This window comes from Antedon mediterranea, chromosome 3, assembly GCF_964355755.1.
Source record: "Antedon mediterranea chromosome 3, ecAntMedi1.1, whole genome shotgun sequence".
Taxonomy (NCBI): Eukaryota; Metazoa; Echinodermata; class Crinoidea; order Comatulida; family Antedonidae; genus Antedon; species Antedon mediterranea.
Genome location: NC_092672.1, coordinates 22399661 through 22453304, shown reverse-complemented (window position 1 = coordinate 22453304; position 53644 = coordinate 22399661). Strand labels below are relative to the sequence as shown.

Genomic DNA, 53644 nt, shown 5'->3' with positions numbered 1-53644 from the left:
ATTAATAACTAAATTACAGTAATCCACCAAATGATTGCTAGATTAACTGCAGCTTTTTAATAGCCCCAAAAATAGCATTTTAAACTTGTTTATTTTTTTTTGTTAATGTTGACTTGTGTGCACTATCTTAATGGTATAAATTTGTTAAATTCAAGATTTTGAATAATTAGACAATTTAATAAAAATTTCAAATAAGAAAAAATATGAAGGTATTAACAAGCAGCATCTACCATATTAAAATAATTATATTCTTAGGTTGCATTTTGTGCTATTCTGTTTGAGGAACAAGCATTTTAAACAAAATTAAGAATACAATTTAGGATTCTGAACATGAATGGTTCTGAATACAAAATTAATTTATGACTTACATTATTTTGTTGGTCCACTGCTGCTGCCATGTCAACCAACATTTGGCAGACATCGACATGACCACTAAATGCACCCACATGCAATGCTGTATCGCCATCCTATTTAACATTTAAAAAATAAATATATGTTAGAGAAATGCACATTTTTGTTCATAATAAAACAAAAAACAAAATGACAACCGTTACATAAAATATCACAATTGAATAAAAACATATCTTATACTAGTAAGTACAGAATACCTGTTACAATTATAGTTTAAAACTTCACAGTACAATCAGTCAGTTTGATACCTCATTACCCCTAGGCGCCTCGCTCAAATTGCGGTCACTTTCTATTCCCCATATGTATGGATGCATGCAATAACAAAAACAGACAAAATAATAAAGATGTTATAGTTATATGGTTTTAAAGTATCTTTGAACATGATACATATTTGAGGAATGTGACTTTGTCACCTTCACTAAAATCAGGTCACATACTAAGCACTAAGCGAGTATGACCATACAGATGTAGCCATACCCCTGTACCAGACACCACGCAATATAGAATTTGGTATATTTGAATGATTGTTCAGATGTTTTGCCCTACTCTGACGTCATTTGTACTTCATACTAAGTACATTTGAGAATACTTGCGAAAAAAATTGCAAGTAGTTCTTGGGTGGGAGTCGAACCCATGACCTCCAAATCACTAGCCTGCCGTTTATACGTCTGACCACTTGCTCGGATGGCTAGTGGTTAGATTCGAGCCCAAGTACGCAGCGTAATTAAACTACTGTGGAGTAGTTTTGCGTCAGGGAGTTGAGTAATTGGTCAGATGTTTTTCCCTATTCCCTACTCCACAGTAGTTTAATACAATTACAACCCTATATTGAATGACTTCCAGCCCTATAGTGATTATGATCATACTGCTGTAGCATAGGACTACCCCTGTACCTACTACACCACATACAATATAAACAGTGATTATGATCATACTGCTGTAGCTATAGGCCTACCCCTGTACTCGTTTCACCACACAAAATATAAACAGTGCGTATGATCAACTGCTGTTACGCATACTCTAATAATCTTAAGATAATGAAGCCTAGTGTATAGCTACAAATGAATATCAATATATTGCCTACAATTGTAACTCAAAGTATTGATATGGATTGGCATGGTAAAGGTCCTGGTCAAATTCATTTACACAATTATTATTTAAAGAATATTTTAAGGCACTGTAATCAATAACTATTTAAAAGAGTACCCATGTGACTAGAGAGGTGATTACTGAGTAATAATTGCATGTAATAAGTTTGTTTGTCCCAACATTTAGTCTGTCCATTTGTCTGTAGTCTATCCAATTTTTTTGTAAATTAAATCAAGCAAATTGACCAAACACAATGTGATGGATTATCCAAACTGTTGCTTGTTATTGGTCAACTCACTTGTGTAGCGCCTACATTGTGTTGACAACCAAAGCTTTAGTAAACCAAGTTTTATTTCTAGTTGACTTACTACTGTATGTTTCATAGGCTTTATAACAGTTTTATGTATCATCATCTACATCATAGCAAAGAACTGATAACACAAGAATCTCCTGTTCTTCAATTTGCATTTAAAACACAGTATCGAAAGTACAGTGTTAAAAGGTCAAACTGGGTGACGCCATTTCACAGCATGGAGCAGCGCCCCCTCCAAACTAGGAAGTCAAAACTATTAATTCCTATAGAGGGCTCAGTCAATTACTCTATCCCCCACTATAGTATTAGCAGATCCCTTCTATGATTTTGACTTTCTATTTTGATGAGGGCGCGCTACTCTATGGCTCACAATGGCGCCACCCATTAGCTCAATTCTATCCCACAATGCCTTTCGAAATTGTTACGCGCTTCGGACGAACAGGAGATTCTTGTGTTATAAGGTACAATAGTATAGACAGGAAATATACCAATTTATTTGTATTTTAGTTATTCTGGTTTTTTTTAGGCTTCATCATTCAAATGTATTTATTCTGAATTAATTTGAATGTTATTGTTAATGTAAGAGGCTGAATGTAATGACAAAGAGAGTAGTATTGTTTTACAGTAGAATGAAACTATAAGTATAAAATTATCAGTCATAAATGAATATATATGATGGAAAGAAAGACATTTTAAAAATCCCAAATTTTTTGTAAAGAGTGAATGAGTAGAATGTATGCCGGACATGACTCAGAAGCCTGATTCTAAGAGGTATCTGTTGACTATACATTTACAATAGAAATGAAAATACTGACAATAATTAGTACTACTATATTTAGTATTAGCTGTTGCACGTAGTGTGCTGTTAATTTACAATAAAACCTACTAGCGACTTTATGACAGGACGGTAGACGAAGGGGGACGGTAAATGAAAGGATATTTTTTACTGTAATTTTTTAAATGTATTATTAATGAAATTATTTAAATTTTCTTTTTCATTTGTATATATTTATATTGGCTCATATTTTATAGTTTAGTTTTTATTTTCAACCTGTTATTGGTGTTTTACACTGTTGGTTTGATATAAAGAATAAATACGGTAATCTACACAACATATTAATCTGCGCATGCTTATGCACATTATACTGAGCATACTCTGTTCTGTTCATTATCGGGACTTATATTTGGTTGATTTAACATTCAATCCAATGGACGGAGTGAAGTTCATTGCATCATTTTGAAACCTTGCAACAATAAAAAAAATGGCTGATCAGTACGCAAAGGGAATACACATTTTAGTTTTTCATTTTCAGTTAAACTTAATTAAAACATCATGCTTTTTATATTATAGTATGTGTAGGCTGTGAATTCAATTCAATAACATTTATTCAATAATGGTAAGACAAGAAAAACAAGCATCCTCGTAGCCTCTTTTTTATTAGGTGTTTTAGTTCATCCATTGAAATTTGCTAACTAAACTTAAGTTAGTTATTTTAGTTAAAATAGTGTCAATGACCATGCAACTAAAGGCACGATCACTGTTTTAAAATTTTTTCTTATTTTTGAAATAAGTTTATTTTTAATCTTTGATATTTTGTGGATAAATAAAAGTTTGAATTTAAAAGAATGAACATAACTGAATTAACAAATATTAAGCTTTACAAAATCATTAAAGTTGATCTTTTTATATTGTGATTTTCAAATAGTATACTGTTGACATTATTGCTTATACTTGAATGAATGCTATAAAGTAAGAATTGATAATCTGTCTGTGCCGGCTTAGCTCACCTGCCGCTATACATTTGTCATATCATGCAAGGGATTGTATCGTGCGATGCTGGTGCATTTACAGTTGTTGTAAGTAGCTAAGTTTATAATAATGTATTACGATATACCGACTTAACTTAACCTAAAATTGATCTTGATAGATTACTACTGTACGTTGTTATCTTAGTACATATAGGCCTATTATTTATGATAGCTTTCTCGCCGGCATTGGCTGGTGTGATACTGTTTGTAGGTAACACTTCACATTGCGCATTGTGTGCCCGATGGGCTTGGCTCCCGTGCTCTATTATTTATTTGTTATTGTTATTGTTTCAGTTACCATATAACCGCTTTACATATTAAATTTTACGGATCCAAAGTGCTGTGTTTGTGTTGTATTGTAACCGGTGTGGTTATCTGTCTGGATAGCGGGCAGCCGGTATCCGTGAGGCCAGAACAGTAAAACAACTATTTGTACATCGCATGAGAACCTCAGTGGAGATGTCTTCGAAACAAAGCAGTAGAGCAAGTTCACGACGCTCATCCGTGTATTCGCAGCTCGCATTGACAGCCGCAGAGGCTCGGGCAGACGAAGGCACGCCTAAACTATACAAAACAAAAAAGCAAAGTCCAAGTAGAAGCAGCGAAGGCCAAGGCGGCATACCAATCGTTGCTGGATGAAAAGGCTGCTGCAGCTGCAGAGGCTAGGTCAAATGTGCTTGACCAAGAGCTTCTCGAACTCAATGTGGATGACTTCAGTGACGATTCCTTGGATGGTGTTCCTGCAGTTGAGCGTAACCGTCTCGTAGAACAATACTTAGAAAGCCTTCCTAGCCAGACCAAACCGACTCATTCGACACCTAAGATGGCAGAGCCAAAAGCAGTTATGGGAGAAACCAAACTTGACTTATCAAAGGGGGACGTTTCTGACTTTCTTCAAGGCATGATGCGTATATACGCTCGTCGGGATCTCGTCACGGCTTGTATACCAAACTTCGACGACCAACCTGAAAGTTTCTGGGCATGGAAGTTATCGTTCCAGAACGCAATCCAGGATATTCCTCCTGCGACGCCATCGGAACAGATTGACCTGATTCTAAAGTATACTGGACCTGAATCTACCGAGATCGTACGAAGTGCAAGGGCCGTCCACATTTCCAACCCAGCTAAGGGATTGTCTGTTGGTCTTCCCGGATTTGACTATTTAGATACATTTCTAGGCGTCAATCCTCTGGTGTCAAAGATGTCACGAGATCTTCAGGAGAAATGGCGTTCTCGAGCCTTCCGTTAAAAGCAAGACTCGGATGGTAAATTCCCACCATTTTCATTTTTCTCCAAGTTTGTTACAAAAGTGGCTAAAGAACAAAACAACAGGAGCCTGATGCTCTCCCACGCCGTGGAACAGGGGAAATAGAGTAACCCGAAAATATCGACTACGCCCAAAGCTACCTACCATGCTAATATCCTGGCTAAGTTGACAGGTCTTGACAAAACCAACGATACCGACGTCGATGTCGAGACGAAGTGTCCCATTCACAAGACTCCTCATCATCTGTTGCGTGATTGTAGAGCATTCCTCAAGATGTCTACCGATGCGAAACGAGCACTACTGAGGTATTGCTTCCGGTGCATCGCATCGACTTCACACGTAGCTAGGCAGTGTAAAGCCGACATCGAATGTTTATTGTGTGGTAGCAAACGGCACCTGGACGCCCTGCATGCAGATAAGCCGAATACAGAAACCAGCCAGCAAAGCGGGGAGCAAGTCAATGTTCCTACTGATGATAAAGGCGCCCAAGGCAACGTTTTCGCTAATAAGTGCACCGAGATATGCCACAACGTGCCGACAGCAAGGTCCTGTTCCAAGATATGTTTGGATCGTGTGTATTTGAAAGGCATGCCTGAGATGGCTATTACCACTTATATTGTCTTGGACGAGCAGAAACAGGCCACTCGCTAGGTATAAGCTGTTCGACTTGATGAAGATCGAAGGAGCGCCAGTTCCATACACACTTAAGACTTGTTCGGGCGTTACAAGCACATCTGGTCGTCGTCTCACTGGACTCGTCATCGAATCGAATAGTGGTGTATGTATACCTGCTCCGCCGTTAATCGAATGGAACGCCATTCCTGATTGTAAGACGGAGATACCTACTCCAGAGGTAGCTGAATGTCATCCGCATTTGAAGTCCATTGCTAAGGAAATCCCAAATCTCGACCCTGACGCAGACATATTAATCCTCCTGGGACGTGACATACCGCAAGTTCATAAAGTGCGTGAAGTGCGTAACGGCCGAAATGCTGCTCCGTGGGGCCAGCGATTGGACCTCGGATGGGTGGTAATGGGAGAAATCTGCGTAGGGAAATCACATCATAGCACCAACATTAACACGTTCCACACCCACACCATGCATACTGGACGACCTTCATGTTTCAACCCTTGTACCAACCTCTTCGGAATTTCTCATCATCCACCCGTATATTCAGACCATGTAGGGTGTGACGTCTTCAACTTGTCAAATCACGACAATAAGATTGGTAACTCTACGGAAGATAGGCAGTTCTTGAAGATAATGGAATCTGGGTTTGTAAAAGGCGTTACAGGCAACTGGGTAGCACCACTTCCATTCCGTTCAAATTCAAATATTCTTTATTCATCCTCTATCATGAAAATATACAACAACAATATATGAGAACATAAAAAAGATGAAAAGGAAACACATAAAAACTCAAAAGAGCTTGATTAGTTGTGTCCCCCTATGTCCCTAACTAGCCTAAAAAACTAAAACATAAATAATAATAAAAAAAAAAAAAAAAAAAAAAAAAAAAAAAAAAAAAAAAAGCTAAATCCTGCAACAAGTATAATTTTTAAAATTATTTGTAAAATGATAATAAATGTTCTTTAAACAATGATTTAAATATATATATTGATTTGGTACTTTGTAGTTCGTAATTCAAGTCATTCCACAATTTGGGTCCCACACATGACACAGTAAAACTAGTAGAAGTACGATTACGTTTTCTGAGTCTCATTTTGTCTTTAGATCTTGTATTATAATTATGGTAAGAACCATTTTTAATAAAGAGCGATGAAAAACGCACGTCCTGATTAGTAGTAACATTATACATGAAAAGCCCAATTTGGTACTTATTGATATCCGCAATTTTAAGAAGTTTAAATTTATAGAAACATTCAGTCATTGAATCATTAAACTTTGACCATGTTATAGCTCGTAATGCCCTTTTCTGGAGTTTAAATAACTCATCTAAATAACTTGGAAATGTGCTACACCATATTATGTTGCAATAATTTAATACTGGTTCAATGAGTGATTTGTATATTGTCCAGAGAGCATAGGTTGGTAAAAAATGTCTTACTTTATATAGTATGCCTACATATCGAGATATTTTCCTAGCTGTAACATTGATGTGGTTCTTATATGTGAGAAATTCATCAATATGTACTCCAAGGAATTTAGTCGATTTAACTCTATCTATTCTTTTATTGTTGACATAAATATTTACATTCTCTAAATTACTTGGATTTCGCTGATTGCGGAAAATTATGTAATTAGTTTTTTTAACGTTGATTGATAGTTTATTGCACATGAACCAATCCGAAACATTTTTTAGTTCACCATTAACTAGTTCTATGAGCGTATCCAAGTTTTCGTGAGATGCAGATATGTTTGTGTCGTCAGCAAATAAAACAAAAGATAACGAGTTTGAGCAATTAAATACATCGTTAATGTACAAAATAAAAAGTAGAGGCCCCAGAATTGAACCCTGTGGTACACCGCAATTTATATCCATCAAACACGAACTTGTGTTATCAATAGACGTAAATTGTTTCCTTCCACTAATATAGTTTCTAAACCATTTAAGGGCCGTGCCTCTTATGCCATAGTGTTCCAATTTTTTAAGAAGTATATCATGGTTGATGGTGTCAAACGCTTTTGACAAATCAATAAATATTCCGATGGTATTTTTTTTCTTATCAAGCGCATCGGTTATTCGTTCAACCAGATCTATAACGGCCATAAAAGTAGAACTGTTTTTTCTGAAACCATATTGTGCATTATTAAGGATGTTAAACTTTGTGATATAATTATTTACTCTAATTTGAACAATTTTTTCAAGAATTTTTGAAGCGGTAGGCAGAATAGAGATCGGCCTATAATTACTGACGTCACTTTTATTGCCAGATTTAAAAATTGGAACTACTCTAGCTACTTTCATACTATCAGGGACCATGCCTGTCTCAAGAGAGAGGTTAAAGATATGTACAAGAGGAGATGCCACAGCAGCAATAATATGTTTTAGAATGCGATTACTTAAGTTATCAACACCTTCTGAATTTGAATTTTTGATTTGACTAACTATTTCAATGACCTCTTCTTCATTCGTAGGATTGAAAAATATGGATTGGGATTGACTCTCTTTCATATATTGTTTAAAGTCAGAATTGTTTACATTTGGTATTTTGTTTGCTAATTCATTTCCAATGTTGGAGAAGAAGTCATTAAAAGCGTCAGACATACCTTTTGGATCACATACCAAAGTTTTATTACTATGGTTAATTACCTCATTTGGCTTAACACTCGATTTTTTTCTATTTAGAACTTCATTTAAAACTTTCCATGTTTGCTTTGAATCGTGTCGAGCTGCATCCAGTTTTTTGGAATAATATTGTTTTTTCCGAATTCTAATTAAATGAGTTAATTTATTTTTGTACTTTTTATATATATTTTTTAATAATTGTGTTGGGTTTTTAAGGTATTTTTTATAAAGTTTATTTTTCTTTTTTATTGAAATCAAAATTCCTGTTGTGATCCATGGTTTTTTCTTTGTATTACCATTTGGCTTATTACTTTTTGTAGGTATGTTATTATCTATGAGATTGGATAGTTTTTTAATAAATAGGTTATATGATGTATTGGTATCTGTGCATAAATATAGTTCACCCCAATCCTCATTAGAAATAGCAATAAGCAAGTTATTTAATGTTGTATCATTAATTATTTTTTGTTTTGTAATTGGAGCTTGTGTGTTAGTATTTAATGACAAGTGTGTTGTCATGAAAATGGGTAGATGATCGGTAATGTCAGTGACTATTACTCCACAATGCGAAATGTTATCATCATTTGTAATAATATTATCTAAAATTGTAGCAGAAGACGATGTTATTCTCGTGGGTAAGTTGATTAATGGATTAAAAGATGTTGAGTAAATAATGTTTGTGAATTCCTGTGTTGTTTTTTGAATGTCATATTTTAATAAGTCTTGATTAAAATCTCCTAAGATATAGCAGTTTTTGTTTTCGCGATTAAGTTTATGTAAGATTTCTTCCAGATCAGAGTTAAATGAGTTGACGTTTGAATTTGGTGGTCGATACAACATACCTACAATAGTATTTTTGCCGTTTGTGTTTATTATTTCTAGAAAAAGTGAATCAATGGAGTTATCATTAAATACAAAATCATCACGTGTTACGGTGTTGATTTGTTCTTTTAAATATAGACAAACTCCACCACCGACTCTACCTTCTCTATTACAAGTGTACATATTGTATCCATTGATATTTAATAAGTCAATTGGCGTGTTCTTATTTATCCAGGTTTCCGAGAAACCAAGTACATCAAACGCACGACCTATGGTATCTAACATAATGCTAATTTCGTCGAAGTGTTTTGGAAGACTACGTGCATTCATGTGTAACGTTGTAAAGATACCATTGTTATCAATTTGCGCCTGTAGCTCATTAAGTTGTGTTGGAGTGAAATATTTGCATAAACCAGCCTCGTCACTTTCAAAGCAATCTATGGAATGTGTAGGACTCGATTTATTTTCATATTGAGTCGTGCTCATAAAGTAGTATTGGAAAAAGAACAAAATATAATCAATTCACCAATTAAGCTGTTAAGCAAAATGGCGTTCAAATAAATGACTAAAACCCGGCAGGTTAGCAATACAATAATAAAAAAAACCACAATTTACAATAAAAAGAATCACAATAAAGCACACACACCAAACAGTTAATGCAGTCTATAATGTATACAATAGTTAAAATTCTGGTTTCAGGGCAAAAACAAGAAATCTCACAATTTCACATTTAATGTACTACCACACGGTAAATTAGGTGGAATGCAGTTTGTTGAGATCGGAAAATTTTGTTACGATAATCTTCTTATTATTCTTAGTTAGTACATGTATGCGTCCATCTTGGGTCCAGACTGCGGTCAAGGCGGAATTATGCTGGGTTTTGATGGTTCTTAACAATTTCATCCTTTTCATTGTTAGGTTCTCGTGTATAAAGGTATCGGTACCTTTCAGTTTTCTTTTTGCTTTATAAACTTCATTTCTTTTATTGTATTGAGCGAACTTCACAATAACTCCCCGGGGCTTGCCGTTACTTGGTTTCTTGGGGCCTAGTCTGTGACTCCTATCAATGTCATTATGATTCACCGTAAGGTTCATCTTAGAACTAAATAATTGTGTAACAATATTATCGGTATTCTCACCTACTTTCTCCTCCAGTCCGTGTATCACCAAACAGTTCCTCCTGGAGTATTGTTCACTTTCATCCAGTGATTCCCTAATGTCCTCGATTTCCTGTTCCATTTTCTTCATGCGATCATTCGACTCGTCAAGTTCAAATCTTAGAGCATCCATAGTGGCTTTACTAACAATTTGCATAATATGCTCAGCCAGTTGGTCCTTGATCATCGATGTTATTTGTTTCGCTAAGTTATCCAATATGTCCGATTTGCCATCAAATAAGAGTTTCAATTCAGATTGGATAATGCCAGCGATTTCCTTAGAGTCTATGTCGCAATTGGACTTATCTAATTTATCATTAAGGCAAGGGATGCCTTTTCCTTCAGCCTCTTTTTGGTTACGACGTGGCCTGGCTGCAGGCGAATCGTCCCTCTGTCCTCCTTTTGGCTTACCACCGCCCATGTTGCGGGCAAATAAAACACTGAAATCGAGTAAACAAAATTCCTTGAGGTAAATGAACAATAGTAAACGTAGGTTGCGACTATGTGTAACAATGCATTCAGCTGGTGTGACACGTGAAATGTTTGATTTCCAGGAGCGATTATTCGACACGTCTTACTCGCATCGCTTCTCGATTGGTTTTCGTTCGTCAAGGCCTACGTTACCCGACAACCGACACGAAGCGATGAAGTGGTTTCGTACCTTGCTGAAGTCCTTTTCACGAAAGCCTAAGATGAAACAGCAATATCTTCAGTTTATGACTATTATGTTGGTAAAGGGTCATGCGGAGCAAGTTACTACAGGTTGCTTACCCAAAGAACGATGGTACCTCCCACATTTCGGAGTGTACCACCCGAAAAAGCCGGACAAGATCCGCGTCGTGTTCGACTCAAGTACTGAATATCTGGGTGTTTCGCTAAACAGTGTGCTAATAACCGGACCCGACCTCGTCAACAGCCTAATCGGCGTTCTAATTAGGTTTCGAGAAGATACAGTTGCCTTTATGGCAGATATAGAGCAAATGTTTCATTCTTTCCATGTGAAGGAACAGCATCGTGATTACTTGAGATTCCTGTGGTTTAGGAATAACGACCCGGAAAGTGATATTGTGGATTACAGAATGAAGGTTCATATATTTGGAAACGCACCGTCGCCTGCTGTTGCCACATTCGGATTGCGCAAAACTGCTCAATTTGCGTCAAAAAGGTTTGGCGAAGATGCCAGAAAGTTTGTGGAACCTGAAGTCCCTCCCAACTCCAACTGATTCCATTGATGTGTTGAAACGTACACAGTCGATGTTGTTAACCGGTCAGTTGAGACTCCACAAAATTGCATGTAATAACCTCGAGGTGATGAATGCGTTTCCAGGCGAAGACCACGCTGGAGATCTACGGGATCTCGACTTTACATCACAGGAACCTCCCATTCAAAGGTCACTGGGAGTGTATTGGGACATTAAGCGTGATGACTTCACCTTCAAGATTAGTCCAGTCGAGCGACCCTTCACCAAACGAGGAGCATTAGCCGAAATCAACAGCATCTACGACCCTTTTGGCATTGCCGCACCAGTTTTAATTGAGGGTAATAATAATAATAATAATAAGATGTTTATAGCGCACATACCACTCCAGAGTGCTCAAGGGTAAGCGGCTGTTGCGTGAGATGACAAGAGATAGTTCACTTGATTGGGATGATCTCTTACCACAGCAAACACTATCTACATGGCGCAACTGGCGGCTTTTGTTACCTACCCTGTCGGAGGTGCGCATCCCTCGTGCATATACACCTGTTCCTACTACTGAAGCGACCAGGCGGGAACTACACACGTTCGTTGATGCTTCCACCCAAGCTATCGGTGCTGTCAGCTATCTCCGGGTTTCCGACAAAAGTGGAAACGTCTACGTAAGCTTTGTTCTCGGGAAGGCGAAGTTAGCACCCAAACAAGCAACAACGGTGCCGAGGCTCGAACTGTGTGCCGAGTGTTAGGCGCTGGCATAGCAGAGCTCATTGCAGACGAACTAGACCTGAAACTGGACAGCATGGTTTTTTACTCGGACAGCCGTGTGGTACTTGGATATATTTCAAATCAAACAAGACGATTTTATGTATATGTTAGCAACAGAGTACAACGTATTATCAGAATCACACAACCAGCCCAATGGCGATACATCGAATCCGGGAAAAATCCAGCCGATCTTGCTTCGAGAGGCATTTCTGCCTCAGATCCGACGTTGTCGGAATGGATGGTTGGTCCTGCGTTTCTCCGTAACCAGTATCTTCACTTGAATTCAGCCGACGAATATCCAGTCCAAGAAGAAGATCCCGAAGTTCGGCCAGTGGTTCACACGTACGCTACGGTGGCCAAACCTAAAGTCACCACGATTGGATCGGAGCGATTTCAAAGGTTCTCTGGTTGGTTCAGAATTTTACGAGCAGTTTCTAACTTGGTTCATATAACACGTTCATTTTCCCACAGACATACCAAACCAGATGGGTGCAAAGGTTGGGACATATGTGCATCATCTACGACACTGGATGACTCAAGCCGAATTGTTATAGGCGCCACCAAACGCGCTGTCTTTGCAGATGAGCTGGAGTTTCTGGAGAGTGGTAATCCGCTGCCTAAGTCAAGTGCACTCATCAAGTTGGACCCTTTCATAGACGGAAATGGACTTCTCCGAGTTGGCGGTCGTCTTAAGAACGCTGGGATGGGAGAGCTGGACACACACCCGATAATTGTACGAGGGTCACATCACGTCTCCGACTTAATCATTCAATATTACCATGCACAAGTCCAACATCAGGGAAAGCATTTCACGCGAGGAGATATTAGAAGTGCTGGATACTGGATTGTGGCGGAGAAACGAAGGGTCGACAGTATAATTAGCAAGTGTATCAAGTGCCGGAAGAGAAGAGGCAAGGAACTGGGTAAAAAGATGGCGGACTTGCCAGCTGAGCGCTTGTCCATGGCCCCCCCTTTTACGTACGTTGGCCTAGATGTATTTGGACCATGGATAGTGTCATCACGTAAAACGAGAGGAGGTATGGCGAGAGCAAAACGTTGGGCGGTACTGTTTACGTGTATGTCTTGCCGCGCCATTCATATTGAGATTACAGAGTCTATGGACACGTCAAGCTTCATCAACGCCTTGCGGAGATTCCTTGCCATTCGTGGACCAGTAGGTCAGATTCAATCAGACTGTGGCACAAACTTCATGGGAGCGTGTAACGAGATTGGTATACTTAGCACCGATGGTGGAGTCAAGAAATACCTTTTAGAGAATAACTGTGAGTGGTTGTTTAATCCTCCCCATTCCTCCCATATGGGCGGAACATTAGAAAGGATGATTGGCATATGCAGACGCATCCTAGATTATATGTTTGCCGACTTAGGACCTATCCAGCTGTTACATGAGGTTCTGACGACACTTATGGCAGAAGTTACGGCGATTGTGAACTCAAGACCGCTTACGCCGAGACCAAGTGATCCACAATCTCCTGATGTGCTAACACCAAATATGATTTTGACTCAAAAGTCTAATCACGTGAGGGCCCCTCTTGGTATCGGTTTTACCAAGAACGACTTAGTTGGAAGGCAATGGCGGAGGGTGCAATACCTGGCCGATACGTTTTGGTCCAGGTGGAAGAAAGAATATCTTCCCCTTCTACACGGTAGAAGGAAATGGCATCGTGTAAGACGATGTCTGAAGGAGGGCGACCTCGTCCTAATGAAGGAAAGGGCAATTCATCAAAATAATTGGCCAATGGCAAGAGTCACAAGCACTCTTGAAAGTAGTGACAAATTGGTGCGGAAGGTGGAATTAAAAGTGAGCCGAGATGGTTCAACCAAGCTGCTTTCTAGACCAAGCCATGAACTGGTGTTGCTGATTCCGGTAGAAGATATGGAGTGAAGGATTGTACGGTGTAAAATATCATGTTCATTCCTTTAAGAAGCAGAATTTTAGTTCAATAATTAATATATTTTCATGTAATTTTTTAAAGTAGTGGTATACTTTGTATACCAAACGGGGAGTGTGCCGGCTTAGCGCACCTGCCGCCGTATAGCGTGGCTCATTTGAATAGTATCTAGCACACGAATGACTCGTTAGGTATACGTATTTCTAGTGGACGAATTACTATACATTCGTCATATCATGCAAGGGATTGTATCGTGCGATGCTGGTGCATTTACAGTTGTTGTAAGTAGCTAAGTTTATAATAATGTATTACGATATACCGACTTAACTTAACCTAAAATTGATCTTGATAGATTACTACTGTACGTTGTTATCTTAGTACATATAGGCCTATTATTTATGATAGCTTTCTCGCCGGCATTGGCTGGTGTGGTACTGTTTGTAGGTAACACTTCACATAGCCGGGATTTGCGTATTGTGTGCCCGTGCTCTATTATTTATTTGTTATTGTTATTGTTTCAGTTACCATATAACCGCTTTACATATTAAATTGTACGGATCCAAAGTGCTGTGTTCGTGTTGTATTGTAACCGGTGTGGTTATCTGTCTGGATAGCGGGCAGCCGGTATTCGTGTTCTAAAATATGAAACACTGTACAGTGGGTAGATTTAAAACGTTGAATCATGGCTTGCCTCTTGTTATTTGGAGTCAGTTTTGTACTATGTTGTATTTATTATTATTTAAATAGATGATTAACAAGGCCATATACATGGCTGCAGTCACATGCACAAATTTGAGTTAGTGTTTACCGACCGACCTACCAGCCAACATAGTGCGCTATAGAGTCTCGTTTGCACGCGACTAAAAATGAATGAATATAAGCCAAATTAGACTAAGACAAAAAATATTACCGTATAGCTCAGTGATGTAAGTTCACTTAGGTTGACCATCTCCCCAATTTAATTTTTTTTAATGTATATACTGAAATAGACCGAATAATGAAATGAAATCATCATCTAGTTTAATGCTGGTAATTGTTTTTCTTTTATTTTAAATGCTATTTCAATTAAAAGGTGTTTTGTAAAAAAGCTTTAAACAAAATGAAATTAAATTTTGTACAGATTTTTGGGTTTTTATTGAACAGTACACTGGTACTGAAAGTGCTAACAATATAAACAGTAAGTAAAATAAATGATGAGTGAGGGCACTGTGTAATATAAAATGTATAGGCTCTTGTAATGTATTATGGAAAAAATAATTACAAACTAAAAATGGGTCTAATATGGGTCTATATTACATCCTTTAATATCATTGCTCTTCTTCTTCTTCTATTTAATGAGGAGGAGGTGGTGGACGGAGTTGGTAGTGTGTTGACAATAAAAGAGAGTATGGCAAAATGCATTACTAAAAATGTTGAATAAAACATACTAAAATATTCAGTACAACTAGCATCTTTAATCATTATAATACACAGGGATCATAGGGCATTTTTTAAGTGACTTGTCTAAAAAATAATTTGTGAAAATTGCACTTTTAAAATACAAAATCATTTGTAAGAACAATTGAAGGTTTGTGAAATTTTAAGTGTTTTTGTCAAAGATGTAATGTCTCCCTATAAAAAAAATTTATTCATAACATTTTTGTTGAATGTGCCATTTTTATGTAACATAATAGTTATCCATTTTGACCAAAAAAAAAATGTATTTACCTGAAAAAAATTCAAATTAAATATTTTAATGAAAAAATGTTCAAATTGGCTGCCAACCCAAGGTTTTTTGGTTAAATTTAACCATTTATTGTCATTTTATAAGTGAAAACATTATTATTTTTCGTTTTTTTTCTACGGAAGTTATTACATTAATTAACTTTATTAATAAAACCCTACAAAATAACATTCAAAATCTGATTTAATTAATCTTTATTTTTTATGATTTTGAGGACAATACACCTTTAACTATTAAATACTGTTTAAAAAAATATTAATTTAATAAAATGGTCAAGACACTATTGTTTTCATAAAGTGTTTCAAATGGAAATTTATGACCATAGCGTAAAAAAACATAATGTATAGCATTATGTATTGATAATAACACACATTAAAGATTATATTTTAAATTAGAGCATATAATTTACACTGTTGCCACAAAAAACTGATATTGTTTTGCACACAGTAACAACTATATTTAAGCCTAATTGTTAAAAAGCACTAAGTGGAACACCAACAATATTAAAACATAGCAATGCTATAAAACAATAAAGTATATACAACGATTAGTGAACAATAGAAACAAAATGTGTTTTAAAATATTCCATGTGTTTGTTATACAAAATGAATAGCAAACTTCTTTTTATTGTACGGACACTTAAAATTGACCTTCCGAGATTCCGAGTTACTGATATAATTATCTTGGAAACACGGAATAAAGCAATCGATATGATGCCAAAAATATTATATTTTATTAAAATAATCAACTTTAAACTTATATTCTAGAGTATCAGATAAATTATTATTATAATATTGCTTATGTATAAAAACAAATAAAGCAGTCTCCATTTTATATTTCTTTAGTAATTTTGTATTTAATACTTTGAAAACTATAATTAGGATAGAACAATTTGAATTGAATATTATTACAGTAGGCCTAATTAGGTATAAACCTAAACAAATTACCGGCCTAGTATTCATTTATTCATGGTCAAATACAGAAAAATATGTACATTATTTTTGTTTGTTTAAAGTTAAAAATTCACATAAAAATATAAAAATGAGTTAAAAAATGTTAAAATTTGGTAAAATACAGATAAAATAAATCGTTTAAAATACAAAATACAAGCAAGATTGGTTTGTGTAAAGATATAGCATAAAATGATCAATGTTTCCAAGTTTCATTGAATTGACTCATTGCAGTAGTGAGAAACGAGTTTCTCATCCTATTGGTTTTCCATCTTGGGTACACTAAACGCCCTGACTTACTAAAGACAAGGTAATGATGAGGAAGGGTGATACTCATCCGACATAATTACTTTTTACTTATGGCACTGTTAACAATATTTTTAGCGTTCTCTTTAGTTCCTATTATTCTATAAGCTATTTTACTGATTTCATTAAAATATTTGATTGTATAGTATTAAAAGAGGACGAAAAATCTAGAAATAAAACCCTAGCATAACTATTTAGCACAATCAAGATGAGCAAGCAAGTTATGTATTAATGTAGTAATAGATGTTCATAAACACCAAGCTAATTGAATTCAGCTATCAAAACTATTTTTTTATTATGTAATTGAATAATAAATACTCATTTCAATAATAAATATTAAACTCATTTTATCTTAATTTTTTTTAATTTTAAAGCTAGAATACCACGATACAGATAGCAGCACAAGACAGTAAAACTAACAAAGTGATATCACTCTGTGTGTGTGTCATCCATGTGATACCAACATATTTTATGTTTTTAAATTATCCACTTTCAAATAATCAATAATCAGTATTTTGTTTCACATGCTTAGAATTATTTACAGGGGCGGTAGCAGGACTATCTTAAGGGGATTGCCCAAATGTCCAGGGCCTTAGCCAGGATCTGAAAAGGGAGCGGGATTTAAAGCAAATTTTGTTAAATGACACCTCTAGATGGCCGGAAATGCTCTCGCACATGAAATTCATAATAAATGGCACCTCTAGTTTTTTTTTACTTCTAATTTTATAGGCCGATTGTGCTTCGTTTAAATTATTATTCAGTAGAAACAATTTAACTACAACTAGAATAGAAGTAGGTAACTTCGAAACTGGCTTATATGTTTGTTGATATCAAAGGTTTCTTAATTAAATGATTGATTGCTGCTATGTCAATTCAGATGGAAATCCACAGACATACAATACTGGCAATAAAACTATTCCATTGGATGACACACCTTTTCAACAGCCATGTTGGAAAAGGGTGGATTTAGGGGGTAATTTGCTAATAATGTAGTGAATCTCCTCATAAAACGAATTGCATGTTGGGAAAGGGTTAAGACTGAGGGCTGGATTTAGGTATAAATTGCTAATAATGTAGCATATCTTTAAAAAATTGTTAGTGAAGAAGAATTTTCATTGATATTTCTGTTTACATAATAAGGTTTACAATATAAATTATTAATGGAGAGATCATATATATCTGCTCAGTCAGTCAGGGAAGAGGACAAAAGGCTTCCTACTTTCTAGGAGTTTTATGTGGAGGAGTAATATCAGCTGGAGTCTTTGATTTATTTTTAAACATAGTACTGTTCAGTGTCTCATGGTATGTTCAGACTCACAGTGGCGTTATGTAAGCAGTGTACATATTTTTGTATGTGAACTAAGCTGCAGATTAGCGTTAGGAAGCTGTTACGCCTCGCCAGTGGCGTTAATAACCCTAGCAGGAGAGGGTAGATTTAATAAGGATAATCCAGTGATTTTAACTTTAACAAATGAAAAGACACGACCACAATTAGCAGGCCAACAGCATACCTGTACAGCAAGATTGCAATTCTGCAAGTGGTAAGTAGTAAGAGTAGTATAAATCAATATATTTTCAAGGTAACATTATATGAATATAAAATTTATAACTTTACAATGTAAACCATCATGTGTTTGTCATCAATGTATGCATAGTTCTATCTGCTTAGACCTAATCAGAGTGTTTTAAATGTGGGCATTGGAATGTCGATCGTTGTGTCTGAACACTTGACTTTTATCGACACGGATTACCTTATGTTGGATAACAAACCTGACGCTGTGAGTCTACCCTTAGGTATTACTATTAATACTAACCTTTAGTCATCCCAATGAGCCATTAATGTAAGATAGGCCCTGTTTCTGCTACAATATGTACGGCATAAACATACCGTAATAATATATTAGAATTATAATTCGGTGACCCGTTCCTTTTGAAAACTACTTTGTGAGATTGTATGGATTGAGGAATAGATAGCTATGGTTCGATCCCTCAAAATCCCCTATGGGTCCGGAAAACCCTGTGTGTTGCTTGCAGTCATTGTTCATGGTCAGTTTGCTGTTTTTTACTGCTTACTGTTCACTTGTTTTGACGATAACCAAACTCCACATCTCCAGTTATTACCCTGAAACCTCGGTTCTATCACATTTAAATAGAGCAAATATCTTAACATTTTCAGTCCACTGTGACATTTTAGTAATTGTTCTAAGTAGGGTATGTTTAACAAACCTTGTATTATGGGTGAACAATATAGATGGTATATTCATAAGGCAGCAGAAAGGTGCAAGAAATATATGATAAAATATCAGAGATAACGGTATCGATGCGGTATATTTATACCATGGAGCTATAAAAACTAATTTTATAGCTCCATGTTTATACAGTATATTTTTTATGAGACCAATTTCTGCTGCCACAAAAAATACCATATAAAATATACCATATACAGTGTGTATATTCTTGGCAGCAGAAACAGGGCCATAGTATATAATATTTGAAAACTTCCATGTGATAGTTTAATGCAATGCTGATTTTGCCATAAGTCTGTAAATAAATTCTCTAGCATTAGTGGTTTTACATTTTGGTTTTTGAGCAACAAATATGAAAATTGGTGAGTACCGCCCATGTGCTATGATTTTAAAGTTATTTTTGATTTATTTATCATTATTATTATTATTTTTCCATTCTTTATGAGGGACTTATTGGGACCACAATTAATTGACCATTGTTTCTAGCAGTGTGATTGTATTAAAATTTCTTGATTTGATGTAATGCAGCTGACATTATTACCCCTGTCTAACTACATAATTTGCTTGAATTCAAATTATATAGTAGTATAATAATTGCAATGATATTTAATGTAGGAGGGCCTAATCCAAAACCCCCCCGCCGGTGGCGGGACGGAAAATACAATACTACTTATTATTTATTATATACCAATCACAGAGAGTGAATATTTTGCCTCAAGCAAGTTAATAACAGGTACTACATTTTGCAAAATTAGTTTGATGATGCACCGCCTCTCTGTTGTCATGGCAACATAAAATGTTTCGGTGGCGGGACGGAATGAACATATTCAACAAAATAATACAAAAAGTTTAAATGGCTATAAAGTTCAAGTTTATTTTATAACTTTAAATTTCAGTATAACATCATAATGAACAACATATACTTACACTTGGTAAGCAAAATTAGAAAAATCACCCAATTGAATTATATTTGAAAAATTCAATTAAAAATATTTGCTCTAGTGGCAGGACGGAAAGTGGCGGGACGGAATTTTAACAGACATCTACTGGCAGTGATTACCTGCTCTGGTACATCAAGTTGTCTACATATCTGATTAGATTTATACCAAATGATATCAGGTTTGTCTGGCCATCTCCATTGGGATGGACCATAGGATTCCAAGCAACTAACTTCAAAGTTATCATCAATTATTTTTTTTACTAAACCTGGGTATTGATTTTTCTCATAATTAACTAAAACCCAGTCATCAACTTTGTACTTTATCGGTGCCGGTACATCAACCTCCACATTACTTCCATACTCTTTCTGTTTGAATGGTGTTTTATCATCTTCCCAAGTGCCAGAAAAATGGCTGTTGTGATAGACATTTAATTTCTTGCCACATCTTTCAACAAAGTGGACTTGGTGTGTCCCATGTATGTCAAAAACTAAGAAGTCTAGAAAATCGGGCTTTTGGTCTTCCACGTCTTCATTGTCCAAGTATGAAATATGGATATGTTTCATTCTTGTACTGCCATAACTGGTGAATTCTTTTGCACTTGTGATAATAACTTTCCCTGTTCGAACATCTGAATAGACAGATGTCTTTAAAATTCCGCCAATCCGGTCAACTGGCCCCTTCCCATGATGGGACTCAAAATAACTCCATGTAATTTTAATGGGGGTAAAGACAGGCAATTAAATAAAAACAATATTTGCTTTTAAATTGGCCCCCACAACCATCTGACCAAAAATGAACTGCATTGGTTTGAGGAACAATTTTACGAGCTAACTTAATTAAATCTTTGCAACAAATGTATGCAAGTACTTTGTCATGCCTGGCCCTGTTGGATACAATACATTTTGATTGGCACTTAACCTCTCCAGACTCCCTGTACCAAATACAGGCTGTGAAGATGTTAAAACGTTCATGTCCAAAAAATGCCTTTTGGACATCATTTCTCTGTTTATTATCATAATTCATACTGAAATCAACTTGAATTATAACTTCATGAGTGTTGGCAATTCTTTTCTTTAATAACTCAATTAACTCTCTATGTTGCCTGATATTATTGTAGTTGTGTATCTTGTAGTGTTTATATTGCTTAAATAATTATGTTGCTGCATCAGCCCCACTTTCTGTTACTTACTTCTTGATAGCATACTGTGTTGATGGATCAGTCTTCCACTGAAAATAAGAAACTGCAGTCTCTAAGCCCTGAAGATCTTGAACCACTCGGTTGATGTACTCATTTCCATCTGAACAATTCAAGCACTCACCATAAGCACAGCTCTTCCTTAATTGGTCACACATAGACATTGATATGAAATCCTTGATATCATGAGGAATGTCAGCTTTGTTCCTTTTTACCATCTCCAGCAGCATGCTTAAATTCTCGCAGTATTCACATGCACATGAGTTCTCGGGCATATCATCTTTAAAGAAAATATACTTCTTCTTCTTCCTGTAGAGTGATCCATATGAAGCCTTCATATCATCATTTTCAGAATTTATCAAGCCCACAATTTCTTTTACAGTCCAAAGCAGTAGTGTCTTGGGTGATAGAGACTGTTGTGATTGTCATCTTTACCAATGTAAACACTATCTCCTCTTCTGGGGCATGTGTAAGAAATGTTTGCCCTCTTCAAAAATTGTGTGATCCATTCAGTCTCCCAGTCGGAATATGTAGGTCGGCCACCTATAAAGAAAGAAATTACATTATTATTGTAGTATATTTTTATACAGCTTCTGGATTTCAAATAAGCACTATTGTACACATTATAAAGGATGATCATTTGTCAATTGTTTGTAAATTAAACATGCTTTTTTCAAATACAAATGTCCTTATTACATACATATGAGATTACCCCATCTCCCATATGGTTAATAATGTTTATAATAAAAATAAACAAACAATAAATGTGTATAGGCCTATGTGCTCTCTAACTGACACTGAACTAAATTAATTTACAAATAACGTAATGCTAGTTTTGCATTAACAAATACTCCTTATTACATCCCCAAACAACGACAAAAATCCTAACCCCCCCCCCCCCTCCTTTGTGTTCCCTACCCTATGGTCTAAACAAATAATTTATTAATATATTAAAATAATACATTGAAATGTAATTTGCTACATTTCAGACACTATATTTAAGTAAAATTCATTCAATAATCGTGTAAAACCAGTTCAGTTTTATTAGTTTAAATTCTGAACATTTTTTATTAAAACATGAAAGTGAAACCTACCTCTCACACCAACTAGCTTTGGTGATTTTATACGATCGATCAATTTCTCTTTGGAGTTTGGAGTAAAGTTTCCAACAATCTGTGCAGCAAAGCCTCTGAGGCTTTATTTAATGCTCTCGACATTGCTTGGCGGTTGACAAAGGAGGTTTCTTTGTCTGCTGTGTCCTGTGGTGATGATAGTGCTTTCCTTTCTTGGGCTTTATTCCTCTTCCTTTCTCTGTCTTTCTTTCTATATGCTTCCAATTTTGCTGCATCATTCTTGATTTTTTGTCTTTTGTCCCTCTTTCGCATCGCATCGCACCTCTTCATCCAACTTTTTCTTTTGGTTTTCACGGTACCGTTGATATTTAGATTTACTTTTTTCCATGTTGAATTCCATTTAACAAATTTATGATTTTAGAAAATACCAGCCAGCAGTAGAGTATGCCAAAGAAAACAGAAATCACAACATTCTGCAATTCCACTGTTGGTTAACTCATTCAGATTTCCCACCAACAAAACTGCTTACTCGATTGGTTAAAAGTATTGCTATAGGATTGGACAAACTTTTAACCAATCAAGTCTTGTGTCCACTCAAGTGTGGCAATTTCATAAACCAATGTGTTTTTTTATATTTAAATATAGATAAAATCATCAATTTTTTGTGTATTGTGTTTAAATAGAAATTCTACAATTAAAGAACAAAAAAAGCTGCGTATATTCTAAAGCTAAATAGAATCGCATTCGATTTTATTGTACCTTTTGCTACAAACTCATGAATAATTCATATTAATAAAAAGTTATTTTTTATAAATAAAGGTGAGAATTTATAAGGTAATGATTCTATTTGCAGCAGGACTAATTTAGAACTACCATTAATCAATATTAATGAACAATTAGAGACCAAACAGACTGAAAGTATGAATGAATTTTAATTTTTACCTAGATTAGTAAGGACAGAATTTAAACAAGTGGCGGGACGGAATCTGAACAAGTGGCGTGACGGAAAACTAATTAAAGGCTAATTAAAAAATATTTATATTTTATTTATTAAATCTAAATACATATTCAATATAAATACCTTATAATTCAAATTTAGGCAAAGTTTCATAAAAAATGATCTAAGGGTATAGTAATAACAACAATATATAGTATCTGAAAGGTGGCGGGACAGAATTTAACCAATGAAAAATTAAAAAATTTATGATGTGACAAGTTTTGGATTAGGCCCTGGATATAATTGCAATGAATTAACTGATACTGGTAAGTTAAAGAAAGCAATTGAATGTATTGTGCTCCTTTTCTTTGTTTAATGGAAATTATTTTCAACTGAAGTATGATCATAACTGTAATAATGACCATATACACTTCGCAATTTAACTTAACAATTTGGCACATTATCAAAATTATTAAATTACAGTATCTGATTAATAAAATTAAAAAAAGTGTGAGGAGTATTAATTATTAATCAATAACTTTATTGTTCCATGTAATTTTGAAATAACATACTGTAGTACTTTAAATATTATAATTTACATTGCAGAAAGTAAGTATATCAAGTGTAAACAAACTTAGTGATGACCGCCATTTGTAAATAAGAAAGTTTGTAAATAATAATTACAGTACATATAGTACATTATTTTTGACAATTATATTTAGCTTTGGTCATTTGACATTGCTGCAAAAGGGCATTTTTTAATTAAAAAAAGAAGAAAGAACACTGAGAGATACACAAGCTGTAGTATATATAAATCATAGAGTAATAACATATATGAAAGATAAAATAAATAAAAAGAAAATGTAATAGTTTCACATTTCCTTTATAATCAAATTTTGGAGATGGATGGCTTTTTAATCTATTAGCTACATTGTGTATTTTAATGGTAATAAAAAAAATAAAAATGAAGCATTTATTACGCACTCTAAGGTATGTAAACACAACTGAACTGTAAGACCATCTTTCACATATTTCTCAAATAAAAAATAAAAAATTCTAATCCTGGACATGAAACGTAACGAAACAAATTTGGCCTATTCAGTTTTCTTTAAAACTGTCCTTAACCATGGTGATATAAACAATGGTTTGCAATGACATTACATTTGTTTTACTGTCAAATCAGAAAGATAAAGAAAACTAAGTTTTAGATTTAGCAGACAAGTTTTATTTAGCACTCAAATTTAAAATGGATCATGACAAATTGTTATAGTAGGACATGTTTTATAGTCTAGAAAATTTGAGGAACATTATTTTTTTTTTAAATTGCTGATAGTAATACACCGTTATTCTCTCGCGACAAAAAAATCATCATGTCAAACTTGTCTTTAGTTTTAATAAAGTTACTAAGTATGAGACTGATTAGAGGTCTCAAATTTAATGATTTTCACATAATTAATAGCTAAAATTAGAATATTATTTACTTATTTCCCAATATTGGATCATTTTATTGACAAAGTTGGGTAAATTTTGAAAAACCTGACTTTAAAATAAATTAAAAGGCCTGCAGCCAGTTACCATTTGCGGTCATTGAAGAAATGCATAATTGTTTTCATTAATTCATTTTAAATACTGCATTAAATATTTCTTATTGTATATTTTTTTTTTAACAGTGATCATCAACTGAATTTTCTGAAAAATTTACGTACAATTATATTCAATCAACTTTCTTTCTTTTTAAATAGCTAGCTGTTGTTGAAAATTGAAGAATATAATAACATTGCATAAAATAAGATAAGAAAATATTTTCAAATAATGGCATGCTTAGAATGTTTCACAATTACATATAAATGAAAGATAATATAAATCAAGTCAAAGAATAAAACAAATAACATATGTATCCCAGCACAAGAGATGAGAAGTGAGAAAGGATTCTTTCAATGTACTTTACCCACATGGATATTAAAAAGGTACAATAAAGAAGACTAACTTTTAGATAGTTGTTCATTATGTTCAAATATAATTATATGCTTGCAAATTATTCTCTGCATTTCTTTAAATTTAAAACAATCTAGCTAATCATTTTTTCATTTGAAACAGGTAAATATAATATGAATTAGACATGGATGCCTTTATATTTAACACAGACCGGGTAGTAGGATATTATACTACAAGCAATGGAGTACAGTAGGATGATAGAGCAAAGACCAAGCTTTCAAGGCACATTCCGAAGAACGATAATGCTCTTATGAGCAAATGTAATTTAAACAGGTTTTATCTACAGTAATTATATGCTGTAATTTGTTGAAATGTGCCACAATTATATTTGGCAAACCTGTCATTAAAAATTGTAAACTAATGTATTGTATTTGTTGTATGTATTAATGTAAATCATTAAAATAATGTAAGGTTTAAGATGAGTGAAGATTTTGTATCTATAATTACAACATTAAATCAGACAAAATCTTTATTACTCCAATTTATAGATTTTATGAAAAAATTAATCTAGACTTTTTAAATTGGAAAAAAAAGTTTAAATATTTTGTTAAAATCATACAATTACTTGAGACACTTAAATACAAGTTTGCATGACTTACCTCGTCTGCAATATTCACGTCTGATCCTGCATTGATCAGGCACATACATGTGCTGCTGTGACCAGCTTCAGCAGCATAAGACAAAGGTGTTCTTTTATACTGAAAATATTAGGCACATAGAGGTTATTATATTTCACATAATATAGATAATTATCATTATCAAAAATCAAACTTAAAGGTAACATTTATTTCTCTTTTAAATTCCTAATAATAAAGTACAACAATTTGTACAGGTAATGATTATTGTGTTTGCATACCAGATGGTTATTTGCATACCAGATGGTTATGCCAAGTCAAACAATTCAGAATTAAAACAAATTAGATTAACAATGGATATAAACCAGCTCTAAGTGACAGTCTGTCAGAAGATTTCTTAGTTTTAGTATCAATAGACCAGCACTAGTTTGCCTTGTGTAACAGAAGTTGTGTTAAGGTACTATAATAAATATTACTAAGAATAAGCAAGGGGCAATGAAATAACATGGAAACCTGTCAAATCAACCTGCTTCACCACCACTTTGATTACTTGTAAGCAAAGGATTCAATGGAGACGATGACACAATTGTATTGTGCATGCTTAGAAGGAACCAGTGGCCTGAATAGTCTGAATAAATGATCTGTAGAAGCAGAGTCTAGGCCGTAATTGTTTTGTACTGTATGTATCCTATGAGGTGTGGGGTTGTACACAAGTAGCAATAGTATATATGACCTTGACCTTGTGGTATCGTGTACGCGCCCAAAAACATCGAATCGAGCATCGACTGAACTATACGTACATAACAGTAAGCCAACGAGTTAATAACCACACACTACATACAAGTAGCAATTTAACCTTGACCTTGTTGTATCGTGTGCGCGCAAAAAAAATATATCGAACATCGACTTATAACTATACGTACATAATAGTAAGCCAACAACCACACAGTAGAAGCAACAATGATATAACATGGCCTTGACCTTGAAGTATGGTGCACGCGCGTAGCAAATAACAAATATTGTCTTGAACTATTACGTTCATTAAACAAACGAGTTAACGTGCAAATATCGCGCGCATGAGCAGCAAATTATAATAATCCAACGTGTTAACGACGACCCTAACAGACGTATCGTGAACAAACAACTCAATACAATCATGATATAATGTTTGTCTGAATCTAGCATTAAATTTGATCTGATTTTTTTTACATTTGTGGGCGAAAAAGTCTCTCTTGTTTTTACATTTGTGGGCGTTATCACATTTGTGGGCGATGATCGTTTTCACATTTGTGGGCGCTGTTTTCACATTTGTGGTTGATGCGTTTTCACATTTGTGGTTGTTTTCACATTTGTGGGTGATGCGTTTTCACATTTGTGGTTGTTTTCACATTTGTGGTTGTTTTCACATTTGTGGTAGTTTTCACATTTGTGGGTGATGCGTTTTCACATTTGTGGTTGTTTTCACATTTGTGGGCGTTTTCACATTTGTGGGTTCAACATCCCATCTTTTTATATTTTTGGTATTGGTATTCATATTTTTCATGGCTGTATATATCATAGATCTATGACAAACTAACTTTAAAATGAAGGCAAGTCCCTCTTTTTTCCTTACTTGATAATGACGATTTCTTTTGAATGTAATGTAATGCAATTCATATTGTCAACTTGTCATGCTCATCAGATTCTTGAAAATATGAAATAGATTGAAAATTAAAATTCTCAAATTTAAACATTTTAATTTTAAACTTTAATATGCTGTATTAGGAGTAATGCTATTATAGACAGAAACTAAGGCTTTATTACTAGCTAGTGAATTTCAAAACTGAACCTGTCATATGAACACTACACAGCAGCCTATCCCTATTTTGGAATGATAGTGGCATTCAAGCTTCCCTCTTCATAACATTTAAGTGTCTTGATATACTATTTGTTATCAAAGTATTTTAGGGAAAAAAAGAAACGTAACGCAACATAAGTAACGCACGAGAAGATAAGCAAACAAATATAACCATGAGACATAAAACTAGACACGTCAGGAGTAAGAAAAGCATTTTTAATATTTTTGTTTTTGTTTTTTTTTTATATTCGTATTTTAAAATAATGTATATAATCTGTATATAGGGTATAAATGAATTATATGTCAAGAATACTACCGAAAATAACTATACAGCATTAGTAAATGTATCTCCTACAGTACATTTATTAGTTAAGTGTTCACAATTTTAGATGTTGAGAATTATAGAACAAAAAAACTACTAGAAAATTATGAAAAAAGGTGGATAACAGAAAAGAAATATTAATGCTCTGATTCCAAGAACAGTAACGTTGATAAAATAAATAAAAAAAAAAAAATATATATATATATATATATATATATAAATCCAAAGGCAAATTACTGAAAAAAATGACAATGCTGTGGGTATCAGTGGCTGGATCTCAATGGAGATACAAAAATAAAAAGCGAAAAGCTAAATCAAAACGATAAAGTAAACAGCCAGAAAAGTTAGCAGAGCTTTCGGGCAACACTAGCCCTTCATCAGTGCAAGTGAAGGAATTTGGATAACGTCAGAGCATAAAGCTGGCAAGTGCTGCCTGCATATATATATATATATATATATATATATATATATATATATATATATATAAACCAAACAAAAGTAAGAATAACAATGAATAGTTATTATTATTATTATTAGAAATAATTGTATTAATATGTTGATGAAATGAAATGAATAAATAGTGGTTAACGCCACAAAAGAGAAAAAAAAGTATTTTAGGGATAATAACTAAGTAGCATCCTGTTTCCACTGTAAAGTATATGTACAAGTAAAGCACCAGTGATTTAAAGATCTGAGTGCAGAAAATGTGAATTCTAACAATCATCACTGTTTACATATGCAGTCAGTAGACAGTTAAATATGCCATAAAGCAGACAATTTAAAATCAAAAAATGTGATCATCTATTGTTTTAGATCTCTATTTTAATTTTTCATTGATCTCTTTTAGATGAAATAAATTGACCATGTTTATGTTGGTATTACAAAAATCAGAAAATATTCATGAAAAACTGTAGTATGGCTACAAAGCAGGAAGTTTGCTAACATTGTGACGTGGTACAATCTAGTATCAATTAGAATATAACAGTTGAAAATGACTTATACACTAAGTTGTTCAAACTTCACCCTATTTTGTTTAGCATTATTATTACAAATTGAGTAAACATTAATTAAAACCATAATTTTCAATAAATCTCTTAATACAATTTTATAGTAGGGCGGCCAATGTGAGCTTTTTCATCATGGGGGCATTTTTTGTTAATAGCAGGCAACCATGTGGAATATATCCCTTATGGGATTACAAAAAAGATAGGGGTGGATGCCGCTCTCAAATTTCAGGTCAAAGGTCATTTTTAAGGTTATAAGTTCAAATATGGTAAAATAGAGGTTTAAGCTGTTTTCAACAACATATAAGCTAATTAAAAGAAATGTAACCATTATTGGATCATTATTGACATATTACTGCAGATGGTGCAGTTCATCAATTTTTCAACTTACAAGTTTAAAGGTCATTTTCAAGGTCATAAGGTCAAATAGAGCACAGACACGGTTAATTATCGGTATTAATAATTGAAATAAATATAATTTTCATGATAGCCTTGGGCTGATGGTTATAGTGTGGTTTCAAAAAGACCAGAATTGTACTGGGAAGATTTTAAAATTTTTGAGTCACTCCTGGAAGGTGTTAAAGGAATGGAGAGGATGAGTCCTAGAGTATCAAAATAACCGAAATTGGAAGCCTACTGGAATGTCTTAAATTTCATTTAAAAACGGTCACAGAGGGTTTGTGGGTTGGGAGTAATGGGCGGCATGGGCACATGCCAATATTCGAAGATTTTCTGGGATGGAAGGAGGTAACGCTCTGTGGTGGGTATTTCTTCAAGCACTGATATATAATGCCTACTGGCCATCTGGGTAACGGCAAACGATTGAATCACAACCACATATGCATGCTTTCTGTAACAACTTCATCTGGCTCTTTAGTTTACATACACATGTAACAAGTTCCAAACTGACAACTGGGTTAGGGGCTTCCAAACGACCCGATTCATTTAGGCCACAACCTGATCTCTGCCTGATAGTTGGCTCGTATGTTTAGGTTCTATGATGTCTGTATTCACCATAGGTGAGTTTTTTAATTTTAAGTGCTTCCCGAAGTATAAATACAGGTACTTAAATATTTATTGAGTGAAGTGAAATACTTAATATATAAGGGAAATATATATCACTAGTGTTATTGGTATATGTTCACTGAGTCTAGATGGAGGTACATAGCACCAAAGAGTAGTCTGTAGTCTATACAGTTATCTGCTCAAGAGTACCATATATTTGGCAATATTAAACTTTAGTGTACACTGTACGTGGAAAGTCTTAATCTTAATCAATTCCATTTACAAGGAGTGGATGCGTTAAAAATGATTTCCAGTATGACCTCTTCCCATAACCAGCAAATAATGACGTGTTGCAACCTGTAATAGCATGGAAGCTGGTTAGATTATTCTTAATAGGTTTTCAACCACTTTATTGTTCACTATACCAGACATCGTCCATACTTTTGAAGGCTACTGTTACAAAGTGCATATCATTAATTAACATCAACTTTATGTATAATTGCAAGATCTTTGTTATTGACAAAACTGTGTGATATTTGTTCTCCAAACCGATGAGTGTGGCCCAAAACACATACGGAAGTACAGATTAGTACATTGGGACTATCCTTTCAATCGTGTCACTGCTTTTATCCACCCCTTTCCAATGTAATGATCAAATACAACAAAATGACGAAATATCTAGGTAACTTGCATAAATACTTGCATAGTCCCCAAATGTTTACAGCCATGTTTACTGCATCCTATAGTGGATGACCATCATGTTTTTACTGTAAGTTTTCTTCTGGAACATCTGTGGGTATTTCAACGCCATCCATCAAGATATGTGAAGTCATATTTGGTTAAAGATATTAAAATTGGGCTACGATCATACTCCAATGGTTGATTAGCAGATTTTCTGTCAGTTTTTATATATTTTATCGAAACAGTTACCTTATAGAAATCCGCAAAGGTTTAGAGCGATGCTTTCTCAGTGACTCATGAAGTTTTAAGTTCTACTGTTTTTTTTTCTTTCAATAAGTTGTTACTTTTAAATATAAGATCTTCCTTATCATCTGTCAGTTCGAAAGAATATTGTGTATTATGTGTGATTCGTGATCAGTCTGACCATGTCATGCAGAACCTATCAATGAATTACAGCGTTTCTTGTTATACCAATGATTCTATTTTTAATTGATCAATCATCCACTCAGTGTTTAGAATATTGGTTCTGATAGTTTAGATAGGTAAATTTGTTTACCCTTTTAACCTAATTTCTACAACAAATCCAATCGGTTTTTAAATGTGTTAGTGGTTTCAGAAATGACGACTTTGGGTGGCAAACTATTAAAATATATAATTACTAATTGTGAAAAAGTGGATCTCCTATCAGTCCTTTTTTTTTCTCTTTTGTGGTTAACCACCACCTTTATTCATTCTTTCATACAAATTTCGTTCACATTTCATTTTCATACATTAAATTTCCGTTTTCTACTTTTTTCGTTATTTTCTGATCTTTACTCTTTTAACCTTTAGGCCTATACATATAGTGGTTTGATTATATGCATACAAAAACTGTACATCTTAAAATACAAAAATGGATGCCACTTATAAGTTACAACATGCCTAGTGTATTCATATCTTTTAAAATATATTTAAACTGAATCCATGGATTCTGGCATACAGGTTTTTAGTCGCGTGGAAGCGACTCTATAGTTCACTATGTCGGTCGGTTGGTCTGTCTGTCGGTCTGTCTGTCTGTCTGTCGGTCCGGTATCACTATGCGTTTTATCGCTTTATGACCTTATCTTGATATCAGTTTAATCTAGCTAAGTCAATTTTTCACAGAATATTCCTTATGGCCAGGAATCGATGTGGTTATGATTTCACGGTGCGCAATAAAAAATTACGCGGTCTACGCACGATTTAACGAAATCACGTTTGTAATCATATCTTAACAACCATGAATCACAATTAAATAAAATTTGGTACTCATAAATTTCAGGGCATAAATCATCATATGGAAATACAATTACGTGCGTAGCGCATGTAACGCATGCGTACGCGCGCTTAAAATTTTCAAAATTTATTTTCGATGAAATAAGAGTACGTTTCAGGCAATTTTAAGCGTTTACAAAATTGCCATGAGTGCGCAGATTTTTGCGCGCGCACTGCACGTTAAATGTTATTACGCACTCTTTTTGCCCGATTTCTGTTTTCTTGACTTACTTTTCAACTCGAAATTACGTTATACGAGCACGTCAAAAGTGACAGGCTACGCACGTGTAAATTAAAAAAATATATATGTTTTTAAACATTTCAACATTTTTAAACATGTTCAGTAATGTCGGTCAGTATAGTTCACTATGTCGGTCGGTCCGTCTGTCTGTCGGTCTGTCTGTCTGTCGGTCTGTTTGTCTGTCGGTCCGGTATCACTATGCATTGTAGCACGCGACTTAATGGCTGTTGGCCTTGTTTAAGTTAAGTTTTAATTTTAATTATGTATATGACGTACACAGCTATTGAATACAATTGATTTTTAGTCGCGTGGAAGCGACTCTATAGTTCACTATGTCGGTCGGTCGGTCTGTCTGTCGGTCTGTCTGTCGGTCTGTCTGTCTGTCTGTCTGTCGGTCCGGTATCACTATGCGTTTTATCGCTTTATGACCTTATCTTGATATCAGTTTACTCTAGCTAAGTAAATTTTTCACAGAATATTCCTTATGGCCAGGAATCGATGTGGTTATGTTTTCACTGTGCGCAATAAAAAATTACGCGGTCTACGCACGATTTAACGAAATCACGTTTGTTATCATTATCTTAACAACCATGAATCACAATTAAATAAAATTTGGTACTCATAAATTTCAGGGCATAAATCATCATATGGCAATACAATTACGTGCGTAGCGCATGTAACGCATGCGTACGCGCGCTTAAAATTTTAAAAATTTATTTTCGATGAAATAAGAGTACGTTTCAGGCAATTTTAAGCGTTTACAAAATTGCCATGAGTGCGCAGATTTTTGCGCGCGCACTGCGCGTTAAATGTTATTGCGCACTCTTTTTGCCCGATTTCTGTTTTCTTGACTTACTTTTCAACTCGAAATTACGTTATACGAGCACGTCAAAAGTGACAGGCTACGCACGTGTAAATTAAAAAAATATAAATGTTTTTAAACATTTCAACATTTTTAAACATGTTCAGTAATTTCGGTCAGTATAGTTCACTATGTCGGTCGTTCCGTCTGTCTGTCGGTCTGTCTGTCTGTCGGTCTGTTTGTCTGTCGGTCCGGTATCACTATGCATTGTAGCACGCGACTTAATGGCTGTTGGCCTTGTTAAATATATTGTCAATTTTCCCACAGTATTTGATTACGTCTACAATAATAAAACATATGTTTTTCGTCTTCAATGACTCCACAATTGTTACATATGTTATTATTTTTCAGTTTCCAGTTATACAGTTTTAGATTTGTAGGTACAACTCTATTTAGTAATTTGTAATTCAATTGGGCAAATTTCTTAATTTTTTCGTTTTTCACTTTTCCAGACATCACACCACTTGATATCTTCATTAAATATGTTATTCCATTTAAGTATGCTTTTCGGGGGAATAAAAACATTATTAACAAAGTTAGAATAAACATCTTTTGTTGTCATCTTAATTATATTGTTGATATTGTATTCCAGTTTCACATTCATATATTGGTTTATATTTGGCATATTATGTTTAATTATACTTAACCACTCTTTTGGCTATCATTCCTTTGTGAAATTTTCATTTAAAAAGTCTAAGCTGATGTCCTTGTGTATTTCTGCTTAGATTGCATCTTATTTGAAGGAAGTCTTCCTTGGCTACACCCTCAAAATCTTTTGAAAATTTTCAATCAAGTCACCATGAATTCGTCTGTCATACAGGGTTGTTAGGCCAAGCCAACTTTAAACGATCTTCATATGAATATAAGAATGGATAGCTGGAATTTGATTTGTCGCATGACGTTGTCCTTTTCAAGTGCGTTTACTTTTTGGGAGAAATGGATTTCATACCTGGACACAGTACGTAACGTAATGTTTATAAATAAAGTTAAAACCGTCTTTATCCATGTGTATAAAGGACTTCTTAATTACTTAATAAGGAGTTTTATATTTGTTATCACCGTCAGCCATGATAGCATAGATGCGAAGGCCTCAAGAAGAAGTCCCCAATTACCACTCCTTCCAACCTTGATAAAGTCCAATAGTTAGGGTTTTTGAAAACAAAGACTCGATACCCAGGTTTCTCTTTCGAGATTTCTTGAAACAACAAATTTCAATAAAAACTTGTATCATTGAAATAATGAAAAAAATGTTTAAATAATTACATTAAAGGGGGTCTCTGATCCAAACAAAAACATCTTGACATTAGGTCATATAGAGGGTCTGTTTTCAAATTTTTTCTAAAAACAAATTTCTAAATATTATTACATTATTATAGGTAATATTATTAATCTTTCTAAAAATAAATTTCTAAATATTACTGTATTACATTATTATAGGTATTAATATTATAGTAAAAGACCAATCTTTTGGCACATATGGCGTTTCATACATATAACACTTGACCTATTTTTTCAGACAAAAATCAAAACGATGACTGGTGGACAACATAAAAAAAGACAAATTTACAACAGACTGGGAAAAGCCTATTAAAAAAATGTGTGTACTTTACAGAAATATGTGAAAATAACATTTTGAGAAAATGACACTTTTATATTTAATTTCCTATGTTTTTATGTGTAAAATGAAATGTTTATCTCATAATTACTATAATATGAAGCATCAGTTGATCTTCAGATATACCTTTTTGGATAGATCTGATGATGTAGATGATTTTCCGTGAATAAAAAAAAATCCTATATTTTGACCTTGTTTGACCTCTTGACCACATAAACTGACCTTAAAACCCAAAAATGAAGATGGCATCCACCCCTATCGTTTTTGTCACCCCACAAAGGATACATTCAACATGGTTGCCTGCTATTAACAAAAAATGCCCCCAAACTTTTTATAGAGGACTTTTGTGTATTTGGCCTCTCTACTATTACACTTGATCCTGTGATTCATTAAGAATATTAAATATTCTCTATTTTCATTTTATAGTATTGCGCAAGCTCAAGTCATATCGATGCTAGTTTTGCTACAGATTCTACATAGCCTATAACGATGTTGATATATGATGGCACCAATAATATGGAGGTTTCACAACCTTACGAATACGATAACAAAAACGGATAGGTCATACATTTGTTAAAATTTTGAGCTGATATTCGTAAAGCGTATTTGTGGTGACGAATATCACCAGTCATATTCGTAACTACAAAACGAGTATAGCTTAAAATCATCAGTCATAGTTTTTTATCTATTTTGCACGCTTTGCATTGAATAACAAATGATTCATGATTATAATATAATTATAGATAATTTATTGAAAGTAATGAATGTTATAGGGTACCGTAAATGAACGGTATACTACGGTAATATTTGTCTGTGTTACAGTGCCACTTGAGAATAGAGAAGTGCCAAATTAAGAAGATTAAGCTTAGAAAACATCAGAGAAATCACCGAAGAAATTATGGATAAGATGGAGTGGAAATATGGGAGTGAGAGGAACAAAGAGTACTGTATTTCGACGTAAAATTGGAAATGGACTCATGAAGATAATTCACCTGTAGATAATCTGGACATATAATATTATAGTGTTTTATATGTATATTATTCTTGTCTTGAGTCCACCCTCCACAACACACCAAACTCACTGGCAATGTTGCCGTGACATACTTAATGATATAAAATCATAATTACACAAAAAATCTTCAGAACTATTAATATTCTTCTTTGCGATGCTGTAGGGGTAGTTTCATGCATGATATCCAAACAAAATACCAGTCTAGAAATGAGTTTTAATACCTTTCAAATAATATTTGGCCGCACACACAATTTAGCAATTTATAAAAGTAAAAAAATGACCTTCTCAGTGGTGTTTCTTGGGCAACTTTACAAAAAAAAGTTTTTTAAAAATGAGGTTTTATGTGGCCTATCAATAACCAATTAAGCCTATTTACTCTATCTTTTCCTAATATAATAAAACCGCTAGCGCCGTTTGAGCTGGAACACCTTTTAGTTCCTTTTATTTATTAAGCGATGTTAGAACGGCACATTTTTACGAAAAATGTGTTTTCAGACTAATTTATTTGCAAGTTGCCAAATGCTGCATTCGATAAATCTTGCGTCTCAATCAGATCACTTAGAGGTCATAGCTAGCAAATATTGAGAGATAACATGTGCTCGGCGCACATTTCAAACTTTAGATATCGAAAGGATGGTACGTATGGTTGGTTCATCCAAAAATAAGCTTGAAACACCAAATGCATGTAATTAACACTAGGTTAGGTTTAGCATTACGTTACTTACTAGGCCTAGGCTACTGTAACTAGTTGAATTCAGGACGATTCGGTCCAGATGTGACAGGACAAACCAGCCCACCAATGTGCCTACTGTATATGCCTGGCTTCTAATTCTATTATCAGTGCCTGGTAGCGTTTTATGATATGAAATATGAAGTACATGATGGACTAACATTATGTTTAATATTATTCATTTTGATATTTAATTATTCATTTATGCAATTTAATTTCAAGGTGTGTACAAGGAGGTACAAGGAGAATGAAGTTGCAATCATATTTACTTCTTTTTAATTACACCACACAGAAAACAGGCATTGTTGCTCATCATAAACAAGGGCGGATCCATGAGCCTTGTAGTAAAGGGGGGAGGGGACGCAACCAATCACCAAGTACATGAGGCACAGGTGGGACCTGTGGTGAAGCAAATTTTGTTAAATGTCACCCCTAGACGGTTGGAAATTATATTCCCGCACGTAAAATTTATGATAAATGGCACCTATAGTTGGCCGGAAATGACACTCCCATAGCGTGTTAACAATTGGTAAAAAGATCGTACTCTACTTTTTCCGCTGGTAAACACACGTTCAATGTGACCATCTGGGGGAATTCCCTGATAAAGGTACTTCCGGTATGGTAATTAACTACCTTAAAAAATGATGTGACTTCAAATTTATCATGTTGCCATAGTTATGTTAAATAATACATAGTGAAAGAGCGTGTTGTAGGGCTTTAGGCTTATAGGCCTATATCTTATTATAAAAAAGGTCAAAAGGAAAATTACAAAAAAATGACAATGCTGTGGTAATCAGTGGCTGAATCTCTATACTGCTTATTAATTTTAATTTTATTATCTTAACAATAACATGTAATAACAATGCTGTTAATTTAATAAATAAAAATAGGCCTACATACTTCATCAAGCGGGGATACATATTCACATACTTAAGAATAATGACATCGTAATTAAGTTTAATGTCCTGATGAACAAACATCAATAACAATGCATTTAGTCGATCTTCCATTATGTTACCTCAAAGATAATTTTTTACAGTCTCCAGAGCTAAATTTTCTCGCTTTACTGATGCACTGGTGGCAGGGTTTAGTAATCAAAAAATGCAATTGAACATCTTTTTAGTAGTTTTCAAACACACAAACTCTCCAATGTTTTGGAGAGACCATCAGGACTGTTTTCAAATTACAGTATAGGAATCGCTTGGGTAAATGAGTATTCAAATATTTCTCCTGTGCGCTCTTTGTCTATGCTGATAATATTCTTCAGAATTATCTAGCTAGGCAGCAAAAGAACATGTGTCATACCACTTAGCAAAACACCCATAACAATAATTTTGTGTGACGACAGCAACAGCAATGGCAACCTCTAATAAAGACTAAATTAGCACGGCGCTGAAACAATGTGTTTTAATTAATGAATTGAAAGTACTTTACTTTCTCTTTCTGGATCTGCCACTGTTAAGACCAACTATCAAACATTCCTTTCACCACAAATCAAGACATTAAAAACATTGAACAATATTAGAGTGCTAGAATATTCAACCAGGTTGTTGTTCTCCAGTTTGAACTGATATTAAAGAACAGGCTTTGAAAGCTCAGAAAACCTGACAATGAATGCAGTTTTAATGTCCTACACCAAACATGAGGATGGAATATATGTGACTGACATATAATTAAAAAATATTAACAAAACATAAATAATGTCCATTTACACACAAACAATACAGAAGATATCTATATTAAAATGTCTGGCTGTTTTAACTTTTACTTTATCGCTTTGATTTAGCTTTTTGCTTATTTTATTTCCATTGAGATCCAGCTACCCACAGCATTGTCATTATTTTTAGTAATTTGCCTTTTTTTTATTTGCAACTGCATGTTTGAAACATTTATTTTACAACTCTGCAATTTGTATTTTAAATCATATTACTTTCTTTTAGAATTAATGAAAACAAAAAAGACACAAATATCAAAATAGGACTATTAACTGAATTCTTATAACATAAATGCTATAATGTATCTCTGGGTATTTGTTCTGTTAAAATGAAACATTTATAACAAAAATTAACCACTAATAATATAGCATTAACAATAATGTAATACATTAACCACTAACAACAGTTTAACCACTAGAATAGTTGTTATGTTTTGAATTTGGAAATCTAGGATTCGAATTATGTTTGTTTGTCCGCCAACTCTCGTTGGATAAATAATGGTTTGACTACTAAATTAAACTTAACCAAAATCTTTGTTTACTTATCTATACTTCAATGTTTTAACCTTTAGAGTCTAAAGGTTAAACATTGAAGTATAGATAAGACTGTGTCTTAATTACTGTATCAGATGGAAATGTAATGGAAATTTTCATTTTTAAAAATATCAGTCGGTGCCCATCCGGCCATCAATTTTGTAATCGTAAGATTTTCCGTATGGAAAGTTGGAGATAAGTCACATTTACAGAGAGAGAGAGAGAGTATGAGAAAAAAGGTTTGTTATTGTAAAACTTGTTAGTGGGTGAAAGGATGACACCCTAATAAATATCACTGTAGTTCCATGTAAACATTTTTTATTTCATTTTTAAAGTGGTTTTAATATTTTGATAAAATAAATTTTATAATAACACACACACACAACTAGGTGAACAACAATCACGCTACTCCACATGTTATGGCATTCTTTTGTAAATTGTTGTTTCCCTCCGCCAGGAGAGACACATTCAACAATCAGTATTCAACATTCAGTCAGGTAAGTACCACCATTGTGCTTATTTCAATTAACCTACCCATCCTCCACCTCCTGTGTAATGTGCATCAATTCATTATAAGATTCATGTTCACTGTTTATTAGATTAAGGAATTGTAATGTAGGCCTAGTAGAAACTGTTGTTAACAAGTTACACTGGCACTTTGTGAAATTTTAATTTTGTGCATATTTCTGATACAAACAATCCGTAATGCTTGTTTAATGTACAACACTTTATAATAATAATATTCATACTATTTATTATATTAAAGAATTACACTGCAGTATTATTAACCTGCTTCCGTTGTTTAATGTTACAATGAGATAAAGATGTTACTGTTTCATGTTTATCAACTTTTTAGTAGAGGTTTTCATATCTGTCAGTTGATATATAAATTAAAATTAAGAAATAAAAATAAAATAATATTAAGTAACCTATTACAGGTAGGTAAAAAATATCAGTAGCCCCACCCCCACCCAAATGAAAGTATTCAACATTCCTTCATTCATTACGGAAGTTACTGGTACAAAGGTGTAACATTTTTTATAATAACATTCAAGTACTGCATGCATTTCACCATAGTTCAATTTTGTACATGTTAAAAAAATATAACCAACCTCATTTCACTTTAATAACATTCATGTACAATAAAGGTATAAATGTATAAATCATGTGACTAAATGATATATTTTTTCCTATCAATATACAGACCATGACAGAAATGACAAACAAAATGAAAATGAAGCTAGAAGGATTACTAAAGCAAGGCAAGGAGTTCGGAAATGTGTAGAGATACAACAGCATGTACTAAACAAAATCTCACAGAACCAAGAAAAACATTTCTTGGCAGCTAGCAGTAATGATCTCTATAAAGTCACTGAACAACACTTGTTGTTTGAGATCCAAAATACAATAAATTTAATTTTTTTTTAAATGTTAACTGTTTAATACTGTCCAATTATTCCCCTTACATTAACTGCTTGAACATTGTAGGCATATGTTTTTAAGTATTACGGTACTGAATTTTATTTATATGTAAGTGTATACTACTATTTATGAAAATGAAATAAAAACAATATGTTCTTTACAATAAACTACAAAAGATTAAAATGGTTTGTGATTTCTTTTTTCCCTAATCAATTTTAATACAAAACAATTGCACAAAAAAAAGTTAGCAACTTACAGCTGTCAGTACAGCATCTCTGTATCAAACATATTTGAAGAAAAAGTTAGGTGTTTCATTATATTTCTTTTTTTATATTCTATTCAAATTATAATTAGATAAGAGAATTTGGTTTTTGCTTTGTTCTAATAGGCCAAAGTCAAAAGGGAGAACAGAAGGACGGACAGACAGTCAAACTAGGTTCATAGACCCTATAAAAAGTAAAAACCTCTGTACACTATGTCCTACAGTTGTTAAAATATTAAATTAACGAATGAACGGACAGACACTAACCAGGCTAAATTCAACAAACTTGACAATTCAACTTTATTAAGTGGGACAGACAAAAGTTCAGCGTTAATGTGAAAAATATAGTACCATATTTGTCTCAGAGAAGAAAAACATAGAGAATTGACAAACACACATTAAAACTTTTTATTTAGGGTTACAGTTTATTTTGAGGAGTGAAGTTAAACCAGAATACCAGACTGATGTGGCATACATTAGCTTTTTTGCATGTAACAATAACATAGTCTTCACTTGAAATATAGTTATCAATTTGTAAACCAAGTACTCAATGAAATCATGACTAAGGATAGCCTAATCATTAAAATTACTTTGTATTTGAAATGTATAATGGATCATGATGAGCCACCATAAGGCACTGTCATCGGCATAATAATAGTTTGCAATCATTATCAATACAAATAGACATTTGTGTCAACAGAGTCCAGGACAAAACAAAGGAAACAAAACACCGAAATGGATGGAAAATGTCATTTATTATTAAATGACGAAATAACTAAATATATAATGTAAAACTACTGTAATAATAACAAAGGGGGCAGCCACCATTACATTATGTAGATTATGGTATTGATATTACATCTAATACCTTACATTACGTGAAGGCTGCCCCTGTTGAAAATATAGTATTAACAATTAGCATTCCCCATTGTTATATAGATAAACGCACCATTAATATACTTGTAAAATAACCGATAATATAATATAAAAGTTATAGGTCTATACAGAATCGTAACTAACATATCGTAGAATTAATATACATAATCAAATTGAGATATAATTATTATGGGCACACACGCCGTGCCCACGAACACATAACAAAAATTAATAATTAATTAATTCTATCATAAAACGGTGGAAAGAAGCGGTGGATGGAGGGAACAACAATTTATTGACGTGTTGGTCCGAAGGAAGGCAAAAGGAAAAGAATGTACATTACTAAAACACTTATACAAAATATCCCCTGAACGCCAATGGGTCAAAGACATGACCTTCTCGAAGGTAAAAGCCATTAAACACTATACAAAATATTCCCCCTGAACGCCCTTGGGTCAAAAGTACACGACCTTCTCAATTAAAAGCAATAACAGAACCCTTGGGAACATTCCTGAACTCTATCGACACAAACCCATCTTTCATTTGGTGAAAAATGTTCTTTTGTGTCAACAGAGTCCAGAACAAAACAAAGGAAACAAAACACCGAAATGGATGGAAAATGTCATTTATTATTAAATGACGAAATAACTAAATATATAATGTAAAACTACTGTAATAATAACAAAGGGGGCAGCCACCATTACATTATGTAGATTATGGTATTGATATTACATCTAATACCTTACATTACGTGAAGGCTGCCCCTGTTGAAAATATAGTATTAACAATTAGCATTCCCCATTGTTATATAGATAAACGCACCATTAATATACTTGTAAAATAACCGATAATATAATATAAAAGTTATAGGTCTATACAGAATCGTAACTAACATATCGTAGAATTAATATACATAATCAAATTGAGATATAATTATTATGGGCACACACGCCAAAAACCCGACTCGCAGAGAGGGTTCCGCCCAGAAAAGTATATCGAAATAAATGCATAGGTTTGTATCTGTTTAGTTAATAGACCCAGAGCTGTGCTCAATAGGTCTGCCTGAACTACGAATGTTGTAATGAAAAGACATGCTTTGCGAGCCACAGCTCAAACAAATACATTAGTGCGTCGGTATTAGTGAAAGCAAAATGTAAATCTGACATGGTGGGACTATTCTCTCTCTTTTTTTTTTTTTTTTTTTTTTTTTTTACAGAACCCTTGGGATTATTCCTGAACTCTATCGACACAAACCCATCTTTCATTTGGTGAAAAATGTTCTTGTCATTATTATTATAACAAATAAAAGGGGAATCAATTTAAATTAAACAGGTTTTTATTTAAAATTGATTCAATTAATCTCCTTACTAATATTATTTATCGTAACTCTATGAAATTGTTTATAGAAAAAGTGCCACAATTATGATCATGCGCCAAAAAAAATGTCTAAGAATAAAAAAATAGCGACATATACAGTAATGTAAATCGTTAAAATATAAGTATAATGAAAACAGATAAGGTCTAAGAGGAACTGATTCTTTCTATAATACTGTACAACAATAAGACATCAGACAGAATCATTTATTTTAAAGATCTTCAATTTGAGTTTGTAGATTCTATGAAAAATGTAAACATTAATTCAATGAAACTATAATATTAAAATATATTATTGTTTGTTATTAAAAAAATTAAACATCTTTAACAAAAGTGGTATATCTTTAAAATCACAATATGCACCTAAATAAATAGGTTTGTATGACTTACTTGACTAACAAGATGGATATTGGATCCTGCTTCAATTAGAAAATGGCAGATATCCTTGTGTCCCTTTCTACTAGCAATATGCAAAGGTGACATTCCATACTGAAAATGTTAAGTACAGATGTTATACAAAGGTAGATGTATTGTTACTGTATTAAAAGACAAATTTATCAAAATGTAGTTGAAAATGATAACTGTATGATCATTGCTAATTTACTTACTTTTGGGGTAAAAATCATTTTTTGGTTTAAAATAATTTCTAAACCCCACAAACTTCCAAAAAACATAGCAAACCCCATCGAACCAATATAACAGCTACTGTTTCGTGTAGTGTATCATACACTTGATTAAACTACTTATTTTTGGGTATACCAATACATAAGTAGACGGATAGCTAAAAGTTTGAAAATATTACACAAAAATACATAACAGATATGGATACACACTTCAAAATTAGATTGTAAACCTACAAATTCATTCAAAAATTATAAACGTGAACACAAACAATTAAAAAAAACTGCATATTAAAATTAAAATATACAGTTTTAATTAAACTGAATAAGGCTATTACTGTATGGAAATGGCTTAATAGTATCAAATATCTTTTATCTCCAATAATCTAGAATTATTCCACTCTATCACCATATAATTTATTTTTTAACAACTTTTAAATAAATTGTTATTGTTCAATGTTTATCAAATTACTTGATGATTTAATAAACTCAAGAAATACTATTCTAGAACAAATTTAACTCCATAGTATATACTCCATATATGTATATTTCTACATTAGTTTATATTAAGTACACAAAACAAGCCTCTGCTTTCAAACTCACATTGGGTTTTAAATTTTAGCTAACAAATAGAAACTATTTTTTCGTCACATTTACTGTAGAACATTTGATTTAAAAAATGTTGTACAGTATTATGAATAAAAAGTTAAATTGGAAAGTTCTGTTAATTGCAAGAACTTTAGAGTTGGCAACGTTCAATTTAAGATTGTAAATATCAAAACAGTAGGCCTATTGAAGAATTTGGAATAATAATAATAATAAATAATTAATAATTCAAAGTAGATTTTGAATGTGAGAAATATTGAGGATGCTGATTTATTCTAAAAAGAAATAAATGGTCTTTATTTATTTTTTCTCACTATTCAATTTATGGGGTATCCTATAAAATATGCACCTAGCTTTATTGTACAGTTTTAAAAAGGCAAAAAGGAACATGCAACAGGTTTCATAAGAAATAGATGATTCAATGCTTTAGCAAATCAAACAATTGTTAAAAGCACCAGGGTATTTACTGTTTTAGATGGTTTGTAAAAGGGCGTGTTTGCGAGAGAGGCGTTTATTTGAAAGAGGCATTCATTTTTTTTATGGTAGGCTGTATAATGAAATAAATACCCCTAGATATGAAGAAAAAAAACACAATTAATATAAAATAGTGAAAAAATACATTAAAAAATAGATCAAGTATTTGGTAATTATGTAGATCATGGAAGATAATGAATTCTACTAAAAATAAAAATGAGTTACAATACAATATTGTGTGTATGCATAGGATGGGGGTAGTTTTCAAACAATGTTCTATTTGGAATGTTTATTTTTATTTTTATTTTAGGATGAGGGAGAGGGAGATTTATTCAAATAAATACGGTAATTATTTTTTAATGTATTAATGATTCAGTGTACAATGTGCAAAATGTACAGACTTCACAACTTGGAAATATATATATATAGAGAGGGATAGCATGGCCAAACTACAGATGTTGGTATATATAGGGAGGGATAGCATGGCCAAACTACAGAAGTTGATATATATAGGGAGGGATAGCATGGCCAAACTACAGAAGTTGATATATATAGGGAGGGATAACATGGCCAAACTACAGAAGTTGATATATATATAGGGAGGGATAGCATGGCCAAACTACAGAAGTTGATATATATAGGGAGGGATAGCATGGCCAAACTACATAAGTTGATATATATAGGGAAGGATAACATGGCCAAACTACAGAAGTTGATATATATAGGGAGGGATAGCATGGCCAAACTACAGAAGTTGATATATATAGGGAGGGATAACATGGCCAAACTACAGAAGTTGATATATATATATGGAGGGATAACATGGCCAAACTACAGAAGTTGATATATATAGGGAGGGATAGCATGGCCAAACTACAGAAGTTGATATATAGGGAGGGATAGCATGTATATTCATCATGCGAGTTTGTTACCCGAGTGCTGAATGACTGAATTGTCCCCTATTAAGCAATACTATAAATATTCTTGTTTTCTATTATCTTATCTATATCTATTCTCATACTTTTGAAAAAGAACCCCCCTTTAAAAATCCTGGCTACGGGCTTGAGTAGTTTACTATAAATATCTTACAAGTCAATATTCTTGTTTTTTTATTATCTTTATCTATATCTATTCTCATACTAGTAGTAGAAATATACATTGTCAGGACATTTTTTGAATTATCCAAAAAATCAGAAATCTTTTTTTTTTTACGGAAAAGCAGATGATGAAATGAAATATCAAGAAACTCCCATGATTATCAGGAGAGGTCTGAATTTAATTAAAATTTTAAAATAAAAAATTGAACTCTTACGTAAAGCTATATTATTTGTAATATAAACATCTAGGCCTACTACCTACATACAACAGAATAATGATGTATTAATAAGGGCACGTCGGCGAGAAAGTTCGTTTCGTTGTTGGTTCTACTCTGCCTAGCCTAGTAGCTGGGATAACTTCTACCGAAAACAACAGGCCTAAAAAAGGACATGCAAAACATTGTTAGCCTGTACTGGGAGAGATGTAACGGTGTACTTGTAATGCAGAATCCTCTCGGTATAATTCTCCCTCAAAAATAATAACAATCAAATGTTCGGTCCACATCATTGTTTTGTTGATCGTCGATCGTCAATCGCCCAAATAAACAGCATGCTCTGTGAGTGAGGGTTACCATACTCTAGAGGTCAAAGTGTTGTCAATAATCGATATTTGTGTTGCAGCTCAAAACTGTTCCGGTGTCGGTGAAAACAAGAAATTATCGGTTAAAACATGCAATGGATTGAGTGTTTTTAATCGGTTATTTTTAATCGGTTATTTTATTTTGCACCGTTTTGCTGCACAAAAATAATCGATTAAAAAAATAATCGGTTAATAATCGATTATTTCTGCTGAGCAGAAACAGGCCCTATAACAAAAAACTATAACATTTGCCAAGTTTAAGCTTAAAGGTATAAAGTGCTCAATTAAAAAATAGATTTTAAGAATAAAATATTTGAGATCTAAAACTAAAATCAAGGTATTACTATTACATATATTTAATTACTTTGTTTATCTTTCCTCATTTGCATACTTTTATTGTATTATTATTGTTTCCCTGTGAAATTATTGTCATTCCTGATGATCATGATGATGATGATCCAATAAAGACGGAAACCTTGAATCATATCTTTCTTCTTATTATTTGGAGACATTTAAATGTTTAATAATTAAATTCATATATTGCTATTTATAAACATTCCTTGCACAACTACACTATGTTTGGTAGAACAAATGTTTAAATACAAAAAAAAAGTGTAATTTTTTTAAACTGTAGTTTTAATGTACATGCTTGTAATCATTTTCATATCTGTAGTTATACATATCAGGGAATAAACATGTTACTATTGATACTACTCTGCCTATTCTTACAATAATGTAGCTGTCAAAATATGCAGTGAATTAGTATTACATTAACTTTTACTTGTTTGAAATGTTAAATAATATAAAATGACTTACTTTATTTTTAAGGTTCACATTAGCTCCAGCATCCACCAATATTTTGCATATGTTTATATTACCAAATAATGCAGCCAACCCCAATGCTGATGTACCATCCTATTGAAATATTAAAACATTAAAATGTCAGAATTGTGTTAATCCTGCAAAATGACTAAGCTATCATATGTTCTGGTCAATTGATCTTAACAAACTTATTTTCCATCAAACAACTGAATTATTATTTTTAATATAGCATTGAAATGTGCAAAGCCTATGGTGTAAATGTTGTAAATCTACATTCTAGTCCAGATCCCTATGTATTTTCGTGTGCAGATCATGGGGAAAGTGTAAACATTGTGTTTTATGAATATTTGAATCATGCTGGTTATAAAAACCCATGTTGTCAAATTTCTAAAATTCATCTTTGACCTCTGACCTCAATTTGAATGTTTTGACCCATTGAAAACAAAATGATCATATCTTTGCAACGCTTAGATTAAATGAAATAATTTTAGTGTCAAATTATTTGGGAGATGCATATTAATATTCGTTCTAATGGAAAAGTTTGTCCAAAAATGGCTGGAAGTATGATTTTTGGCATATTTGACCTTTGACCTACATATCATATAACTCCGTAACTAATAGTTGGACAAACTTTAAATAGGGCTCAAATTAATCTGAAGGTATATGTTTCTATTCAGTCCTATAAGAACTTTTACAAGAAAATGACCCGAAATATTTTTATATATTCTATTAGTTACGGAGTGCGTGAGCTATAAAAATAAACAAAAGCGGTTACATTTTATCTTTGGACTCTGGAGTTATATAAGTGTATAGCATTAGGTACAAAAGAGCACCTAAACTGTTTTGTTTTGGTATTAAGTGCACGTAGTCTTATGTCAGAATTCATGAGGGCAAATTGTTTGTAAAAAGGATGTGTTTCAACATCAATGATACTTTTTATTTGTTTTAACACATTTTCGTTATACAAGGATTCAACATCAGGTAAGTGCTCTCCTACTAGTCTAATTGCTCTATTTCCTATTCGATTACGTTAAATTTTATCTTTTTGCATTGTATTACCATAAAAACAAACATTACAAAAAAGTATTACACTGAGAATTACAGAGTTATAAAACAATTTAAGTATAGTTTTGTCAATTTGTAGGTACTTCATTTTTCTTAAAATAAACCTCCTTTGGTTGGCTTTGCATGTGGCTTTATTTACATTGTTTATCCAATTTAGCTTATTGTCAATTATACAACCCAGATATTTGTACTCATTTACTACTTCAATCTCATTTTCATTTATAATCAGAGGTTCTAAGGGTTCTTTAATTTTCCTAAAATCAATTTGCATTTCTTTTGTTTTCTTTATGTTTAGTTTCAGGTTGTTATTGCAGCACCAGTGATAAAAATCACATCCTAGTTGTCTATAGCTTGTTTCATCATTGCCAGTAATGTATCCAGTGATGACCGTGTCATCTGCATATTTTACTATACAACATTCATTTGAATTGGCTCTGAAACTGCTGGTGAACAGTGAAAACAACATTGGGGAGATAACAGACCCTTGTGGCGTGCCAATGCTAACAGTTCTTTTATCAGATAAAATACCGTTTAGTTTAACATACTGGAACCTTTTTGTTAAGAAATTATATATCCATGAAGTCAATGTGTCGTTTACGTTCATTTCTTTAAGTTTGCTTACTAATGAACCAGGTTCAACGGTATTAAAAGCACTAGAAAAATCTATATACAAACATCTTACATATGATTTAGGCACATCTAAATGTTGGTAAATATTATGTAAGTGGAAGAGCACAGCATCTTCAACACTTCTATTACTCTGATTGGCAAATTGGAGAGGATCGAGAAAAGAAATTGGTCTTATCAAGCAACTGCCTGAGTACAATCTTTTCTAGGCACTTACCAACATTGGATGTGATAGCTATTGGCCTATAGTCATTAAGTTCCTTGGGATTTTTTTTCTTAGGAATTGGTAAGATACAGGCCGTTTTCCATTGGTTGGGCACTGTACCACTTGCTAAACTCTCATTAAAAAGTTTGGCATATATCGGTGCCAACTCCTACCTTGGTTGCAGTATTTAATAACACGATTTCCAATTCCATCAGGGCCAGTACTTTTACCAGGCTTTACTTTGGCGAATACATTACCCACATCAACTACATTTATGACTGCATTGTTTACTTCATTTTTATTTTTGGTAACTAATATCTCGGATTCAAAACGACAGAAAAAGTTGTTTAAGTCATTAGCGAAGTTCTCACTTCCATGTACACGCAATATGGTTTCTTTGTAGCCAGTTAGTGTTTTAATTGCTTTCCATGCTGCTTTAGGGTTTTTGTCTTTAAATTTATTTTCTAGTGTTTTTTTGTATTTCAGTTTGCTATTTTTTATATACTTGTTTATTTCCTTTTGAATTTCTTTGACTTTAGGAGTATCTTTTCCTCTATGCGCTATACGCTTATCTTGTAACAGTTTCCTTAGTTGGTTAGAGCTCCATGGTTTTTCATTTGCATACATCTTTTTTTTTTGTTACTTTAGGTATAACCATATCAACACAAAAGGATATGTATGCTGAGATTGTAGATACACTTACATCAAGAGTATCATCATCATCGAGCATAATATCCCAATCAGTACATGCTAGACAGCCACGCAACTTTTCAACCACCTCTGTACTCCACAACTGCTGTTGTATAACTACTGGGTTTTGACTGTTTTAATTTTGACTTGTATTTTGGCATAATTGTATATTGTTATGATCAGAATTTCCAAGTTTTGAACAGATTTTGCTTGTGTATGCTTTTTTCACATTGCAGTAGCTTAAGTCCAGTGTAGCACTGCCTCTTGTTTCTACAGAGATTGCTTGTTCATAAGTAGGTAGCACATCCTTCAAAGTGCATTTGTTGAAGTCTCCTAGAATTATTTGTGGAGCGTCCGGTGCCATTGTTTCATACCGGTGAACAGTACTGGAAATAGTCTCACTCGCATTATCAATATTTGCATTTGGCTGTATGTAGCACACTGTAAGGGAAATTTGAGAAAATTCTTGTGGTAGATAGAAGGGTCTTGCACTTATGGTCAGTAATTCTATATCCAGCGTACAGAGTTGTTTACGTATCCTCCAGTTACTACACCATGCTTTATTTATATAAAAACATACTCTACCGACTCTACCGTTTTATCCACTCTAGCTAATTCAAAATTACTTAGTACTAATTCGCTGTCAATAATATTATTATTAAGCCATGTCTCTGTGAAACACATCACTGAAACTTCTCTGTATTCAAACATGTGTTTAGAACATGCTCGGAGTTCATCGATTTTATTTGACGGAGATCTCACATTTCCTAAAATCATCGATGGAAGTGGAGGTTTAGACTTACGTTTTCTAAGGCGCTTTCGAATACCTCCACCTTTACCCTTTTTCCTTAACTTGACTTCCCGTAGAAACTAACAATAGCCTTCAGGTTTCGGGCTATCGTGACGCCTGAGCCGCAACAGTTCATTCCTGGCGTAGGATATTGCAATTGATACAGGCCTAGGCCTAGACATATTTGATACAGAAATCGGCGTGTACAAACAACTCAGAAGAAGACAGACGCATGATATAAATAAATAAAAGTAAATTATGTTTTTTTTTCAAGATACATCACATTAGTCAAAATACATTTCCTTCTCTAAAAAATAATCATCTTGTACAGTAGACTACCTACAGGAAACATTAATAGGATTTATGTACAGGGTAATAAAAATGACTGGAAAATTCATTAAAACATAATAAACATTTGGTAGCCCAACATACATTTTAGTAAATTCCTAACATGTTAAAAATTAAAATTACCATTTAAGTGTCCTCATAAAAAATACAGCTTTGTAATTGTCTAAAAGTTGATTTAAAGTGAAAATACAATTTTACTGTCTTTTGAGGATTAATATAACTTGTTAGAAAATAGTGCTAAAAAAATATATTTATATTTTTCAGTAATGTCAGTCCAGTTTAATGATTATCCATAATATTCATTTTTTTTAATAGTATTAGAATGAAGTAAAGTTAAATTATCCCATGTTCTGTATTTATAATTGAGATACTTTAAAGATGTATTGTCCCTCAAAAACATGAAACATGAAGATTAAAATAATTCAGAACATGACCATTGTCTAATATGTACTGAAACGACTGCACTTTGATTATATGTAACAATTTCAGTATCTGCAGGATGAGGATAATATAAACACAATTAAATATCTTTGAAATGATTCTGAATATAGGAGACAAATTATAATAACTAGAGGCTTCGCTCACGCACCCTCCAGTGAGTGTACCCAAATGGTTCTCGAAAACATGGCCAACGCCTCTGGAATTAGAGGCCCGGGTGACACATATGCATATGACTGATGAGTAATGCATGTTGATTTTGTGATGTTTCATGGTGGTCTGTAAATTATGTACGCCAAAAATATCGCTTCCAGGGCAATGAAAAGTTCCTCAATATATTTAATTATTTGTAAACGAAATGTACATTAATTCTCCTGTAGTCATGTAAAAACTTACAACAATTGGTACTAATCATAAAAACGTAAGATGCAATTAATATAATAGTAAAGAACAGTATACATAAATATATATTATATTATTATCTAAATGTTACACACAGGAGGAAACCGTTAATAGGGGTCATCAATCACTGAAACCGTACCAAGAGACCAAAAGCATAGTTTATCAAGTGGGTGACAGGGTGAGCAGTGCTTTAACATTTGTATCACAATAAATCATGACAAGAGCATCTTGTTAATTTTGGAACAAAATGATCAAATAACTTTCGTAGCCTACTTATATATCCAGGCCCGTAACCAGGTTTTTTTTTTTGGGGGGGGGGGGGGGGGGGGTTCGCCCCCTTTTACCAGCGAACCACCCCTCCTCTCCCCTTGAAAAACAAAGGCCCCACTTCTAAAACTGTGCATTTAATTATCAATTATAGCAGATTTTTTGTTCATTTTACTGAGCGTGAGATTGAGAGATTGTTGAGAGATGATGGTTATAAATATTATATTATGACAGAAAAATTGACTAACCAATCGCGTGCTTCGGCTGGGTTTTTCAGGACGCACAACATCACATTCAGTTCAGTTCAATCTTTTTGGGCCCAATTGTACTTTTATCATGCATTGTAACAACATAATTTATGTATTTATACATTTTTCCTGGAAATATTTTTCATTAAACCATGGACCTATAGGTCCATGATTAAACCAAAGAATTTCAATTGTGTAAACTTGAATAAAAATGGTGCCGAGTTAAATTGGTACATGTACGTAGGCCTCCTACATATGTGTTTTTTAATGTTTATAGTAGGACAAGAAATTATTTAAGAGCCTAATATAATGTACTTTGTTGTAACAATAAAGCTGTATTTCAGTACTATTAACTTCCATACTGTAGTGTACTATATAATTTCTCTGCATAACTCAGATTTTAGTAGGTAAAAATGTCTGTGTAAGCTGATTAAAACAACCGAAATTGCTCTGTCGAGAGCCAAAGCTTCCAGGGGCCTTCTTGCCGGTCCCCAGCCTACAGTTGCTCGCTGCGCTCGCAAAATCACATTGTAGGCCTAGTTTACGTAAAAGTAAAGGCCTTCAACAATAAATAAATAATTAGTTACTAACTAATTAAGTACTACTAACTAAAATCAAATTGTAATTAGACGTAAAGTAAAAGCCTGTCATTTCAGCCTCCCTATTTCATAATTCAAATTATATCAAGAGTTTTCATTTTGCCGTTTATTTGCATTTTCTGGACTTATCGACAAATAAAAATATTGAATTTCGCCACCAACGGCCATTTTGCGGGAAGTTACAGGACCCGGAATCCAGTTGAACAGCGCGAGTGTGTGAAAATACCCTGTGATTCCACAAATTTCGATAGTAAACGCTAAATGTTGTCGTTGTAAAAGACAAAAATTTTATCAAATCTACGTTTCAACTAGAAATATAATAAATATACATTATTTATACATTAATTTATATCCTTATTAAGAAAATTACTATGAGTAATCCTAAAACGATTACAATGAAAGAAATAATAACTGATGTTTACCTCATCCTGGACGTCCTGTGCTTCACATTGAATTAAATATTGACAGATGTCAACAGGATTGCTTTGGTCTATATTTGGCATCTAAAAACATGTGAACAGATAGTATATTAATACAGTATTCAATTGCATTAATATCATATAAGGAATTATCACAAGGAATATAGAATAGACAACAGTGATCACTTGTATGTTATAGTAATATAGTCATTATATAGTAGTCAAATAATATATTAAGATAAATTTGACCTCACAACCACATAATAATAAAAAGTGCCAGTCAAATGAGCAAATACATATTATTAAGAATATGATGATATATTTTATACAAATTTATTTACTAATACAAATAAGTCACTGTCATGGGCAACAACTTAGTTTGTTAATTAGTACTTATTTTATTTCTCTTTTGTTTCCAAAGCATTAATTACTTTTAAGTTAATTGTTGCTAGTTAAAATTTATTATCTTAAAACAGTAATAAAGCTACAGTACCTACCTCAATGCCAATTGAAGGTGCATTTAGCAACACGTTCTTTAATGTATTATCCTAAAACAGTGTAAAGCTACAGTACCTACATCAATGCCAATTGAAGGTGCATATAGCAACAAGTTCTTTAATATATTA

The 53644-nt window shown here is 33.4% G+C and overlaps 3 protein-coding genes across 3 annotated transcripts; 2 read left to right on the top strand and 1 right to left on the bottom strand.

Annotated features, from left to right (window-relative positions):
- The first annotated feature begins 10631 nt into the window (after positions 1–10631).
- Positions 10632–11342, top strand: LOC140044150 (uncharacterized). The gene has a single exon (XM_072088628.1). The coding sequence runs from the start codon at positions 10632–10634 to the stop codon at positions 11340–11342; it is 711 nt and encodes a 236-aa protein (XP_071944729.1).
- Positions 11343–11430: 88 nt separating this feature from the next.
- On the top strand, positions 11431–13989 carry LOC140044149 (uncharacterized). Its single transcript, XM_072088627.1, has 2 exons — positions 11431–11659; positions 12002–13989. Exons 1-2 carry the CDS (start codon positions 11431–11433, stop codon positions 13987–13989), a joined length of 2217 nt encoding a protein of 738 aa, XP_071944728.1.
- Positions 13990–42594: 28605 nt separating this feature from the next.
- Positions 42595–53102, bottom strand: LOC140044148 (uncharacterized). The gene is made up of 4 exons (XM_072088626.1): positions 53022–53102; positions 46915–47013; positions 43112–43210; positions 42595–42963 (listed from the first exon to the last, which is right to left on the bottom strand). Exons 1-4 carry the CDS (start codon positions 53100–53102, stop codon positions 42934–42936), a joined length of 309 nt encoding a protein of 102 aa, XP_071944727.1. The 3' UTR covers positions 42595–42933.
- Between the last annotated feature and the right edge of the window lie 542 nt (positions 53103–53644).

What these genes read in the sequence shown, in the direction of transcription:
- LOC140044150 (XM_072088628.1), top strand. Translation starts at nt 10,632, where the DNA reads ATGCATTCAGCTGGTGTGACACGTGAAATGTTTGATTTCCAGGAGCGA.
- LOC140044149 (XM_072088627.1), top strand. Translation starts at nt 11,431, where the DNA reads ATGAATGCGTTTCCAGGCGAAGACCACGCTGGAGATCTACGGGATCTC. An exon ending in CGCACCAGTTTTAATTGAGG is followed by an intron (nt 11,660 to 12,001) that starts GTAATAATAATA and finishes GTTCTCGGGAAG; the next exon opens with GCGAAGTTAGCACCCAAACA.
- LOC140044148 (XM_072088626.1), bottom strand. Translation starts at nt 53,102, where the DNA reads ATGCCAAATATAGACCAAAGCAATCCTGTTGACATCTGTCAATATTTA. An exon ending in ATGTGAACCTTAAAAATAAA is followed by an intron (nt 43,211 to 46,914) that starts GTAAGTCATTTT and finishes TAACATTTTCAG; the next exon opens with TATGGAATGTCACCTTTGCA. An exon ending in ATATCCATCTTGTTAGTCAA is followed by an intron (nt 42,964 to 43,111) that starts GTAAGTCATACA and finishes CATTTTTCATAG; the next exon opens with AATCTACAAACTCAAATTGA.